This window comes from Cuculus canorus, chromosome 3 (genome assembly GCF_017976375.1).
Source record: "Cuculus canorus isolate bCucCan1 chromosome 3, bCucCan1.pri, whole genome shotgun sequence".
In the NCBI taxonomy this organism is placed as follows: domain Eukaryota; kingdom Metazoa; phylum Chordata; class Aves; order Cuculiformes; family Cuculidae; genus Cuculus; species Cuculus canorus.
Window position 1 is genome coordinate 91161559 of NC_071403.1, and position 61443 is coordinate 91223001.

The 61443-nt window shown below is 53.8% G+C and overlaps 7 protein-coding genes and 1 long non-coding RNA gene across 11 annotated transcripts; 7 read left to right on the plus strand and 1 right to left on the minus strand.

Annotated features, from left to right (window-relative positions):
- The first annotated feature begins 434 nt into the window (after window positions 1–434).
- LOC128851723 (BRD4-interacting chromatin-remodeling complex-associated protein-like) lies at window positions 435–5726 on the plus strand. 2 transcript variants are annotated; one of them, XM_054062679.1, is made up of 3 exons: window positions 435–4190; window positions 4565–4670; window positions 5266–5726. In XM_054062679.1, exons 1-3 carry the CDS (start codon window positions 4149–4151, stop codon window positions 5724–5726), a joined length of 609 nt encoding a protein of 202 aa, XP_053918654.1. In that variant the 5' UTR covers window positions 435–4148. The 2 variants fall into 2 exon arrangements, with proteins under 2 accessions (XP_053918654.1, XP_053918655.1); XM_054062680.1 differs by having other exon boundaries at window positions 4568–4670.
- Window positions 5727–13653: 7927 nt separating this feature from the next.
- On the plus strand, window positions 13654–18583 carry LOC128851681 (BRD4-interacting chromatin-remodeling complex-associated protein-like). The gene is made up of 8 exons (XM_054062346.1): window positions 13654–13699; window positions 13870–13907; window positions 14549–15316; window positions 15869–16064; window positions 16555–16859; window positions 17253–17311; window positions 17635–17783; window positions 18146–18583. The coding sequence occupies exons 1-8, from the start codon at window positions 13654–13656 to the stop codon at window positions 18550–18552; spliced, it is 1968 nt and encodes a 655-aa protein (XP_053918321.1). The 3' UTR covers window positions 18553–18583.
- Window positions 18584–18647: 64 nt separating this feature from the next.
- On the minus strand, window positions 18648–24511 carry LOC128851726 (uncharacterized). The gene is made up of 3 exons (XR_008449131.1): window positions 24387–24511; window positions 20375–20546; window positions 18648–19127 (listed from the first exon to the last, which is right to left on the minus strand). It is a non-coding gene; the product is annotated as an uncharacterized LOC128851726 (long non-coding RNA).
- LOC128851725 (BRD4-interacting chromatin-remodeling complex-associated protein-like) lies at window positions 18656–20382 on the plus strand. Its single transcript, XM_054062683.1, has 2 exons — window positions 18656–18720; window positions 19316–20382. The coding sequence occupies exons 1-2, from the start codon at window positions 18657–18659 to the stop codon at window positions 19774–19776; spliced, it is 525 nt and encodes a 174-aa protein (XP_053918658.1). The 5' UTR covers window position 18656; the 3' UTR covers window positions 19777–20382.
- Window positions 24512–27701: 3190 nt separating the features above from the next.
- On the plus strand, window positions 27702–35250 carry LOC128851682 (BRD4-interacting chromatin-remodeling complex-associated protein-like). The gene is made up of 10 exons (XM_054062347.1): window positions 27702–27747; window positions 27918–27955; window positions 28599–29366; window positions 29919–30114; window positions 30605–30909; window positions 31303–31361; window positions 31685–31833; window positions 32196–32290; window positions 32668–32770; window positions 33366–35250. Exons 1-10 carry the CDS (start codon window positions 27702–27704, stop codon window positions 33878–33880), a joined length of 2274 nt encoding a protein of 757 aa, XP_053918322.1. The 3' UTR covers window positions 33881–35250.
- A 4898-nt stretch (window positions 35251–40148) lies between these two features.
- Window positions 40149–50327, plus strand: LOC128851683 (BRD4-interacting chromatin-remodeling complex-associated protein-like). The gene is made up of 12 exons (XM_054062348.1): window positions 40149–41060; window positions 41505–41701; window positions 42149–42281; window positions 42890–42948; window positions 43272–43420; window positions 43783–43877; window positions 44871–45089; window positions 45483–45541; window positions 45865–46013; window positions 46376–46564; window positions 47551–47863; window positions 50075–50327. Exons 1-12 carry the CDS (start codon window positions 40149–40151, stop codon window positions 50325–50327), a joined length of 2727 nt encoding a protein of 908 aa, XP_053918323.1.
- LOC128851742 (BRD4-interacting chromatin-remodeling complex-associated protein-like) lies at window positions 41587–44773 on the plus strand. Of its 3 annotated transcripts, none has more exons than XM_054062873.1 (6): window positions 41587–41701; window positions 42192–42496; window positions 42890–42948; window positions 43272–43420; window positions 43783–43877; window positions 44255–44773. In XM_054062873.1, exons 1-6 carry the CDS (start codon window positions 41602–41604, stop codon window positions 44441–44443), a joined length of 897 nt encoding a protein of 298 aa, XP_053918848.1. In that variant the 5' UTR covers window positions 41587–41601; the 3' UTR covers window positions 44444–44773. The 3 variants fall into 3 exon arrangements, with proteins under 3 accessions (XP_053918848.1, XP_053918847.1, XP_053918846.1); XM_054062872.1 differs by having other exon boundaries at window positions 42192–42272; window positions 42369–42496; window positions 43783–44396; XM_054062871.1 differs by having other exon boundaries at window positions 43783–44396.
- Window positions 50328–51881: 1554 nt separating the features above from the next.
- On the plus strand, window positions 51882–60624 carry LOC128851684 (BRD4-interacting chromatin-remodeling complex-associated protein-like). The gene is made up of 11 exons (XM_054062349.1): window positions 51882–52003; window positions 53424–53512; window positions 53683–53720; window positions 54366–55133; window positions 55686–55881; window positions 56372–56676; window positions 57070–57128; window positions 57452–57600; window positions 57963–58057; window positions 58435–58537; window positions 59133–60624. Exons 1-11 carry the CDS (start codon window positions 51882–51884, stop codon window positions 59645–59647), a joined length of 2439 nt encoding a protein of 812 aa, XP_053918324.1. The 3' UTR covers window positions 59648–60624.
- The last annotated feature ends 819 nt before the right edge of the window (window positions 60625–61443 follow it).

A 61443-nucleotide genomic window follows, 5' to 3' on the forward strand; every position in this document is an offset into this window, starting at 1 on the left:
CGGGGCTGCAGCACTGGGCACCAGCCTCAGCATGGCTGTTCTTTACTGGGGACACGGAGAGCTGCTGGGGGAAGTGTGGACTCGCCTCCTGTCAACATAGGCGAGGGGAAGCCCACTCTGTCGCTAAGGGTGGGACCGAGAACACAGTGCCCCTCACTGCACCCGGGCTGCTTCAGCACCCGTGCCAGGACCCTCAGTGAAACACTGAAACAGCTCCTTCCTCAGCACCACTGGCTAAGTGGGTTTCAGGGATCACAGTCTTACCATTCAAAACTTCTTGGTGACCCTTATATTAAAGGTTTTCCTACCTAAAACCTCCTATGAAAAGTGTTTCCAGTGTAGAGGGCTTGGCTCTGCTACCCCAGGCTGAGGGGAGAGTACTGAAGCCTCCATTTAAAGGCAAAGTTTTTGCCCAAATGGAGGGGGAGGCCAACAACCACCCACCTTTGAAGCTTGGGTGGGCTGCAGTTCAACAGGGGGACTTCTCAAGCAGCATTCATGGAGCTGAGGTAGATGGAGCAAAGCAAAACGTATGGGGAGAATTGATATAGTTTATTAAACCAGTTGGTATACTCGATAGATATAAGCAGATGCAATAAGGGGATAGACTAATCCTTTACTGTAGGTTTTCCTTACCAAGGAGTTGTTGTGGTTTGAGCTAAATTTTTTGTAAGTTTTTTGACTAACGCAGTTGCTCTAAGCATCTTCACTCTCTGAAAGCTAACTGCATGTTTTTCAGACACTGTTCCTGTCTAGAAGTGATAACACGAGGCATTGGTATACAGAGAGGCCATTGCTTACACTTTTTCCTATAGTAACTAAGGCCATCCTCAAGCTGGCAAAAAAGGGCTGCACTTTCAAGGAGAGGCAGACATGAGAGGTGTCCCCAAACTGACCAAGAGAGCATTCCATCCCATATACATCATACTCAGTATAAAATTGAGAGATCATGACGGTCCACTCTCCTCTCCAATGGCCAATGTCCAGTGAGGACCTCATCTGTCTGATCCTGGCTTCATGCGATCCTGAATCCACTTCCTGAGTTCAGCTCCCTCCTAGCTGCAGACCCATCTCCTTGTGTCTGCTCTACAGCATTTGTGGTAATGTATAGTCATCGAGGAGTGGGGGCATGACCTCATATACTTCTGTACATTTTATTAGTAATCATTTTCATCACTATTATTACAATTTCATCAAAGATGTAGCTTTAGTTTCCAACCTGCAAGTCCTTTTCCTCTCATTTCCATTTCCCTGGGGGTGGGGGGAGCAGGATTTAGAACTCCAATTGTACAGTTTTAGCCGCTGAATTTAGCCGGGCCAGGTCTAAACCGTGACAGGAATAAAGCCCTGAAACCATGCCTCCCCAAGATGAAGCTTTAACATTCAGCAAGTAAACCCTGCACCTAGTGCAGTTCTCTGCCTCACGGATGTTGTTTCATCATCATCACAGCTCCAGCCAGAATGCTGTGCAAGGGAGAGCTCGGCCAGTCCTTTGAGAGGTGGAAGGTGGTAGCCAAGTCTCAGGTCTCTTGCTACTATAAAAGTGCTCTCTCTTCTCCTGCCACCACTCCTGCAAGCATCATCAAGTTTTTAATTTATATCTCCGGAAGACTGAAGTAGAGAAACCCAGGGACAAGATTCCACTCTCTCAGTAGCAGTCCCAAATGGAGACTTGCCACAGAGCATGTGTGGCCCTCGGAGCTCCTCCTGGCCTTGATGGCAGCAGCACCCACAGGGACCATTTCTGAGACATCCGATTCTCTCCCACCTCCTGGAACTGTGTGCTGAACTTTCCTAGCTCCTGGAGGGGCAGGTGTGCACTAAACACCACAGACACAGCAAAATAAATGAGTACCATAGGTCCCCTCCTGAGTACCTGTTTTAATAGTATTCCCATGGCAGAAAGCCCAAAAGAGCAATGTAAGGGATTTAAATTTCACATGCGCTGTCACATTGCTGTAGCTTTTGATGTGCTGTTCCAAGGGGGTTTGAAGGACAAAGTAGCAGCACTGGGAAATAAAATATCAATAATCTGCAAGCAGCTTATTGATATGGGATCTTGAGTTGTTAATCTCAAGCTGCCTTGACAAATTTGGAAGGAAATAAAATACATTAAATATTTTTGTGGAGCTTTGAAAAGTGTTTGTGTCTGGGCTCCCTGTTTGTAGATGGATTACTGAATGTATACTTTGCCCCTAACTGAGATGTGCAAGGACAGTGAAAGATGATGTGTCTCCTCGAGAGGGACAGGCCTCCCCCCTTCCCTTCTTACTCACGAGTTGGTTTCACTTTCCCAAGTTCAGCTACCAAGCCCCAGAGCATACACCTCTCAATTTACCATCTCTGTTTGTGTGGCGGCAGCAGAACCACAATGCATTGTGAGATTAAGATGTCCAAGGTACCTCTTAGGTGTGGTGTATGGCACGGGGTATCAAGTCTTACGTCTAAGATGTCAGTAGAATTTTGGCTTCATTGTACCTAAAAGGTACTGATAATACTGCTTGGATCTCACACGCTATTTTTCATCCACAGAAGGAAGAGTCAACGTTTCTAGCCCTTTCATTGACCGACATATATGTTAATACTGTAAATTGGACTGTACGAAAAGGGATCTGATTAGTTTGGAAGTCTATGTATATGCTAAAGAAAGAAATGAAACGAACTCAACCCCAACTGTAGGGAACTGTAAGCAACCCCTCACTCATTTCCATACTAAGCACGCTCTGCCTGCCCATAAAACTAACAGGGCTGAAAAAGCCTTAGATCTTTCTTAGACCTTCCCATCTTTTTCCTGCCAGGTGCAGGAGATTGGGAAAGCCAAATGAGGTGGCTGGGTGCAGCTATGCCTTTCACACCAAGATTGTGCCCTTGCTGAAGCACATGGTGTATCTGCTACGAAGAATGTAAGGTGCTTTACTGCTCCACTTCCAACAAGGCAAACAGAGAAAGGAAGCGAGCAGGGTTTGGGAATCAGGGCAACCGGACACTGCTGGCAGTTACTGGAAATAATACCACTTGCAAATTGTCCAGTTACAGAAACCTTACCTGGGCACTTTGGGGTGCCGTATTTCATGGGAGAGTTGAACTAAAATTTGTAATCTTCGTCCTTTTGAAATGCTGTCTAATTTGTGGAACATGAATAGATCTCAGGTTACATGAAGCACTAAAAAGCAGCGACAATCTAGGGCAAAGTTAGCCGAGTGAAAACATGGCCTAGAAAGCAGGAAACAAGCTTAAGGACTTAATCTAGCGTCTCACAGCATGACCTATATTTTTCCCACTGAACCTTCCGAAAAGGCAAAGGGGTTTGTTTCATGACTCAGTTCATAGCCGGTCTTGGATCAATATCAAGGTTACATTCCAGTGCTGTATTTCCAAGGATAATTGAACATTCATCAACATTTATGGGTAAATTCAGGGGACATGCAAACCCCTCCTGAGGCTGATTTTTGGTGTTTATCTGGAAAAGCTCCTGGACATCCAATTGCAAGAAGCACTAAAGCACCAATACAGTCTGATTGGAAACAGAGATTGGAAACAAGAGATTCTAAAATTAAACTGCAGCTCTTAATTTATTTTCACTTGTGAGGGAGGAAGAGGAGCAGGGGATGAAACACATCATCTCCCAGCACTGAGATGGCGATGAGGGCCCAGCACTGCAATTAGCCCCTTCCCTCCTCCTGTGTCTGTGATGAACCAATGGTGTTAAAAAGCAATGGGATTGGGGCACGTTTTCACCTTGGGGTGTTGTGTGGGAACCCATGCAGGTTCTTTGAGGCTGAGGAGAGGGGACCGAGCTTTAAGCAAAGTGGGATGATTAGTGCTAAAATCAAAAGAGCAGCTGTCCCTGCCTTCACTCCAGAAAAACACACCTCCCCAAGGCCGTGTATTTGGACTGTTCCAGCTGAGTTAGAGCATTGCTGCCCTGTCTGTATGTTTGGAGAAATCCTTACAACAGACCTTGGCGTATTCCTAATGATCACAGCAATGAAATCACCCTCAGCCCCTTTTTTCAGGTTCTTCCCGGGTGAGTCCATCTAAAAGAATCGACACTCTCCTTGTGACCCAAACTTTCTTTTCCCCTCTTGCTGGCAGTGGACGAGGAGTTTGAGGTGGTGTCTGCCCAGCTGCTAAAGCGCTCCCAAGCCATGCTGAACAAGTACCGCCTGCTGCTCCTGGAGGAATCCCAGGTGAGCCCAGCGTCCTGCTTTCCCCAGGGGTTGGAAGCGCAGGCATTTGTCCAAGACCGCCCGCTTTCCTGGGTGGAGTTTCCCTGTTGCCTGGGTGGGCTACAGCCACAGAGGAGTCAGTGGGGACTCAGCCCTGGGCTTTCTGCACGAACTGGGAAGCTTTCCTCTCCCTGCCGTTGGCTCCGACTGGTCTCCGCAAGCCCTCGGTGTTTCTATTGTCTTGAATTTGGCAAAAGGCAGCTCCTTGTAAACAGGGATGGGAATAATCTGGGAGAAGAAGGAACTCCAGCGTGTCACAGTGGCGATGTGTAACCGCAGCTGCTCTTCCTCCCTGTCCTTTTCTCCTCTCCCTCCTCCGCTCCGTTCCTCGCCAGCAGAGAGTCAGTCCTTCTGCGGAGATGGTGATGATCCACCGCATGTTTGTTCAGGAGGAAAGGATCAGGCTAGCGCTCGACAAGCAGTCGGTCAAGGAGAAATCAGGTGGGAGAGTGGCTATTGCCTTTGTTTCTCTGCTTTTTACTACCCTGCGCTTGGGGTTTCAGGTTTTCCACCTCCTCAGAGTCTGAGCGTGAGCTCTCCCTTCCCTGGGGTGCTTCAGCTGGGTTGCTGTCAGCCTGTTCTGTGGCGGATCCAGTGGAAAAGCTGGGAGAAAGCACAGGGAGCATTACCTGCAGCAGCCTGTGCTCTTCCCACTCCTCTGCATTAAAGATCTCAGTGGCCAAGGTCTTATTGAATGCAAAGCGCATGCAGCACTCAGGCTGCCGGCAAATCCCTGTTTATTCTTGGCTGCTCCAGAGGTTCTTTAGGAAGGCTTTGAGCTCACTTGCTGCCTCTTTTGCCCAAGCAGGATCATTCAGGACGAACACTGTGAGAAGTGGAAACTTCCACTGGGAAGAGGGGCAGAGAGGGGAAAGAGGGGGAAAAAACACACCCCAGTGAAGCAGGCACATCAGCATGATAGATATTTTCTGATAAAATTATAATAATAAAGATTTCTTCTATTTAAAAGACTAATCCAATGAGCGGGCAGCATTCTCTGCTGGCGCTGACACCTGCCTTGACGTTTCCCTTGCAGAGGAAGATGTCTCAGTGCTCTCCCCATCGCACAGCCTCTCCTCCTTGGCATCCCTGGCCTCCAGCTCCAGTGCGGCACCAGCTCCCGACAGCCTGAAGGTGCCCCCAGCGCAGGCAGTGCCTCCCACTCCCTCCCCCAAGCTGGAGATCAAGCCCAGTGGGAGCTCCCCCTCCGTCACCTGCACCAAGACTCCCCCTTTGCTGGACGAAGACGCGGACACCTTGCCCTCCGGGAACAAATCCCCCAGCCAAGCCTGCGGAGCACCCAGTCAGATCGGCCTCAAGCTGAAGATCAAGCAGAGGGCTGGGCTATGGCAAGTGGTGCACAACACCGCTTCAAAGGTGACCAGGGATCGTGATCCTGACCCAGGAGCGGGCCTGGGGGCTCAGGGAGACAACAAGGAACCGGGATCCGAACCCACGACTGGGGCCCTGGATCAGGAAGGCAACACGAAATGTTAGGGAGACATCCCTGGGATCTTGGAGGGAAGAATCCATGGCATTGGAGCAGGGTTAGAATGACTGTATTTCTTTTAAAAATAAGACATTGTAGTAAGTTATCGTCACTTCTGAACAAGTACAGTACTTCTGTGTATTTTACTTTTATATAATTCATCTTCACTTTTGTAACTGTCCAACCAAAGTAAAACTAATAATTAAAAGTCATAATTCTTTGTCAAAGCATAAATCAGCATGCCTACATTGGGTGGGTTAAAATTAGATGCTTTCATTGAATACGATGCCCTAACTGTTGAGAGAGAAATAAATAATCAAATACTTTTGAATGATTGGATAAAGTTGTTTATATATTATAGATATATATGTTGTATAATGTTTTTTTGTCAGAATGTTTTATTGAAGGGATTACCCATTAAAAACGTATGACTGCTATCCAGACAGTTTTGTCATTGCATTAAGGTTTTTTTTCCTACCTGCTCAACAAAATAGCGGGAGACATCACAGTCTTGATGGGTTTTCTTGTTTTATTTTTTTTTTAAAGAATTTAGCCCCTAAGATCATAGATATTGTATGCCGTGTGAGTATGGAAGTTAATTCCTACCTGGGGAGAGGGCTGAGTGACTCCGAGTCCTTCTGACAGCAGGGTTTCTTTCAGTGTTTACCCAGACACTGTTGGTTCTTTGCAGATGAAAACATCTCGTGGGCAGTGTGATCTGTGCCGAACAGGTGTCTCTTCTTCTGGAATCCCCTCCATGTATAGTGTTTCCCCGTCTCTAAAGCAAGAGCAGACAGAGCTGGAGCCAGCCCCAACCCAGCCGATGCCAACCAGCCCAGAGCTCGCCCAGCCCAAAGCAGCCTCAGTCCTAGCCTCAGCCCTCCCTCCCAAAACAGCCTCAAACCTAGCCTCAGCTCCCCAAGCCAAAGCTTCCCCGGCCCAAAGCTCCTCCAGCCCGATTCTTCCTCGTCACAGTAAACACTGGCAACATTACTCCTCCATCCCTGCTCAATCTCTGCCTCTTTGTCATGCCTCGGTTTAGGCAAGAGAAGGCAGTGAAAGCTGGGCTGGGCGTGTAGAGCTCCCTTATGCCCTCCCGGCCGTCATCCACCTCTGTCTCCAGCTGAGGCAGTGAGCATCGCACCCCCGCGCACCCCCTCCTCCTCCAGGCACAGCGAAAACAAACACGACTTTTTGGAGGTTTTTTCTTCCTATGCCCAAATAAAACAGCCCCTAACATCGCCTACACTGTATACAACGGTGAGTCTGGAAATTATTCCTCCTGGGGAGAGTCTGACCTGTGCTGAACAGGTATCCATTCTTCTGGAATCCCTTTCATTTGTCATGTTTCCCTGTCTCTAACACAAGAGCAGACAGAGACAGAGACAGCCCCAACTCAGCCAATGCCAACCAGCCCAAAGCTCCCCCAGCCCAAAGCTCCCCAGGCAGGAGGAGCTTGGGGTTTCAGGTTTTCCACTTCCTCAGACTCAGAGCATGAGCTCTCCCTGCCCTGGGGTGCTTCAGCTGCGATGCTGTCAGCCTGTTCTGTGGCGGGTCCAGTGGAAAAGCTGGGAGAAAGCACAGGGAGCATTACCTGCAGCAGCCTGTGCTCTTCCCACTCCTCTGCATTAAAGATCTCAGTGGCCAAGGTCTTACTGAATGCAAAGTGCATGCAACGCTCAGGCTGCCAGCAAATCCCTGTTTATTCTTGGCTGCTCTAGAAGTTCTTTAGGAAGGCTTTGAGCTCACTTGCTGCCCCTTTTGCCCAAGCAGGATCATTCAGGACGAACACCGTGAGAAGTGGAAATTCCCACTGGGAAGAGAGGGGCTGAGAGGGGAAAGAGGGGGAGAAAACACACCCCAGTGAAGCAGGCACAACAGCACAAGAGATATTTTTGATAAAATTATAATAATAAAGATTTCTTCTATTTAAAAGACTAATCCAATGAGCGGGCAGCGTTCTCTGCTGGCGCTGACACCTGCCTTGACGTTTCCCTTGCAGAGGAAGATGTCTCAGTGCTCTCCCCATCGCACAGCCTCTCCTCCTTGGCATCCCTGGCCTCCAGCTCCAGTGCGGCACCAGCTCCCGACAGCCTGAAGGTGCCCCCAGCGCAGGCAGTGCCTCCCACTCCCTCCCCCAAGCTGGAGATCAAGCCCAGTGGGAGCTCCCCCTCCGTCACCTGCACCAAGACTTCCCCTTTGCTGGACGAAGACGCGGACACCTTGCCCTCCGGGAACAAATCCCCCAGCCAAGCCTGCGGAGCACCCAGTCAGATCAGCCTCAAGCTGAAGATCAAGCAGAGGGCTGGGCTATGGCAAGTGGTGCACAACACCGCTCTGGGAGTGGCCAGGGACCAGGATCCTGATCCAGGAGCGGGCCTGGGGGCTCAGGGACACAACGAGGAAGCGGGATCCGAACCTGCGACTGGGGCCGACGGCCAGGGAGGCGACACGGCACTTTTGGGAGGAACCCCTGGGATCACAGAGAAAGAATCTATGGGATTGGGGCAGGGATAGAATGACTGTATTTCTTTTAAAAATAAGGCAGTGTAGTAAATTAAGGTATCTTCACTTCTGAAGGAGTTCAGAACTTTCGTGTATTTTACAAAAGCCAAGATGAAATATTTAAAGGTAACTGTGCAACTGAAGTATGAATTGGAATTCATAATTCTTTGTCCAAGCATAAATCCACGTGCCTACATTGGACGGGTTAAAATTAGATGCCTTCATTGAATAGAATGCCCTAACTGTTGAGAGACAAATAACAAATCAAATACTTTTGTGTGATGGACAAAGTCATTTGGGTTTCATGCTTGCTTCAGACTGTTTCAATAAAATTGAAGGGATTACCCATTAAAAACATATGATTGCTATCCAAAAGGTTTTGTCATTGCATGAAGCTTTTTTTGTCCTACCTGCTCAATAAAACAGTTAGAGACACCACAGTTTTGATGGCTATTTGGGGTTTTATTTTCGGAATCTTAGCAGGGATAAGCAATCCAAAAGCCGCTGGCACGTTTATGAATTTAACTGAAGAGAAATAACAAGGCTCTGTTTGCCTGATGTGCTTAACCAACATCGAGGTCTGCTCCACCTCCTTTCTTGTGTGATTTCCCTATGAAGCACTGTCTACCTGTACCGGCTCAGAATTTCCTCCGGTTCCTGATGCACAGAAGATGCATCTGGATTGGGTCAGGAGGAGGGCAGTCTGCCTTGACAGTTTCCAGTTACGGAGACACTGTCCTAGTACCAAAGCCCACCACTTGGGGACTTCCCATGCAGTCAGAATTCAACCGAGAACTGACAGCAGCGGATTCTGAGTTTGGTAATGAAGAAAAACAAAACACCTCTTTAGAATTTACTTTTTAACCTCATTGGAACCATGGCTGATACAAAGTCTTAATTCATTACAGGAAAGGGCCTATCTTTGTCTGCACCCTCACTTTTCTTCATTTGTAACCAAGATTAGCACAACGGACTCTCAACCCTTCTGGGGGTTTGTATCTTTCTTTAGGAGCACCCTTAGCTGGACGGCACTCAGACCTGCCCCTGAACCAGCGAGAGAAGGTAACTATTTTTAATAAAGGCTTTGTGTTTGGCACAAGGTGACAAAAGGAGATCAAGATCTGTCCTGTGATAATGAACTCCAGGGAAAAAACACTGAAAATCTCAGCGCTGCGTCTGCAGCCATCAAATTATTCTCTTGACCTCCCCAAGCCAGGAGCAGCCCCTGTGAGAAAACAAGCCGAGAGTTACCCAGCCCCGTGGCTAAGAGTCACACTGTGGCCTCCACAGGGGCGTTTTCCCTGTTGAAAAAGCTGCAATATTTAGAAATTTGTGCCTCCTCCTCCACGCACAGCTTAAACAAACCCCACTTCTAGGGGCTGTTTTCTTTGGCTGTAGGAAGAAAAAGCATCTAACATCACCTACATTGTATACAACGGGAGTCTGGAAATAAAGCCTGCTGTCGGAGGCACTCCAAGTTACTCAGCCCTCTCCCCCAGTAGGGACTATTTTAGAGAGTGTTTCTCCAGACACTGTTCTTTCTCCGCAAATAACATCCCGGGGGCACTGTGATCTGTGCTGAACAGACACCTCTTCTTCTGGAATCCCCTCCATTCGCAGTGCTTCTCTGTCTCTAACGCAAGGGCAGACAGTGCTGGAGCCAGCCCCAACGGAGCCGAGCCCAACCAGCCCAAAGCTCCCACCCATGCCAAACCTCCACCCCTGCCCAAAGCGCGCCCCCTGCCCAAAGTCCCCCCGGCCAAAGCCCCAGCTCAAGCCTCAGTTCTAGCCTCGGCCCAAAGCTCCCCCCGCCCAAAGCTCCCCCGGCTCTAGCCTCAGATCCAGCCTTAGCCCAAAGCTCCCCTAGCTCGAGCCTCTAGTTCTTGCCTCACACCTAGACTCGGCCCAAATTTCCCCCTGACCAAAGCTCCCCCGGCACAAAGCTGCCTCTGCCCAAACCTCCTCCGGCTCTAGCCTCAGCTCTAGCCTCGCCCCAAAGCTCCCCCGGCCCAAAGCTCCCTCAGCTCCCCCCTCCCAAGCTCGCCCAGCCCCAGCTTTAGCACCCCCACCCGCACCTGCCGCCCCCCCCCGGCCCGCCCCGCTGTCGGTGCTCACTCGCCCACCGCATCCCGCGCTGTCCCGGGGCCGCAGCGCTGCCCGCGCGCGGCTCCCGGCCATGGGGCAGCGCCGTCCCAGGGCGCGGGGCAGCGGCGCTGCCGCGCATGCGCACAGCCCACAGCTCCGCGGCTCCACCAGCCTCGCGGGCCGGGGGGGGAGCCTGGCGGAGGGGTGAAGTGCGACGGGGCGGGGGGGCCGAGGGCGCTGCCGCCCGCCCTGCACCCCTCTTTCCCCGCTAGAGCTCTGGCAAGTCCATTTAGTTGCCTGATGTACGCACCCAAAATAGAGAGAGGCTGGCTGCCTGCCTGCCAGTTATAACTTTAGTTGGTACCATACTGATGAAAGAAGTAGTTACTGTTCCAAAAACCGGAATATTCTGATTGAAGCTGCACGGAAGTTTCATTTAAGTAATCGTATTCTTTGTAAGTTAGACAGAATGCCCCGCTGACAGCAGGGTTTCTTTCAGACGGTGTTTCTCCAGACACTGTTGGTTCTCTGCAGATGATAACATCTCGCAGGCAGTGAGATCTGTGCTGAACGGGTGTCTCTTCTTCCGGAATCCCCTCCGTTTGCGGTGTCTCCCTGTCTCGAATACAAGGGTGGGCAGGGCCGGAGCCAGCCCCGACTGAGCAGGAGTTTTGATTGTTGTCAAGTTTAAAATAACGTTAAAATTAGACCTTGGAAAGTAATAGAATATGCCCAAGATTTCTGGGAATGTTTATCCCATGCCTGGAAGTGAGAAATCCATTCTGTCCCCAGCTCTGTCTCCCGGCACACGCTGGATGGAGATCGCTCCTCGTGTTGCCCAGCCCTGATAAAGGGCGCTTGCGTTCTAAAACTCAAGGGCAGGGAAGCTCAAAGAACATCAAACCCAGTGCCCGGTGCAGGAGTCCATCAGAGTACCCCGTGCTCCCGCCCTGCCATCAGTCCTCGCCTTCCAGGGGTGGGGAATGTGGGGAGACTGGTGCTTCCATTCCTGGAACATTCAGGCAGTTCACTCTGTGCTGGCATCGTGTGCAGGAGAACACGGAAATCAGGGAACGAGCTGGAGCTGTAGTTTCCAGAGCTGGGTGCAGAGCAAAGGGATGATGTGAAGGTGGACCCAGGGCAGTAAGTTTATAACCAGGGACGGAGCCTCTCGCCCATGGCTTTCTTTGTTTCTTCTGTGCCTCCCCAAACTACTTGCATTGATAATAAGCCATCGCTTGGTGTGGCCGTGGTTACTGATAAGTCTAAAACAGAAACGGTCTTGGAGATGCAGAGCAGCAAAGGAAAAGCCCGGCTTCCCTGAGTAACGGGAACCTGATGAGGATGGGTTTGACTTCAGCGTTGGGATTTTAAGCAGCTCGACACCTGGCAAAGAGGAGATCCAGAGCACTCAACTCCTTGGGCTACTGCAAAGCTTTCCAATCTGGTTTTGAACACTTCAGACCTTGGCCATCCAAAGGGAGGAGGGGTTCGAGCAGGTGTCAACTTTCCCAGCTGTGAGCCCGCAGTGGGGATGCCTCACTTCTTGTCCCAATCCTGACAGCCGGGGCTGAAATCATCCTGACCGTGGCATCCAAGGCACCTGACACTCAGTGCCTGTACCACATTAATTTTGCTCTTCTCCCTTCCTCCTAGACGGACTTCCTAATTTAGCTGGATGAGGTCTCCATGCCCCGGAGGCCCAGGGTGTGCATCCAGGGAGAGGAAGGGGCACCGCTCGCCCTCCCGGATCTGGGATGCCATGCCGGGACTGGAGGCCACGCTCTCCTCCGAGCTAGTGCCCTGGAACTCCCCGTGGAGGGCATCTTGTGAGCAGGCGGCATGTGCTGGACCAAGGGTGCTGGGAGAACTGGGAGGGCTGGGGTGGGGGGCAGTGGCTGTTGAGGGTCCCTCATTTGCATGGCCCCGCCCCTCGGGCTTTGCAGTGTTGGGGTCCCGGTGGCAGTTGGGCACCGGGCTCAGCACAGGCAGCAGCTCCTGGTGGAACTCCTCGCGCCGGCGTGAATCCTGCCGTGGCTGGGATCCAAGAGAGGTGAGATAGAACCTGCCCGTCTCCCCACACCCCTCACGGGTTCCCTGTCCCTCGTCCAGTGACCGGTGCCCTTGCTCCTAGGGAGTGCAGCAGCTCTCGGAGGTGACTCTGTCCTGTCTGGGGTGACAGGAGCCCTTTCAGAGGGGAGAGAGAGGTAAATTCTGGGGGCCGGGCCAAATGGGACGGAGCAGAGATGGGCTGTGGTTCAGCTGGCCTCAGCTGTGCAGCTGCCATGGAGCTGCAGTCGTCTGCCCTGCACAAGGGGACCGGGCCCCGCTTTGCTTTAGAAGAGGCAGAAGGAATAAAACCAGTGACTGCAGGGCGCTCTGCCTGACCCAAGCTCTGAGCCTTTCCTGCAGGATCGGGTCAACGGAGCTGGAACTCGCTGGTTCTGCTGACTGACTCTCTGTTGCCCCAAAACGGGAGCGGGGCTGGCTCGGGCGTGGGTGTCCATGTTAGAGACATCCATGTGCAGTCAGGTGAAACCCACCCTGCTCTCCCGTGTTCCTCACCAGGCCTCGCACATCGCTGCTGAGAGCCCTTGGTGAAGCCACGGGCGCTCTCTGTCTCTGTTATTTCTCTTTCTTTTGTTTAACAGAAGGAAAGTCAGCCTCGGCCATTCAGTCGTGGAAGAAAGTTTGTGCGTGAAGATCTCCTGGAAGATCCAAGCGCGGGCGAAATCGATGCCTCTTCCTCTCCTGTTCCCCTAAGGAGCTCAGGCACCCTCTGCTCGCCCTGTGTCTGAGCACCGCTGCCCAAGGCACCCAGCGATGCACAGGGAGATTCTGTATCTCCCCCTGCACCGTGGAGTTTGTTGGTCAGCAGGAATGAAGTCCTTTGAGGACCTGAGCTGACCGAAGTGCCCTGAAGGGAAAAGGGCGCTCTGTAACTTCCCAGAGGAAATATTGGAATAGAAGCAAATATATAGAAATCGTTTGAGCAGAAGCTGCCTAAAAATCAGCTAAAAATTCTTAGCTTAGCACTATTGTTTTAGTTTGGAGTTTTGTGTATTTTAGATGGAGAGTTTGAATTTAAACAACTTTACTTTAGTCTGTGGGGGAAACGCGTTCCAAGAGCCAGGAAGTTCTTTAGAGTGAGAAGAAGCAAAGTAGCAGCTCCAAAGAGGGTTTTATGTTGACAGGTCTTTGTAATTTTGAACTCAAATCTACAAGTCCCTGTAAATTTAAAGTGGCCAAAAAAAAAGAGGGGTTGGGCATTGCTCTCAAGACGTGTGTCCCCTTCTGTGCAGACGTCTCTCCGGCTGCAGCCAGCGCCCAGACATCCCAGCGCAAATGGAGGAGCCAAAGAAGAAGTTAGCAAGGGCCAAAGGAGAAAAAGGCAAGTAAAAGGCCAAGGGCTGTGGGTTGACGCCCCTCTGAGGACATTGTCATCATCATCATCAGTGGGACTTGGGAGGAAAAGCAAAGCATGGTGTTTGGGATGGAGGGAGCGAGGAGCAGCACACTGGCTCTCCTGATGTTAACGTGGTCTCTCTCCGCTCTTTGCAGTTGGCACGGATGATGAAGACGGCCGATGCCTGCTAGATGTAAGCTGCGGCTTTTTTTTTTTTTTTTTTTTTTTTCTGGTTTTGTGGGCGTGTTTTTCATCTGGTTTGGTGGGGTCCAAGGTCAGGCCGCATGCTGCTTTTCCCTCACTGTCCTGGTTCTGGCCCAGGGATGCCCTTCCTACGTCCTCGCTGCAGCACCTGAGCGAGTGAACTCAGCTCCTGCAGGGAATGGGTTGGGTTTCCGTGGAGGTTTTAGCCTTGTTTCCAGAAATTTTCACTTCCCATCCCTACAGCCCCTTCACCTTAAAGACTGAGGAGGCAAGGGATGCATCCTGAACTACTACGCTTGGTGACATTGACATGGGTTAGCACAAAAACCCCAAAGCTCTTAATCCATCTTGGGATGATTTCAACTAGCTCTGTCCCCAGCCCCCTCCCTCACTCCACCCTCCTTGTTTGACGTCTACCTCAGCTGCTGCCAAAGAGTGGCCTGTGTTCATTTAGGCTCTCCCAGGGATGCCAAGGTGCTTTCCCCTCTTGTGAACTCAGGTGCGGACTGCCCAAGGGCCCGCTCCTCTCTGAGGCAGCTCAGAATAGCTGTTGAGCAGTTGACTTGAAGCCCAATTCCCTCATGCCTGAGTTCAATGCCTTCTTTCTTCTTCCCTCTGATGATCTCCCAGCTGCATGCACTGGAGGAGTCCTCGGGAAAACCTCTGAGCACAGAGCCGAGTCGGCCCCCCACCAACGTGGACCCTCGCCTTTTAGAAGATGAAGACCTGGGCTCACCATCCAGCAGCGGAGTGAACCTGAAGAACTCGCAGCAGCCCTGCAACATCCTCCAGCAGCCCGTGCACCAGGTCACCACAAAGCCCTTTGGTTCCAACACTGCTGTGACCACGCAGAACAAAGCCGCCCTGCAGCAGCAGAAGGTCCAGCAGAACCTCTCTGCCCTGACCAGCAAACCCGGGCAGAACGTGGTGCTGTTGGGCTTCCCCCAAGGGCTTCCAAGCGACACCTTCAAGCAGCCACTGCCACCACAGCAGCGAGCCCCCAGCAAGCCCAGGAGTGTCCACCTGCTGAGCCAGGGCAGCAGCAGCAGCAGCGCCACGCAGCACGTCGCGCAGGCCATGCTGCAGGGCCAGAAGCAGATCCTGCTCCCCGGGCAGCTGGCGGGTGCCTGCGCTGTGCAGATCCCCCAGCAGCTCTCGGCCCTGCAGACCAACATGGGGAGGCAGATCCCGAGCACCTCCCGCCCCAGCGGACAAGCCCACACCACAACCAGCCAAGGGCCGGGCGCACGGCTGAGCATCTACCAAGTCTTGCCAGCCCACATCCTCTCCAGCCAGCACGTCGCCGGGCAGCTGAACCTGTGCCACCTGCTCCCATCGCAGAGCACCCCTGGCACCGCTCACATCCTATGGGCTCCCATGCAGCTCCAGCCCAGCCAGGTGGGTCACCCCGCTATTTTCCAGGTGCCTGTTTTGCTGGGGGGCAGTTTGACCACGCAGAGCCAAGCCTCCGTGGCCGCTCCGATGGGCCAGACGGGGATGCAAGGGGTGATGCTGCCCAACCAGATGGCCCTGATCAACCTCTCCTGACTGCTCTCTCCCTCCCTGAGGGAGGGGCTGGAAGAAACAGACTCTAACACTAAACTGCAGCTCTTAATTTATTTTCATTTAGGGGGAGGAAGAGGAGCAGGGGATGAAGCTGAACTTGTTTTCATTTAACTGTGTGTTAGCTCTAGGCAAGACGTCTTTAAGAACCCGCTTTGCTTTCTTGAAGCACACAGGGTTCTTTCCTGTGGTTGAGATCCCAATGGAGCTCTGCAGGTGCCTCTTTCCCTCTCCCGCATCATCTCCCAGCCATGAGAGGGAGATGAGGGGCCAGGAACACCATTAGCCCCTTCCCTCCTCCTGCTTCCGTGCTGAACCAACGGTGTCAAAAAGCAACGGGTTTGGGGCACGTTTTCACCTTGCGGTGTTGTGCGTGATCCCGTGCAGGTTCCTCGAGGGATTCTCCTGCAGCAGAAGCAGCAGCCCCCCACCAGCCAGGCCCCCTCCGCGCTCGGCACATGCAGTGCCACGGTCTCCTCCGGGATGGTCAGCAGGCAGGGACAGGCGGTGGCGGCCACGGCAACATCAGGGACCCCCATGCAGAGCCACGCGCCCACTGCTGCCCTCCCACCCTCCTCTGCAGGTTGGTCCCAGTGGCTCTGGCTCCAGCACAGTCAGGGAAATACACAGGAAAGGGATTTGGGGGGAGTTTTCCCTCTTTCCCCACTGCCCCCATTGACCTCCCCAGGCACCAGCTGTGCTGCTCTCCCCATTCCCTTACTCCCCCAATGTCCCCCAGGCTACTTTCTCGGATGTACCCACGTTATTCCCACACTTCCCCTAATGTCCCCACCAGTCACATTTTTGGGTCTCCCTGTTATTCTCCTCGGTACCCCTCAGGCCTTTATTAAGGCTCCCTCCCCTATTCCCACCCTCCCCTCAATGCCCCACCACACCCCTTTGGGGGAGCCCCCCTTATTCCCACACACTCCAATGACCTCCCAGGCAGCATCGATGCAGTAAGCCCCTTATTCTCACACTCTCCCCAGTGCCCACAGGCCCCCTTTCGGGGGATCCCCTTTATTCCCAGGCTTTGGGAGACCTCAGGTGCTGAAGCCGTGCTTTGTGTGCAGGAAAAAGGCGGTGGGATGCCACCTGTCAGCGCAGGGAGCCAGGACCAGGGCCATCCAAACGTGCTGCTCGGTCACGCCCAGGTGCTTTTGGTAACTCTCTGCTTTGCACTGAAACGTCCTGGGGGAATCCAGAACAGCGTTACTTAACCACAAACCCATCCGCTTTCTCTCTGGCAGGCATTTCCACCTCAGTTCCTGGGGACAGCAGAGCCTTCCCCAGCACTTCCACGCTGGTCTCTCCTGGGAAGGGGACTGCAGCCCAGGGGAGGTCAGGGACAGCTCATGCCAGACAGCAGCCAGTTCAGGTGAGGAACCTTCTCTCAGTGGTTCCTTTTTACTCCAAAGTTTCCCACCGGCAGCAGGAACAAATCTCTCTGCGTTCCCCTCCACTTTCTCCAAGGGGAAGAATTCATGTCCATGAACATTTTTTTCCTACTTTCAAGTGCTGTGAACCTCTAAAGGTGATACAAACTTAACCATTCCCAACAATGCGAATGAAACATTTTTGGACGGGAGGCTGCTTTGTTCCTCCTCTTTCTTGAAATCGGGGAGGTTTAACGCAAGAGCCTGGGTAGAGCCTTTCCCAGGAAGAGTGGGGACAACATGGTTTGACTGGTGACGGTCAGCGTTGGCACATAGAGAAATAAGGTTAAACCCAGCACCGTTCCCTCTCACCCCTGTGCTTTCTTCTCCCCCAGTACGACAGCGAACTCCATCCAAAGAAAGCCTCGACACTGCAGCCCGGCAAGGAAGCCTGGTGAGTGCCTCGGTGGGCGAGAAGTTCAAACCCATCAGAGAACGCCCTGTTGTTGTGGCTCCCTGCGTTCCTGTTGTGGATTGGGCTGAATCGGTGCCAGGGCAGTGCCCGTTTGGGGGTTCCCAGGTCGCTGCTGCTCTGCCTGCGGCCATGAAGCCATTTAACCTGGGGCACAACACAGGGTCCTAAACATCCAGGATGAGATTTCCTGCAGGATTCCTCCCTGACCCTTCATCCACGTGATGCCGTTCACGCTGGAAATGACAAGGTTTTTGTCTCAGCAGCCCTCGCCCATCAGTTCTCCCTCTTCTCCTCCCCTCCAGTTTCCTGGAGCAGCTGCACAAACACCAAGCCATGGTGCTGCACCCTGACTACCGGACCCCATTCCGCTCCTTGGACGACGCCGTGCAGCGGCTCCTGCCCTACCACATCTATCAGGGAACGCTGCCCTCCGACGAAGAGTGCAGGAAGGGTACGACCTCCCGGGAATGGCGCACGGCTCCGGGGCTGTGGAAACATGAGGAGAGGGGACCGAGCTTTAAGCAAAGTGGGATGATTAGCGCTAAAATCAAAGGAGCAGCTGTCCCTGCCTTCACTCCAGAAAAACACACCTCCCCAAGGCCGTGTATTTGGACTTTTCCAGCTGAGTTAAAGCATTGCTGCCCTGTCTGTATGTTTGGAGAAATCCTTACAACAGACCTTGGCGTATTCCTAATGATCACAGCAATGAAATCACCCTCAGCCCCTTTTTTCAGGTTCTTCCCGGGTGAGTCCAACTAAAAGAATCGACACTCTCCTTGTGACCCAAACTTTCTTTTCCCCTCTTGCTGGCAGTGGACGAGGAGTTTGAGGTGGTGTCTGCCCAGCTGCTAAAGCGCTCCCAAGCCATGCTGAACAAGTACCGCCTGCTGCTCCTGGAGGAATCCCAGGTGAGCCCAGCGTCCTGCTTTCCCCAGGGGTTGGAAGCGCAGGCATTTGTCCAAGACCGCCCGCTTTCCTGGGTGGAGTTTCCCTGTTGCCTGGGTGGGCTACAGCCACAGAGGAGCCAGTGGGGACTCAGCCCTGGGCTTTCTGCACGAACTGGGAAGCTTTCCTCTCCCTGCCGTTGGCTCCGACTGGTCTCCGCAAGCCCTCGGTGTTTCTATTGTCTTGAATTTGGCAAAAGGCAGCTCCTTGTGAACAGGGATGGGAATAATCTGGGAGAAGAAGGAACTCCAGCGTGTCATGGTGGCGATGTGTAACCGCAGCTGCTCTTCCTCCCTGTCCTTTTCTCCTCTCCCTCCTTCGCTCCGTTCCTCGCCAGCAGAGAGTCAGTCCTTCTGCAGAGATGGTGATGATCCACCGCATGTTTGTTCAGGAGGAAAGGATCAGGCTAGCGCTCGACAAGCAGTCGGTCAAGGAGAAATCAGGTGGGAGAGTGGCTATTGCCTTTGTTTCTCTGCTTTTTACTACCCTGCGCTTGGGGTTTCAGGTTTTCCACCTCCTCAGAGTCTGAGCGTGAGCTCTCCCTTCCCTGGGGTGCTTCAGCTGGGATGCTGTCAGCCTGTTCTGTGGCGGATCCAGTGGAAAAGCTGGGAGAAACCACAGGGAGCATTACCTGCAGCAGCCTGTGCTCTTCCCACTCCTCTGCATTAAAGATCTCAGTGGCCAAGGTCTTATTGAATGCAAAGCGCATGCAGCACTCAGGCTGCCGGCAAATCCCTGTTTATTCTTGGCTGCTCCAGAGGTTCTTTAGGAAGGCTTTGAGCTCACTTGCTGCCTCTTTTGCCCAAGCAGGATCATTCAGGACGAACACTGTGAGAAGTGGAAACTTCCACTGGGAAGAGGGGCAGAGAGGGGAAAGAGGGGGAAAAAACACACCCCAGTGAAGCAGGCACATCAGCATGATAGATATTTTCTGATAAAATTATAATAATAAAGATTTCTTCTATTTAAAAGACTAATCCAATGAGCGGGCAGCATTCTCTGCTGGCGCTGACACCTGCCTTGACGTTTCCCTTGCAGAGGAAGATGTCTCAGTGCTCTCCCCATCGCACAGCCTCTCCTCCTTGGCATCCCTGGCCTCCAGCTCCAGTGCGGCACCAGCTCCCGACAGCCTGAAGGTGCCCCCAGCGCAGGCAGTGCCTCCCACTCCCTCCCCCAAGCTGGAGATCAAGCCCAGTGGGAGCTCCCCCTCCGTCACCTGCACCAAGACTCCCCCTTTGCTGGACGAAGACGCGGACACCTTGCCCTCCGGGAACAAATCCCCCAGCCAAGCCTGCGGAGCACCCAGTCAGATCGGCCTCAAGCTGAAGATCAAGCAGAGGGCTGGGCTATGGCAAGTGGTGCACAACACCGCTTCAAAGGTGACCAGGGATCGTGATCCTGACCCAGGAGCGGGCCTGGGGGCTCAGGGAGACAACAAGGAACCGGGATCCGAACCCACGACTGGGGCCCTGGATCAGGAAGGCAACACGAAATGTTAGGGAGACATCCCTGGGATCTTGGAGGGAAGAATCCATGGCATTGGAGCAGGGTTAGAATGACTGTATTTCTTTTAAAAATAAGACATTGTAGTAAGTTATCGTCACTTCTGAACAAGTACAGTACTTCTGTGTATTTTACTTTTATATAATTCATCTTCACTTTTGTAACTGTCCAACCAAAGTAAAACTAATAATTAAAAGTCATAATTCTTTGTCAAAGCATAAATCAGCATGCCTACATTGGGTGGGTTAAAATTAGATGCTTTCATTGAATACGATGCCCTAACTGTTGAGAGAGAAATAAATAATCAAATACTTTTGAATGATTGGATAAAGTTGTTTATATATTATAGATATATATGTTGTATAATGTTTTTTTGTCAGAATGTTTTATTGAAGGGATTACCCATTAAAAACGTATGACTGCTATCCAGACAGTTTTGTCATTGCATTAAGGTTTTTTTTCCTACCTGCTCAACAAAATAGCGGGAGACATCACAGTCTTGATGGGTTTTCTTGTTTTATTTTTTTTTTAAAGAATTTAGCCCCTAAGATCATAGATATTGTATGCCGTGTGAGTATGGAAGTTAATTCCTACCTGGGGAGAGGGCTGAGTGACTCCGAGTCCTTCTGACAGCAGGGTTTCTTTCAGTGTTTACCCAGACACTGTTGGTTCTTTGCAGATGAAAACATCTCGTGGGCAGTGTGATCTGTGCCGAACAGGTGTCTCTTCTTCTGGAATCCCCTCCATGTATAGTGTTTCCCCGTCTCTAAAGCAAGAGCAGACAGAGCTGGAGCCAGCCCCAACCCAGCCGATGCCAACCAGCCCAGAGCTCGCCCAGCCCAAAGCAGCCTCAGTCCTAGCCTCAGCCCTCCCTCCCAAAACAGCCTCAAACCTAGCCTCAGCTCCCCAAGCCAAAGCTTCCCCGGCCCAAAGCTCCTCCAGCCCGATTCTTCCTCGTCACAGTAAACACTGGCAACATTACTCCTCCATCCCTGCTCAATCTCTGCCTCTTTGTCATGCCTCGGTTTAGGCAAGAGAAGGCAGTGAAAGCTGGGCTGGGCGTGTAGAGCTCCCTTATGCCCTCCCGGCCGTCATCCACCTCTGTCTCCAGCTGAGGCAGTGAGCATCGCACCCCCGCGCACCCCCTCCTCCTCCAGGCACAGCGAAAACAAACACGACTTTTTGGAGGTTTTTTCTTCCTATGCCCAAATAAAACAGCCCCTAACATCGCCTACACTGTATACAACGGTGAGTCTGGAAATTATTCCTCCTGGGGAGAGTCTGACCTGTGCTGAACAGGTATCCATTCTTCTGGAATCCCTTTCATTTGTCATGTTTCCCTGTCTCTAACACAAGAGCAGACAGAGACAGAGACAGCCCCAACTCAGCCAATGCCAACCAGCCCAAAGCTCCCCCAGCCCAAAGCTCCCCAGGCAGGAGGAGCTTGGGGTTTCAGGTTTTCCACTTCCTCAGACTCAGAGCATGAGCTCTCCCTGCCCTGGGGTGCTTCAGCTGCGATGCTGTCAGCCTGTTCTGTGGCGGGTCCAGTGGAAAAGCTGGGAGAAAGCACAGGGAGCATTACCTGCAGCAGCCTGTGCTCTTCCCACTCCTCTGCATTAAAGATCTCAGTGGCCAAGGTCTTACTGAATGCAAAGTGCATGCAACGCTCAGGCTGCCAGCAAATCCCTGTTTATTCTTGGCTGCTCTAGAAGTTCTTTAGGAAGGCTTTGAGCTCACTTGCTGCCCCTTTTGCCCAAGCAGGATCATTCAGGACGAACACCGTGAGAAGTGGAAATTCCCACTGGGAAGAGAGGGGCTGAGAGGGGAAAGAGGGGGAGAAAACACACCCCAGTGAAGCAGGCACAACAGCACAAGAGATATTTTTGATAAAATTATAATAATAAAGATTTCTTCTATTTAAAAGACTAATCCAATGAGCGGGCAGCGTTCTCTGCTGGCGCTGACACCTGCCTTGACGTTTCCCTTGCAGAGGAAGATGTCTCAGTGCTCTCCCCATCGCACAGCCTCTCCTCCTTGGCATCCCTGGCCTCCAGCTCCAGTGCGGCACCAGCTCCCGACAGCCTGAAGGTGCCCCCAGCGCAGGCAGTGCCTCCCACTCCCTCCCCCAAGCTGGAGATCAAGCCCAGTGGGAGCTCCCCCTCCGTCACCTGCACCAAGACTTCCCCTTTGCTGGACGAAGACGCGGACACCTTGCCCTCCGGGAACAAATCCCCCAGCCAAGCCTGCGGAGCACCCAGTCAGATCAGCCTCAAGCTGAAGATCAAGCAGAGGGCTGGGCTATGGCAAGTGGTGCACAACACCGCTCTGGGAGTGGCCAGGGACCAGGATCCTGATCCAGGAGCGGGCCTGGGGGCTCAGGGACACAACGAGGAAGCGGGATCCGAACCTGCGACTGGGGCCGACGGCCAGGGAGGCGACACGGCACTTTTGGGAGGAACCCCTGGGATCACAGAGAAAGAATCTATGGGATTGGGGCAGGGATAGAATGACTGTATTTCTTTTAAAAATAAGGCAGTGTAGTAAATTAAGGTATCTTCACTTCTGAAGGAGTTCAGAACTTTCGTGTATTTTACAAAAGCCAAGATGAAATATTTAAAGGTAACTGTGCAACTGAAGTATGAATTGGAATTCATAATTCTTTGTCCAAGCATAAATCCACGTGCCTACATTGGACGGGTTAAAATTAGATGCCTTCATTGAATAGAATGCCCTAACTGTTGAGAGACAAATAACAAATCAAATACTTTTGTGTGATGGACAAAGTCATTTGGGTTTCATGCTTGCTTCAGACTGTTTCAATAAAATTGAAGGGATTACCCATTAAAAACATATGATTGCTATCCAAAAGGTTTTGTCATTGCATGAAGCTTTTTTTGTCCTACCTGCTCAATAAAACAGTTAGAGACACCACAGTTTTGATGGCTATTTGGGGTTTTATTTTCGGAATCTTAGCAGGGATAAGCAATCCAAAAGCCGCTGGCACGTTTATGAATTTAACTGAAGAGAAATAACAAGGCTCTGTTTGCCTGATGTGCTTAACCAACATCGAGGTCTGCTCCACCTCCTTTCTTGTGTGATTTCCCTATGAAGCACTGTCTACCTGTACCGGCTCAGAATTCCTCCGGTTCCTGATGCACAGAAGATGCATCTGGATTGGGTCAGGAGGAGGGCAGTCTGCCTTGACAGTTTCCAGTTACGGAGACACTGTCCTAGTACCAAAGCCCACCACTTGGGGACTTCCCATGCAGTCAGAATTCAACCGAGAACTGACAGCAGCGGATTCTGAGTTTGGTAATGAAGAAAAACAAAACACCTCTTTAGAATTTACTTTTTAACCTCATTGGAACCATGGCTGATACAAAGTCTTAATTCATTACAGGAAAGGGCCTATCTTTGTCTGCACCCTCACTTTTCTTCATTTGTAACCAAGATTAGCACAACGGACTCTCAACCCTTCTGGGGGTTTGTATCTTTCTTTAGGAGCACCCTTAGCTGGACGGCACTCAGACCTGCCCCTGAACCAGCGAGAGAAGGTAACTATTTTTAATAAAGGCTTTGTGTTTGGCACAAGGTGACAAAAGGAGATCAAATCTGTCCTGTGATAATGAACTCCAGGGAAAAAACACTGAAAATCTCAGCGCTGCGTCTGCAGCCATCAAATTATTCTCTTGACCTCCCCAAGCCAGGAGCAGCCCCTGTGAGAAAACAAGCCGAGAGTTACCCAGCCCCGTGGCTAAGAGTCACACTGTGGCCTCCACAGGGGCGTTTTCCCTGTTGAAAAAGCTGCAATATTTAGAAATTTGTGCCTCCTCCTCCACGCACAGCTTAAACAAACCCCACTTCTAGGGGCTGTTTTCTTTGGCTGTAGGAAGAAAAAGCATCTAACATCACCTACATTGTATACAACGGGAGTCTGGAAATAAAGCCTGCTGTCGGAGGCACTCCAAGTTACTCAGCCCTCTCCCCCAGTAGGGACTATTTTAGAGAGTGTTTCTCCAGACACTGTTCTTTCTCCGCAAATAACATCCCGGGGGCACTGTGATCTGTGCTGAACAGACACCTCTTCTTCTGGAATCCCCTCCATTCGCAGTGCTTCTCTGTCTCTAACGCAAGGGCAGACAGTGCTGGAGCCAGCCCCAACGGAGCCGAGCCCAACCAGCCCAAAGCTCCCACCCATGCCAAACCTCCACCCCTGCCCAAAGCGCGCCCCCTGCCCAAAGTCCCCCCGGCCAAAGCCCCAGCTCAAGCCTCAGTTCTAGCCTCGGCCCAAAGCTCCCCCCGCCCAAAGCTCCCCCGGCTCTAGCCTCAGATCCAGCCTTAGCCCAAAGCTCCCCTAGCTCGAGCCTCTAGTTCTTGCCTCACACCTAGACTCGGCCCAAATTTCCCCCTGACCAAAGCTCCCCCGGCACAAAGCTGCCTCTGCCCAAACCTCCTCCGGCTCTAGCCTCAGCTCTAGCCTCGCCCCAAAGCTCCCCCGGCCCAAAGCTCCCTCAGCTCCCCCCTCCCAAGCTCGCCCAGCCCCAGCTTTAGCACCCCCACCCGCACCTGCCGCCCCCCCCCGGCCCGCCCCGCTGTCGGTGCTCACTCGCCCACCGCATCCCGCGCTGTCCCGGGGCCGCAGCGCTGCCCGCGCGCGGCTCCCGGCCATGGGGCAGCGCCGTCCCAGGGCGCGGGGCAGCGGCGCTGCCGCGCATGCGCACAGCCCACAGCTCCGCGGCTCCACCAGCCTCGCGGGCCGGGGGGGGAGCCTGGCGGAGGGGTGAAGTGCGACGGGGCGGGGGGGCCGAGGGCGCTGCCGCCCGCCCTGCACCCCTCTTTCCCCGCTAGAGCTCTGGCAAGTCCATTTAGTTGCCTGATGTACGCACCCAAAATAGAGAGAGGCTGGCTGCCTGCCTGCCAGTTATAACTTTAGTTGGTACCATACTGATGAAAGAAGTAGTTACTGTTCCAAAAACCGGAATATTCTGATTGAAGCTGCACGGAAGTTTCATTTAAGTAATCGTATTCTTTGTAAGTTAGACAGAATGCCCCGCTGACAGCAGGGTTTCTTTCAGACGGTGTTTCTCCAGACACTGTTGGTTCTCTGCAGATGATAACATCTCGCAGGCAGTGAGATCTGTGCTGAACGGGTGTCTCTTCTTCCGGAATCCCCTCCGTTTGCGGTGTCTCCCTGTCTCGAATACAAGGGTGGGCAGGGCCGGAGCCAGCCCCGACTGAGCAGGAGTTTTGATTGTTGTCAAGTTTAAAATAACGTTAAAATTAGACCTTGGAAAGTAATAGAATATGCCCAAGATTTCTGGGAATGTTTATCCCATGCCTGGAAGTGAGAAATCCATTCTGTCCCCAGCTCTGTCTCCCGGCACACGCTGGATGGAGATCGCTCCTCGTGTTGCCCAGCCCTGATAAAGGGCGCTTGCGTTCTAAAACTCAAGGGCAGGGAAGCTCAAAGAACATCAAACCCAGTCCCCGGTGCAGGAGTCCATCAGAGTACCCCGTGCTCCCGCCCTGCCATCAGTCCTCGCCTTCCAGGGGTGGGGAATGTGGGGAGACTGGTGCTTCCATTCCTGGAACATTCAGGCAGTTCACTCTGTGCTGGCATCGTGTGCAGGAGAACACGGAAATCAGGGAACGAGCTGGAGCTGTAGTTTCCAGAGCTGGGTGCAGAGCAAAGGGATGATGTGAAGGTGGACCCAGGGCAGTAAGTTTATAACCAGGGACGGAGCCTCTCGCCCATGGCTTTCTTTGTTTCTTCTGTGCCTCCCCAAACTACTTGCATTGATAATAAGCCATCGCTTGGTGTGGCCGTGGTTACTGATAAGTCTAAAACAGAAACGGTCTTGGAGATGCAGAGCAGCAAAGGAAAAGCCCGGCTTCCCTGAGTAACGGGAACCTGATGAGGATGGGTTTGACTTCAGCGTTGGGATTTTAAGCAGCTCGACACCTGGCAAAGAGGAGATCCAGAGCACTCAACTCCTTGGGCTACTGCAAAGCTTTCCAATCTGGTTTTGAACACTTCAGACCTTGGCCATCCAAAGGGAGGAGGGGTTCGAGCAGGTGTCAACTTTCCCAGCTGTGAGCCCGCAGTGGGGATGCCTCACTTCTTGTCCCAATCCTGACAGCCGGGGCTGAAATCATCCTGACCGTGGCATCCAAGGCACCTGACACTCAGTGCCTGTACCACATTAATTTTGCTCTTCTCCCTTCCTCCTAGACGGACTTCCTAATTTAGCTGGATGAGGTCTCCATGCCCCGGAGGCCCAGGGTGTGCATCCAGGGAGAGGAAGGGGCACCGCTCGCCCTCCCGGATCTGGGATGCCATGCCGGGACTGGAGGCCACGCTCTCCTCCGAGCTAGTGCCCTGGAACTCCCCGTGGAGGGCATCTTGTGAGCAGGCGGCATGTGCTGGACCAAGGGTGCTGGGAGAACTGGGAGGGCTGGGGTGGGGGGCAGTGGCTGTTGAGGGTCCCTCATTTGCATGGCCCCGCCCCTCGGGCTTTGCAGTGTTGGGGTCCCGGTGGCAGTTGGGCACCGGGCTCAGCACAGGCAGCAGCTCCTGGTGGAACTCCTCGCGCCGGCGTGAATCCTGCCGTGGCTGGGATCCAAGAGAGGTGAGATAGAACCTGCCCGTCTCCCCACACCCCTCACGGGTTCCCTGTCCCTCGTCCAGTGACCGGTGCCCTTGCTCCTAGGGAGTGCAGCAGCTCTCGGAGGTGACTCTGTCCTGTCTGGGGTGACAGGAGCCCTTTCAGAGGGGAGAGAGAGGTAAATTCTGGGGGCCGGGCCAAATGGGACGGAGCAGAGATGGGCTGTGGTTCAGCTGGCCTCAGCTGTGCAGCTGCCATGGAGCTGCAGTCGTCTGCCCTGCACAAGGGGACCGGGCCCCGCTTTGCTTTAGAAGAGGCAGAAGGAATAAAACCAGTGACTGCAGGGCGCTCTGCCTGACCCAAGCTCTGAGCCTTTCCTGCAGGATCGGGTCAACGGAGCTGGAACTCGCTGGTTCTGCTGACTGACTCTCTGTTGCCCCAAAACGGGAGCGGGGCTGGCTCGGGCGTGGGTGTCCATGTTAGAGACATCCATGTGCAGTCAGGTGAAACCCACCCTGCTCTCCCGTGTTCCTCACCAGGCCTCGCACATCGCTGCTGAGAGCCCTTGGTGAAGCCACGGGCGCTCTCTGTCTCTGTTATTTCTCTTTCTTTTGTTTAACAGAAGGAAAGTCAGCCTCGGCCATTCAGTCGTGGAAGAAAGTTTGTGCGTGAAGATCTCCTGGAAGATCCAAGCGCGGGCGAAATCGATGCCTCTTCCTCTCCTGTTCCCCTAAGGAGCTCAGGCACCCTCTGCTCGCCCTGTGTCTGAGCACCGCTGCCCAAGGCACCCAGCGATGCACAGGGAGATTCTGTATCTCCCCCTGCACCGTGGAGTTTGTTGGTCAGCAGGAATGAAGTCCTTTGAGGACCTGAGCTGACCGAAGTGCCCTGAAGGGAAAAGGGCGCTCTGTAACTTCCCAGAGGAAATATTGGAATAGAAGCAAATATATAGAAATCGTTTGAGCAGAAGCTGCCTAAAAATCAGCTAAAAATTCTTAGCTTAGCACTATTGTTTTAGTTTGGAGTTTTGTGTATTTTAGATGGAGAGTTTGAATTTAAACAACTTTACTTTAGTCTGTGGGGGAAACGCGTTCCAAGAGCCAGGAAGTTCTTTAGAGTGAGAAGAAGCAAAGTAGCAGCTCCAAAGAGGGTTTTATGTTGACAGGTCTTTGTAATTTTGAACTCAAATCTACAAGTCCCTGTAAATTTAAAGTGGCCAAAAAAAAAGAGGGGTTGGGCATTGCTCTCAAGACGTGTGTCCCCTTCTGTGCAGACGTCTCTCCGGCTGCAGCCAGCGCCCAGACATCCCAGCGCAAATGGAGGAGCCAAAGAAGAAGTTAGCAAGGGCCAAAGGAGAAAAAGGCAAGTAAAAGGCCAAGGGCTGTGGGTTGACGCCCCTCTGAGGACATTGTCATCATCATCATCAGTGGGACTTGGGAGGAAAAGCAAAGCATGGTGTTTGGGATGGAGGGAGCGAGGAGCAGCACACTGGCTCTCCTGATGTTAACGTGGTCTCTCTCCGCTCTTTGCAGTTGGCACGGATGATGAAGACGGCCGATGCCTGCTAGATGTAAGCTGCGGCTTTTTTTTTTTTTTTTTTTTTTTTTTCTGGTTTTGTGGGCGTGTTTTTCATCTGGTTTGGTGGGGTCCAAGGTCAGGCCGCATGCTGCTTTTCCCTCACTGTCCTGGTTCTGGCCCAGGGATGCCCTTCCTACGTCCTCGCTGCAGCACCTGAGCGAGTGAACTCAGCTCCTGCAGGGAATGGGTTGGGTTTCCGTGGAGGTTTTAGCCTTGTTTCCAGAAATTTTCACTTCCCATCCCTACAGCCCCTTCACCTTAAAGACTGAGGAGGCAAGGGATGCATCCTGAACTACTACGCTTGGTGACATTGACATGGGTTAGCACAAAAACCCCAAAGCTCTTAATCCATCTTGGGATGATTTCAACTAGCTCTGTCCCCAGCCCCCTCCCTCACTCCACCCTCCTTGTTTGACGTCTACCTCAGCTGCTGCCAAAGAGTGGCCTGTGTTCATTTAGGCTCTCCCAGGGATGCCAAGGTGCTTTCCCCTCTTGTGAACTCAGGTGCGGACTGCCCAAGGGCCCGCTCCTCTCTGAGGCAGCTCAGAATAGCTGTTGAGCAGTTGACTTGAAGCCCAATTCCCTCATGCCTGAGTTCAATGCCTTCTTTCTTCTTCCCTCTGATGATCTCCCAGCTGCATGCACTGGAGGAGTCCTCGGGAAAACCTCTGAGCACAGAGCCGAGTCGGCCCCCCACCAACGTGGACCCTCGCCTTTTAGAAGATGAAGACCTGGGCTCACCATCCAGCAGCGGAGTGAACCTGAAGAACTCGCAGCAGCCCTGCAACATCCTCCAGCAGCCCGTGCACCAGGTCACCACAAAGCCCTTTGGTTCCAACACTGCTGTGACCACGCAGAACAAAGCCGCCCTGCAGCAGCAGAAGGTCCAGCAGAACCTCTCTGCCCTGACCAGCAAACCCGGGCAGAACGTGGTGCTGTTGGGCTTCCCCCAAGGGCTTCCAAGCGACACCTTCAAGCAGCCACTGCCACCACAGCAGCGAGCCCCCAGCAAGCCCAGGAGTGTCCACCTGCTGAGCCAGGGCAGCAGCAGCAGCAGCGCCACGCAGCACGTCGCGCAGGCCATGCTGCAGGGCCAGAAGCAGATCCTGCTCCCCGGGCAGCTGGCGGGTGCCTGCGCTGTGCAGATCCCCCAGCAGCTCTCGGCCCTGCAGACCAACATGGGGAGGCAGATCCCGAGCACCTCCCGCCCCAGCGGACAAGCCCACACCACAACCAGCCAAGGGCCGGGCGCACGGCTGAGCATCTACCAAGTCTTGCCAGCCCACATCCTCTCCAGCCAGCACGTCGCCGGGCAGCTGAACCTGTGCCACCTGCTCCCATCGCAGAGCACCCCTGGCACCGCTCACATCCTATGGGCTCCCATGCAGCTCCAGCCCAGCCAGGTGGGTCACCCCGCTATTTTCCAGGTGCCTGTTTTGCTGGGGGGCAGTTTGACCACGCAGAGCCAAGCCTCCGTGGCCGCTCCGATGGGCCAGACGGGGATGCAAGGGGTGATGCTGCCCAACCAGATGGCCCTGATCAACCTCTCCTGACTGCTCTCTCCCTCCCTGAGGGAGGGGCTGGAAGAAACAGACTCTAACACTAAACTGCAGCTCTTAATTTATTTTCATTTAGGGGGAGGAAGAGGAGCAGGGGATGAAGCTGAACTTGTTTTCATTTAACTGTGTGTTAGCTCTAGGCAAGACGTCTTTAAGAACCCGCTTTGCTTTCTTGAAGCACACAGGGTTCTTTCCTGTGGTTGAGATCCCAATGGAGCTCTGCAGGTGCCTCTTTCCCTCTCCCGCATCATCTCCCAGCCATGAGAGGGAGATGAGGGGCCAGGAACACCATTAGCCCCTTCCCTCCTCCTGCTTCCGTGCTGAACCAACGGTGTCAAAAAGCAACGGGTTTGGGGCACGTTTTCACCTTGCGGTGTTGTGCGTGATCCCGTGCAGGTTCCTCGAGGGATTCTCCTGCAGCAGAAGCAGCAGCCCCCCACCAGCCAGGCCCCCTCCGCGCTCGGCACATGCAGTGCCACGGTCTCCTCCGGGATGGTCAGCAGGCAGGGACAGGCGGTGGCGGCCACGGCAACATCAGGGACCCCCATGCAGAGCCACGCGCCCACTGCTGCCCTCCCACCCTCCTCTGCAGGTTGGTCCCAGTGGCTCTGGCTCCAGCACAGTCAGGGAAATACACAGGAAAGGGATTTGGGGGGAGTTTTCCCTCTTTCCCCACTGCCCCCATTGACCTCCCCAGGCACCAGCTGTGCTGCTCTCCCCATTCCCTTACTCCCCCAATGTCCCCCAGGCTACTTTCTCGGATGTACCCACGTTATTCCCACACTTCCCCTAATGTCCCCACCAGTCACATTTTTGGGTCTCCCTGTTATTCTCCTCGGTACCCCTCAGGCCTTTATTAAGGCTCCCTCCCCTATTCCCACCCTCCCCTCAATGCCCCACCACACCCCTTTGGGGGAGCCCCCCTTATTCCCACACACTCCAATGACCTCCCAGGCAGCATCGATGCAGTAAGCCCCTTATTCTCACACTCTCCCCAGTGCCCACAGGCCCCCTTTCGGGGGATCCCCTTTATTCCCAGGCTTTGGGAGACCTCAGGTGCTGAAGCCGTGCTTTGTGTGCAGGAAAAAGGCGGTGGGATGCCACCTGTCAGCGCAGGGAGCCAGGACCAGGGCCATCCAAACGTGCTGCTCGGTCACGCCCAGGTGCTTTTGGTAACTCTCTGCTTTGCACTGAAACGTCCTGGGGGAATCCAGAACAGCGTTACTTAACCACAAACCCATCCGCTTTCTCTCTGGCAGGCATTTCCACCTCAGTTCCTGGGGACAGCAGAGCCTTCCCCAGCACTTCCACGCTGGTCTCTCCTGGGAAGGGGACTGCAGCCCAGGGGAGGTCAGGGACAGCTCATGCCAGACAGCAGCCAGTTCAGGTGAGGAACCTTCTCTCAGTGGTTCCTTTTTACTCCAAAGTTTCCCACCGGCAGCAGGAACAAATCTCTCTGCGTTCCCCTCCACTTTCTCCAAGGGGAAGAATTCATGTCCATGAACATTTTTTTCCTACTTTCAAGTGCTGTGAACCTCTAAAGGTGATACAAACTTAACCATTCCCAACAATGCGAATGAAACATTTTTGGACGGGAGGCTGCTTTGTTCCTCCTCTTTCTTGAAATCGGGGAGGTTTAACGCAAGAGCCTGGGTAGAGCCTTTCCCAGGAAGAGTGGGGACAACATGGTTTGACTGGTGACGGTCAGCGTTGGCACATAGAGAAATAAGGTTAAACCCAGCACCGTTCCCTCTCACCCCTGTGCTTTCTTCTCCCCCAGTACGACAGCGAACTCCATCCAAAGAAAGCCTCGACACTGCAGCCCGGCAAGGAAGCCTGGTGAGTGCCTCGGTGGGCGAGAAGTTCAAACCCATCAGAGAACGCCCTGTTGTTGTGGCTCCCTGCGTTCCTGTTGTGGATTGGGCTGAATCGGTGCCAGGGCAGTGCCCGTTTGGGGGTTCCCAGGTCGCTGCTGCTCTGCCTGCGGCCATGAAGCCATTTAACCTGGGGCACAACACAGGGTCCTAAACATCCAGGATGAGATTTCCTGCAGGATTCCTCCCTGACCCTTCATCCACGTGATGCCGTTCACGCTGGAAATGACAAGGTTTTTGTCTCAGCAGCCCTCGCCCATCAGTTCTCCCTCTTCTCCTCCCCTCCAGTTTCCTGGAGCAGCTGCACAAACACCAAGCCATGGTGCTGCACCCTGACTACCGGACCCCATTCCGCTCCTTGGACGACGCCGTGCAGCGGCTCCTGCCCTACCACATCTATCAGGGAACGCTGCCCTCCGACGAAGAGTGCAGGAAGGGTACGACCTCCCGGGAATGGCGCACGGCTCCGGGGCTGTGGAAACATGAGGAGAGGGGACCGAGCTTTAAGCAAAGTGGGATGATTAGCGCTAAAATCAAAGGAGCAGCTGTCCCTGCCTTCACTCCAGAAAAACACACCTCCCCAAGGCCGTGTATTTGGACTTTTCCAGCTGAGTTAAAGCATTGCTGCCCTGTCTGTATGTTTGGAGAAATCCTTACAACAGACCTTGGCGTATTCCTAATGATCACAGCAATGAAATCACCCTCAGCCCCTTTTTTCAGGTTCTTCCCAGGTGAGTCCAACTAAAAGAATCAACACTCTCCTTGTGACCCAAACTTTCTTTTCCCCTCTTGCTGGCAGTGGACGAGGAGTTTGAGGTGGTGTCTGCCCAGCTGCTAAAGCGCTCCCAAGCCATGCTGAACAAGTACCGCCTGCTGCTCCTGGAGGAATCCCAGGTGAGCCCAGCGTCCTGCTTTCCCCAGGGGTTGGAAGCGCAGGCATTTGTCCAAGACCGCCCGCTTTCCTGGGTGGAGTTTCCGTGTTGCCTGGGTGGGCTACAGCCACAGAGGAGCCAGTGGGGACTCAGCCCTGGGCTTTCTGCACGAACTGGGAAGCTTTCCTCTCCCTGCCGTTGGCTCCGACTGGTCTCCGCAAGCCCTCGGTGTTTCTATTGTCTTGAATTTGGCAAAAGGCAGCTCCTTGTAAACAGGGATGGGAATAATCTGGGAGAAGAAGGAACTCCAGCGTGTCACAGTGGCGATGTGTAACCGCAGCTGCTCTTCCTCCCTGTCCTTTTCTCCTCTCCCTCCTCCGCTCCGTTCCTCGCCAGCAGAGAGTCAGTCCTTCTGCGGAGATGGTGATGATCCACCGCATGTTTGTTCAGGAGGAAAGGATCAGGCTAGCGCTCGACAAGCAGTCGGTCAAGGAGAAATCAGGTGGGAGAGTGGCTATTGCCTTTGTTTCTCTGCTTTTTACTACCCTGCGCTTGGGGTTTCAGGTTTTCCACCTCCTCAGAGTCTGAGCGTGAGCTCTCCCTTCCCTGGGGTGCTTCAGCTGGGATGCTGTCAGCCTGTTCTGTGGCGGATCCAGTGGAAAAGCTGGGAGAAACCACAGGGAGCATTACCTGCAGCAGCCTGTGCTCTTCCCACTCCTCTGCATTAAAGATCTCAGTGGCCAAGGTCTTATTGAATGCAAAGCGCATGCAGCACTCAGGCTGCCGGCAAATCCCTGTTTATTCTTGGCTGCTCCAGAGGTTCCTTAGGAAGGCTTTGAGCTCACTTGCTGCCTCTTTTGCCCAAGCAGGATCATTCAGGACGAACACTGTGAGAAGTGGAAACTTCCACTGGGAAGAGGGGCAGAGAGGGGAAAGAGGGGGAAAAAACACACCCCAGTGAAGCAGGCACATCAGCATGATAGATATTTTCTGATAAAATTATAATAATAAAGATTTCTTCTATTTAAAAGACTAATCCAATGAGCGGGCAGCATTCTCTGCTGGCGCTGACACCTGCCTTGACGTTTCCCTTGCAGAGGAAGATGTCTCAGTGCTCTCCCCATCGCACAGCCTCTCCTCCTTGGCATCCCTGGCCTCCAGCTCCAGTGCGGCACCAGCTCCCGACAGCCTGAAGGTGCCCCCAGCGCAGGCAGTGCCTCCCACTCCCTCCCCCAAGCTGGAGATCAAGCCCAGTGGGAGCTCCCCCTCCGTCACCTGCACCAAGACTCCCCCTTTGCTGGACGAAGACGCGGACACCTTGCCCTCCGGGAACAAATCCCCCAGCCAAGCCTGCGGAGCACCCAGTCAGATCGGCCTCAAGCTGAAGATCAAGCAGAGGGCTGGGCTATGGCAAGTGGTGCACAACACCGCTCTGGGAGTGGCCAGGGACCAGGATCCTGATCCAGGAGCGGGCCTGGGGGCTCAGGGACACAACGAGGAAGCGGGATCCGAACCTGCGACTGGGGCCGACGGCCAGGGAGGCGACACGGCACTTTTGGGAGGAACCCCTGGGATCACAGAGAAAGAATCTATGGGATTGGGGCAGGGATAGAATGACTGTATTTCTTTTAAAAATAAGGCAGTGTAGTAAATTAAGGTATCTTCACTTCTGAAGGAGTTCAGAACTTTCGTGTATTTTACAAAAGCCAAGATGAAATATTTAAAGGTAACTGTGCAACTGAAGTATGAATTGGAATTCATAATTCTTTGTCCAAGCATAAATCCACGTGCCTACATTGGACGGGTTAAAATTAGATGCCTTCATTGAATAGAATGCCCTAACTGTTGAGAGACAAATAACAAATCAAATACTTTTGTGTGATGGACAAAGTCATTTGGGTTTCATGCTTGCTTCAGACTGTTTCAATAAAATTGAAGGGATTACCCATTAAAAACATATGATTGCTATCCAAAAGGTTTTGTCATTGCATGAAGCTTTTTTTGTCCTACCTGCTCAATAAAACAGTTAGAGACACCACAGTTTTGATGGCTATTTGGGGTTTTATTTTCGGAATCTTAGCAGGGATAAGCAATCCAAAAGCCGCTGGCACGTTTATGAATTTAACTGAAGAGAAATAACAAGGCTCTGTTTGCCTGATGTGCTTAACCAACATCGAGGTCTGCTCCACCTCCTTTCTTGTGTGATTTCCCTATGAAGCACTGTCTACCTGTACCGGCTCAGAATTCCTCCGGTTCCTGATGCACAGAAGATGCATCTGGATTGGGTCAGGAGGAGGGCAGTCTGCCTTGACAGTTTCCAGTTACGGAGACACTGTCCTAGTACCAAAGCCCACCACTTGGGGACTTCCCATGCAGTCAGAATTCAACCGAGAACTGACAGCAGCGGATTCTGAGTTTGGTAATGAAGAAAAACAAAACACCTCTTTAGAATTTACTTTTTAACCTCATTGGAACCATGGCTGATACAAAGTCTTAATTCATTACAGGAAAGGGCCTATCTTTGTCTGCACCCTCACTTTTCTTCATTTGTAACCAAGATTAGCACAACGGACTCTCAACCCTTCTGGGGGTTTGTATCTTTCTTTAGGAGAACCCTTAGCTGGACGGCACTCAGACTTGCCCCTGAACCAGCGAGAGAAGGTAACTATTTTTAATAAAGGCTTTGTGTTTGGCACAAGGTGACAAAAGGAGATCAAATCTGTCCTGTGATAATGAACTCCAGGGAAAAAACACTGAAAATCTCAGCGCTGCGTCTGAAGCTATCAAATTATTCTCTTGACCTCCCCAAGCCAGGAGCAGCCCCTGTGAGAAAACAAGCCGAGAGTTACCCAGCCCCGTGGCTAAGAGTCACACTGTGGCCTCCACAGGGGCGTTTTCCCTGTTGAAAAAGCTGCAATATTTAGAAATTTGTGCCTCCTCCTCCACGCACAGCTTAAACAAACCCCACTTCTAGGGGCTGTTTTCTTTGGCTGTAGGAAGAAAAAGCATCTAACATCACCTACATTGTATACAACGGGAGTCTGGAAATAAAGCCTGCTGTCGGAGGCACTCCAAGTTACTCAGCCCTCTCCCCTAGTAGGGACTATTTTAGAGAGTGTTTCTCCAGACACTGTTCTTTCTCCGCAAATAACATCCCGGAGGCACTGTGATCTGTGCTGAACAGACACCTCTTCTTCTGGAATCCCCTCCATTCGCAGTGCTTCTCTGTCTCTAACGCAAGGGCAGACAGTGCTGGAGCCAGCCCCAACGGAGCCGAGCCCAACCAGCCCAAAGCTCCCACCCATGCCAAACCTCCACCCCTGCCCAAAGCGCGCCCCCTGCCCAAAGTCCCCCCGGCCAAAGCCCCAGCTCAAGCCTCAGTTCGAGCCTCGGCCCAAAGCTCCCCCGGCTCTAGCCTCAGATCCAGCCTTAGCCCAAAGCTCCCCTAGCTCGAGCCTCTAGTTCTTGCCTCACACCTAGACTCGGCCCAAATTTCCCCCTGACCAAAGCTCCCCCGGCACAAAGCTGCCTCTGCCCAAACCTCCTCCGGCTCTAGCCTCAGCTCTAGCCTCGCCCCAAAGCTCCCCCGGCCCAAAGCTCCCTCAGCTCCCCCCTCCCAAGCTCGCCCAGCCCCAGCTTTAGCACCCCCACCCGCACCTGCCGCCCCCCCCGGCCCGCCCCGCTGTCGGTGCTCACTCGCCCACCGCATCCCGCGCTGTCCCGGGGCCGCAGCGCTGCCCGCGCGCGGCTCCCGGCCATGGGGCAGCGCCGTCCCAGGGCGCGGGGCAGCGGCGCTGCCGCGCATGCGCACAGCCCACAGCTCCGCGGCTCCACCAGCCTCGCGGGCCGGGGGGGGAGCCTGGCGGAGGGGTGAAGTGCGACGGGGCGGGGGGGCCGAGGGCGCTGCCGCCCGCCCTGCACCCCTCTTTCCCCGCTAGAGCTCTGGCAAGTCCATTTAGTTGCCTGATGTACGCACCCAAAATAGAGAGAGGCTGGCTGCCTGCCTGCCAGTTATAACTTTAGTTGGTACCATACTGATGAAAGAAGTAGTTACTGTTCCAAAAACCGGAATATTCTGATTGAAGCTGCACGGAAGTTTCATTTAAGTAATCGTATTCTTTGTAAGTTAGACAGAATGCCCCGCTGACAGCAGGGTTTCTTTCAGACGGTGTTTCTCCAGACACTGTTGGTTCTCTGCAGATGATAACATCTCGCAGGCAGTGAGATCTGTGCTGAACGGGTGTCTCTTCTTCTGGAATCCCCTCCGTTTGCGGTGTCTCCCTGTCTCGAATACAAGGGTGGGCAGGGCCGGAGCCAGCCCCGACTGAGCAGGAGTTTTGATTGTTGTCAAGTTTAAAATAACGTTAAAATTAGACCTTGGAAAGTAATAGAATATGCCCAAGATTTCTGGGAATGTTTATCCCATGCCTGGAAGTGAGAAATCCATTCTGTCCCCAGCTCTGTCTCCCGGCACACGCTGGATGGAGATCGCTCCTCGTGTTGCCCAGCCCTGATAAAGGGCGCTTGCGTTCTAAAACTCAAGGGCAGGGAAGCTCAAAGAACATCAAACCCAGTGCCCGGTGCAGGAGTCCATCAGAGTACCCCGTGCTCCCGCCCTGCCATCAGTCCTCGCCTTCCAGGGGTGGGGAATGTGGGGAGACTGGTGCTTCCATTCCTGGAACATTCAGGCAGTTCACTCTGTGCTGGCATCGTGTGCAGGAGAACACGGAAATCAGGGAACGAGCTGGAGCTGTAGTTTCCAGAGCTGGGTGCAGAGCAAAGGGATGATGTGAAGGTGGACCCAGGGCAGTAAGTTTATAACCAGGGACGGAGCCTCTCGCCCATGGCTTTCTTTGTTTCTTCTGTGCCTCCCCAAACTACTTGCATTGATAATAAGCCATCGCTTGGTGTGGCCGTGGTTACTGATAAGTCTAAAACAGAAACGGTCTTGGAGATGCAGAGCAGCAAAGGAAAAGCCCGGCTTCCCTGAGTAACGGGAACCTGATGAGGATGGGTTTGACTTCAGCGTTGGGATTTTAAGCAGCTCGACACCTGGCAAAGAGGAGATCCAGAGCACTCAACTCCTTGGGCTACTGCAAAGCTTTCCAATCTGGTTTTGAACACTTCAGACCTTGGCCATCCAAAGGGAGGAGGGGTTCGAGCAGGTGTCAACTTTCCCAGCTGTGAGCCCGCAGTGGGGATGCCTCACTTCTTGTCCCAATCCTGACAGCCGGGGCTGAAATCATCCTGACCGTGGCATCCAAGGCACCTGACACTCAGTGCCTGTACCACATTAATTTTGCTCTTCTCCCTTCCTCCTAGACGGACTTCCTAATTTAGCTGGATGAGGTCTCCATGCCCCGGAGGCCCAGGGTGTGCATCCAGGGAGAGGAAGGGGCACCGCTCGCCCTCCCGGATCTGGGATGCCATGCCGGGACTGGAGGCCACGCTCTCCTCCGAGCTAGTGCCCTGGAACTCCCCGTGGAGGGCATCTTGTGAGCAGGCGGCATGTGCTGGACCAAGGGTGCTGGGAGAACTGGGAGGGCTGGGGTGGGGGGGCAGTGGCTGTTGAGGGTCCCTCATTTGCATGGCCCCGCCCCTCGGGCTTTGCAGTGTTGGGGTCCCGGTGGCAGTTGGGCACCGGGCTCAGCACAGGCAGCAGCTCCTGGTGGAACTCCTCGCGCCGGCGTGAATCCTGCCGTGGCTGGGATCCAAGAGAGGTGAGATAGAACCTGCCCGTCTCCCCACACCCCTCACGGGTTCCCTGTCCCTCGTCCAGTGACCGGTGCCCTTGCTCCTAGGGAGTGCAGCAGCTCTCGGAGGTGACTCTGTCCTGTCTGGGGTGACAGGAGCCCTTTCAGAGGGGAGAGAGAGGTAAATTCTGGGGGCCGGGCCAAATGGGACGGAGCAGAGATGGGCTGTGGTTCAGCTGGCCTCAGCTGTGCAGCTGCCATGGAGCTGCAGTCGTCTGCCCTGCACAAGGGGACCGGGCCCCGCTTTGCTTTAGAAGAGGCAGAAGGAATAAAACCAGTGACTGCAGGGCGCTCTGCCTGACCCAAGCTCTGAGCCTTTCCTGCAGGATCGGGTCAACGGAGCTGGAACTCGCTGGTTCTGCTGACTGACTCTCTGTTGCCCCAAAACGGGAGCGGGGCTGGCTCGGGCGTGGGTGTCCATGTTAGAGACATCCATGTGCAGTCAGGTGAAACCCACCCTGCTCTCCCGTGTTCCTCACCAGGCCTCGCACATCGCTGCTGAGAGCCCTTGGTGAAGCCACGGGCGCTCTCTGTCTCTGTTATTTCTCTTTCTTTTGTTTAACAGAAGGAAAGTCAGCCTCGGCCATTCAGTCGTGGAAGAAAGTTTGTGCGTGAAGATCTCCTGGAAGATCCAAGCGCGGGCGAAATCGATGCCTCTTCCTCTCCTGTTCCCCTAAGGAGCTCAGGCACCCTCTGCTCGCCCTGTGTCTGAGCACCGCTGCCCAAGGCACCCAGCGATGCACAGGGAGATTCTGTATCTCCCCCTGCACCGTGGAGTTTGTTGGTCAGCAGGAATGAAGTCCTTTTGAGGACCTGAGCTGACCAAAGTGCCCTGAAGGGAAAAGGGCGCTCTGTAACTTCCCAGAGGAAATATTGGAATAGAAGCAAATATATAGAAATCGTTTGAGCAGAAGCTGCCTAAAAATCAGCTAAAAATTCTTAGCTTAGCACTATTGTTTTAGTTTGGAGTTTTGTGTATTTTAGATGGAGAGTTTGAATTTAAACAACTTTACTTTAGTCTGTGGGGGAAACGCGTTCCAAGAGCCAGGAAGTTCTTTAGAGTGAGAAGAAGCAAAGTAGCAGCTCCAAAGAGGGTTTTATGTTGACAGGTCTTTGTAATTTTGAACTCAAATCTACAAGTCCCTGTAAATTTAAAGTGGCCAAAAAAAAAAGAGGGGTTGGGCATTGCTCTCAAGACGTGTGTCTCCTTCTGTGCAGACGTCTCTCCGGCTGCAGCCAGCGCCCAGACATCCCAGCGCAAATGGAGGAGCCAAAGAAGAAGTTAGCAAGGGCCAAAGGAGAAAAAGGCAAGTAAAAGGCCAAGGGCTGTGGGTTGACGCCCCTCTGAGGACATTGTCATCATCATCATCAGTGGGACTTGGGAGGAAAAGCAAAGCATGGTGTTTGGGATGGAGGGAGCGAGGAGCAGCACACTGGCTCTCCTGATGTTAACGTGGTCTCTCTCCGCTCTTTGCAGTTGGCACGGATGATGAAGACGGCCGATGCCTGCTAGATGTAAGCTGCGGCTTTTTTTTTTTTTTTTTTTTTTTTTTTTTTTCTGGTTTTGTGGGCGTGTTTTTCATCTGGTTTGGTGGGGTCCAAGGTCAGGCCGCATGCTGCTTTTCCCTCACTGTCCTGGTTCTGGCCCAGGGATGCCCTTCCTACGTCCTCGCTGCAGCACCTGAGCGAGTGAACTCAGCTCCTGCAGGGAATGGGTTGGGTTTCCGTGGAGGTTTTAGCCTTGTTTCCAGAAATTTTCACTTCCCATCCCTACAGCCCCTTCACCTTAAAGACTGAGGAGGCAAGGGATGCATCCTGAACTACTACGCTTGGTGACATTGACATGGGTTAGCACAAAAACCCCAAAGCTCTTAATCCATCTTGGGATGATTTCAACTAGCTCTGTCCCCAGCCCCCTCCCTCACTCCACCCTCCTTGTTTGATGTCTACCTCAGCTGCTGCCAAAGAGTGGCCTGTGTTCATTTAGGCTCTCCCAGGGATGCCAAGGTGCTTTCCCCTCTTGTGAACTCAGGTGCGGACTGCCCAAGGGCCCGCTCCTCTCTGAGGCAGCTCAGAATAGCTGTTGAGCAGTTGACTTGAAGCCCAATTCCCTCATGCCTGAGTTCAATGCCTTCTTTCTTCTTCCCTCTGATAATCTCCCAGCTGCATGCACTGGAGGAGTCCTCGGGAAAACCTCTGAGCACAGAGCCGAGTCGGCCCACCACCAACGTGGACCCTCGCCTTTTAGAAGATGAAGACGTGGGCTCACCATCCAGCAGCGGAGTGAACCTGAAGAACTCGCAGCAGCCCTGCAACATCCTCCAGCAGCCCGTGCACCAGGTCACCACAAAGCCCTTTGGTTCCAACACTGCTGTGACCACGCAGAACAAAGCCGCCCTGCAGCAGCAGAAGGTCCAGCAGAACCTCTCTGCCCTGACCAGCAAACCCGGGCAGAACGTGGTGCTGTTGGGCTTCCCCCAAGGGCTTCCAAGCGACACCTTCAAGCAGCCACTGCCACCACAGCAGCGAGCCCCCAGCAAGCCCAGGAGTGTCCACCTGCTGAGCCAGGGCAGCAGCAGCAGCAGCGCCACGCAGCACGTCGCGCAGGCCATGCTGCAGGGCCAGAAGCAGATCCTGCTCCCCGGGCAGCTGGCGGGTGCCTGCGCTGTGCAGATCCCCCAGCAGCTCTCGGCCCTGCAGACCAACATGGGGAGGCAGATCCCGAGCACCTCCCGCCCCAGCGGACAAGCCCACACCACAACCAGCCAAGGGCCGGGCGCACGGCTGAGCATCTACCAAGTCTTGCCAGCCCACATCCTCTCCAGCCAGCACGTCGCCGGGCAGCTGAACCTGTGCCACCTGCTCCCATCGCAGAGCACCCCTGGCACCGCTCACATCCTATGGGCTCCCATGCAGCTCCAGCCCAGCCAGGTGGGTCACCCCGCTATTTTCCAGGTGCCTGTTTTGCTGGGGGGCAGTTTGACCACGCAGAGCCAAGCCTCCGTGGCCGCTCCGATGGGCCAGACGGGGATGCAAGGGGTGATGCTGCCCAACCAGATGGCCCTGATCAACCTCTCCTGACTGCTCTCTCCCTCCCTGAGGGAGGGGCTGGAAGAAACAGACTCTAACACTAAACTGCAGCTCTTAATTTATTTTCATTTAGGGGGAGGAAGAGGAGCAGGGGATGAAGCTGAACTTGTTTTCATTTAACTGTGCGTTAGCTCTAGGCAAGACGTCTTTAAGAACCCGCTTTGCTTTCTTGAAGCACACAGGGTTCTTTCCTGTGGTTGAGATCCCAATGGAGCTCTGCAGGTGCCTCTTTCCCTCTCCCGCATCATCTCCCAGCCATGAGAGGGAGATGAGGGGCCAGGAACACCATTAGCCCCTTCCCTCCTCCTGCTTCCGTGCTGAACCAACGGTGTCAAAAAGCAACGGGTTTGGGGCACGTTTTCACCTTGCGGTGTTGTGCGTGATCCCGTGCAGGTTCCTCGAGGGATTCTCCTGCAGCAGAAGCAGCAGCCCCCCACCAGCCAGGCCCCCCTCCGCGCTCGGCACATGCAGTGCCACGGTCTCCTCCGGGATGGTCAGCAGGCAGGGACAGGCGGTGGCGGCCACGGCAACATCAGGGACCCCCATGCAGAGCCACGCGCCCACTGCTGCCCTCCCACCCTCCTCTGCAGGTTGGTCCCAGTGGCTCTGGCTCCAGCACAGTCAGGGAAATACACAGGAAAGGGATTTGGGGGGAGTTTTCCCTCTTTCCCCACTGCCCCCATTGACCTCCCCAGGCACCAGCTGTGCTGCTCTCCCCATTCCCTTACTCCCCCAATGTCCCCCAGGCTACTTTCTCGGATGTACCCACGTTATTCCCACACTTCCCCTAATGTCCCCACCAGTCACATTTTTGGGTCTCCCTGTTATTCTCCTCGGTACCCCTCAGGCCTTTATTAAGGCTCCCTCCCCTATTCCCACCCTCCCCTCAATGCCCCACCACACCCCTTTGGGGGAGCCCCCCTTATTCCCACACACTCCAATGACCTCCCAGGCAGCATCGATGCAGTAAGCCCCTTATTCTCACACTCTCCCCAGTGCCCACAGGCCCCCTTTCGGGGGATCCCCTTTATTCCCAGGCTTTGGGAGACCTCAGGTGCTGAAGCCGTGCTTTGTGTGCAGGAAAAAGGCGGTGGGATGCCACCTGTCAGCGCAGGGAGCCAGGACCAGGGCCATCCAAACGTGCTGCTCGGTCACGCCCAGGTGCTTTTGGTAACTCTCTGCTTTGCACTGAAACGTCCTGGGGGAATCCAGAACAGCGTTACTTAACCACAAACCCATCCGCTTTCTCTCTGGCAGGCATTTCCACCTCAGTTCCTGGGGACAGCAGAGCCTTCCCCAGCACTTCCACGCTGGTCTCTCCTGGGAAGGGGACTGCAGCCCAGGGGAGGTCAGGGACAGCTCATGCCAGACAGCAGCCAGTTCAGGTGAGGAACCTTCTCTCAGTGGTTCCTTTTTACTCCAAAGTTTCCCACCGGCAGCAGGAACAAATCTCTCTGCGTTCCCCTCCACTTTCTCCAAGGGGAAGAATTCATGTCCATGAACATTTTTTTCCTACTTTCAAGTGCTGTGAACCTCTAAAGGTGATACAAACTTAACCATTCCCAACAATGCGAATGAAACATTTTTGGACGGGAGGCTGCTTTGTTCCTCCTCTTTCTTGAAATCGGGGAGGTTTAACGCAAGAGCCTGGGTAGAGCCTTTCCCAGGAAGAGTGGGGACAACATGGTTTGACTGGTGACGGTCAGCGTTGGCACATAGAGAAATAAGGTTAAACCCAGCACCGTTCCCTCTCACCCCTGTGCTTTCTTCTCCCCCAGTACGACAGCGAACTCCATCCAAAGAAAGCCTCGACACTGCAGCCCGGCAAGGAAGCCTGGTGAGTGCCTCGGTGGGCGAGAAGTTCAAACCCATCAGAGAACGCCCTGTTGTTGTGGCTCCCTGCGTTCCTGTTGTGGATTGGGCTGAATCGGTGCCAGGGCAGTGCCCGTTTGGGGGTTCCCAGGTCGCTGCTGCTCTGCCTGCGGCCATGAAGCCATTTAACCTGGGGCACAACACAGGGTCCTAAACATCCAGGATGAGATTTCCTGCAGGATTCCTCCCTGACCCTTCATCCACGTGATGCCGTTCACGCTGGAAATGACAAGGTTTTTGTCTCAGCAGCCCTCGCCCATCAGTTCTCCCTCTTCTCCTCCCCTCCAGTTTCCTGGAGCAGCTGCACAAACACCAAGCCATGGTGCTGCACCCTGACTACCGGACCCCATTCCGCTCCTTGGACGACGCCGTGCAGCGGCTCCTGCCCTACCACATCTATCAGGGAACGCTGCCCTCCGACGAAGAGTGCAGGAAGGGTACGACCTCCCGGGAATGGCGCACGGCTCCGGGGCTGTGGAAACATGAGGAGAGGGGACCGAGCTTTAAGCAAAGTGGGATGATTAGCGCTAAAATCAAAGGAGCAGCTGTCCCTGCCTTCACTCCAGAAAAACACACCTCCCCAAGGCCGTGTATTTGGACTTTTCCAGCTGAGTTAAAGCATTGCTGCCCTGTCTGTATGTTTGGAGAAATCCTTACAACAGACCTTGGCGTATTCCTAATGATCACAGCAATGAAATCACCCTCAGCCCCTTTTTTCAGGTTCTTCCCGGGTGAGTCCAACTAAAAGAATCGACACTCTCCTTGTGACCCAAACTTTCTTTTCCCCTCTTGCTGGCAGTGGACGAGGAGTTTGAGGTGGTGTCTGCCCAGCTGCTAAAGCGCTCCCAAGCCATGCTGAACAAGTACCGCCTGCTGCTCCTGGAGGAATCCCAGGTGAGCCCAGCGTCCTGCTTTCCCCAGGGGTTGGAAGCGCAGGCATTTGTCCAAGACCGCCCGCTTTCCTGGGTGGAGTTTCCCTGTTGCCTGGGTGGGCTACAGCCACAGAGGAGCCAGTGGGGACTCAGCCCTGGGCTTTCTGCACGAACTGGGAAGCTTTCCTCTCCCTGCCGTTGGCTCCGACTGGTCTCCGCAAGCCCTCGGTGTTTCTATTGTCTTGAATTTGGCAAAAGGCAGCTCCTTGTGAACAGGGATGGGAATAATCTGGGAGAAGAAGGAACTCCAGCGTGTCATGGTGGCGATGTGTAACCGCAGCTGCTCTTCCTCCCTGTCCTTTTCTCCTCTCCCTCCTCCGCTCCGTTCCTCGCCAGCAGAGAGTCAGTCCTTCTGCGGAGATGGTGATGATCCACCGCATGTTTGTTCAGGAGGAAAGGATCAGGCTAGCGCTCGACAAGCAGTCGGTCAAGGAGAAATCAGGTGGGAGAGTGGCTATTGCCTTTGTTTCTCTGCTTTTTACTACCCTGCGCTTGGGGTTTCAGGTTTTCCACCTCCTCAGAGTCTGAGCGTGAGCTCTCCCTTCCCTGGGGTGCTTCAGCTGGGATGCTGTCAGCCTGTTCTGTGGCGGATCCAGTGGAAAAGCTGGGAGAAACCACAGGGAGCATTACCTGCAGCAGCCTGTGCTCTTCCCACTCCTCTGCATTAAAGATCTCAGTGGCCAAGGTCTTATTGAATGCAAAGCGCATGCAGCACTCAGGCTGCCGGCAAATCCCTGTTTATTCTTGGCTGCTCCAGAGGTTCTTTAGGAAGGCTTTGAGCTCACTTGCTGCCTCTTTTGCCCAAGCAGGATCATTCAGGACGAACACTGTGAGAAGTGGAAATTCCCACTGGGAAGAGAGGGGCTGAGAGGGGAAAGAGGGGGAGAAAACACACCCCAGTGAAGCAGGCACAACAGCACAAGAGATATTTTCTGATAAAATTATAATAATAAAGATTGGTAACTCTCTGCTTTGCACTGAAACGTCCTGGGGGAATCCAGAACAGCGTTACTTAACCACAAACCCATCCGCTTTCTCTCTGGCAGGCATTTCCACCTCAGTTCCTGGGGACAGCAGAGCCTTCCCCAGCACTTCCACGCTGGTCTCTCCTGGGAAGGGGACTGCAGCCCAGGGGAGGTCAGGGACAGCTCATGCCAGACAGCAGCCAGTTCAGGTGAGGAACCTTCTCTCAGTGGTTCCTTTTTACTCCAAAGTTTCCCACCGGCAGCAGGAACAAATCTCTCTGCGTTCCCCTCCACTTTCTCCAAGGGGAAGAATTCATGTCCATGAACATTTTTTTCCTACTTTCAAGTGCTGTGAACCTCTAAAGGTGATACAAACTTAACCATTCCCAACAATGCGAATGAAACATTTTTGGACGGGAGGCTGCTTTGTTCCTCCTCTTTCTTGAAATCGGGGAGGTTTAACGCAAGAGCCTGGGTAGAGCCTTTCCCAGGAAGAGTGGGGACAACATGGTTTGACTGGTGACGGTCAGCGTTGGCACATAGAGAAATAAGGTTAAACCCAGCACCGTTCCCTCTCACCCCTGTGCTTTCTTCTCCCCCAGTACGACAGCGAACTCCATCCAAAGAAAGCCTCGACACTGCAGCCCGGCAAGGAAGCCTGGTGAGTGCCTCGGTGGGCGAGAAGTTCAAACCCATCAGAGAACGCCCTGTTGTTGTGGCTCCCTGCGTTCCTGTTGTGGATTGGGCTGAATCGGTGCCAGGGCAGTGCCCGTTTGGGGGTTCCCAGGTCGCTGCTGCTCTGCCTGCGGCCATGAAGCCATTTAACCTGGGGCACAACACAGGGTCCTAAACATCCAGGATGAGATTTCCTGCAGGATTCCTCCCTGACCCTTCATCCACGTGATGCCGTTCACGCTGGAAATGACAAGGTTTTTGTCTCAGCAGCCCTCGCCCATCAGTTCTCCCTCTTCTCCTCCCCTCCAGTTTCCTGGAGCAGCTGCACAAACACCAAGCCATGGTGCTGCACCCTGACTACCGGACCCCATTCCGCTCCTTGGACGACGCCGTGCAGCGGCTCCTGCCCTACCACATCTATCAGGGAACGCTGCCCTCCGACGAAGAGTGCAGGAAGGGTACGACCTCCTGGGAATGGCGCACGGCTCCGGGGCTGTGGAAACATGAGGAGAGGGGACCGAGCTTTAAGCAAAGTGGGATGATTAGCGCTAAAATCAAAGGAGCAGCTGTCCCTGCCTTCACTCCAGAAAAACACACCTCCCCAAGGCCGTGTATTTGGACTTTTCCAGCTGAGTTAAAGCATTGCTGCCCTGTCTGTATGTTTGGAGAAATCCTTACAACAGACCTTGGCGTATTCCTAATGATCACAGCAATGAAATCACCCTCAGCCCCTTTTTTCAGGTTCTTCCCGGGTGAGTCCAACTAAAAGAATCGACACTCTCCTTGTGACCCAAACTTTCTTTTCCCCTCTTGCTGGCAGTGGACGAGGAGTTTGAGGTGGTGTCTGCCCAGCTGCTAAAGCGCTCCCAAGCCATGCTGAACAAGTACCGCCTGCTGCTCCTGGAGGAATCCCAGGTGAGCCCAGCGTCCTGCTTTCCCCAGGGGTTGGAAGCGCAGGCATTTGTCCAAGACCGCCCGCTTTCCTGGGTGGAGTTTCCGTGTTGCCTGGGTGGGCTACAGCCACAGAGGAGCCAGTGGGGACTCAGCCCTGGGCTTTCTGCACGAACTGGGAAGCTTTCCTCTCCCTGCCGTTGGCTCCGACTGGTCTCCGCAAGCCCTCGGTGTTTCTATTGTCTTGAATTTGGCAAAAGGCAGCTCCTTGTGAACAGGGATGGGAATAATCTGGGAGAAGAAGGAACTCCAGCGTGTCATGGTGGCGATGTGTAACCGCAGCTGCTCTTCCTCCCTGTCCTTTTCTCCTCTCCCTCCTTCGCTCCGTTCCTCGCCAGCAGAGAGTCAGTCCTTCTGCAGAGATGGTGATGATCCACCGCATGTTTGTTCAGGAGGAAAGGATCAGGCTAGCGCTCGACAAGCAGTCGGTCAAGGAGAAATCAGGTGGGAGAGTGGCTATTGCCTTTGTTTCTCTGCTTTTTACTACCCTGCGCTTGGGGTTTCAGGTTTTCCACCTCCTCAGAGTCTGAGCGTGAGCTCTCCCTTCCCTGGGGATGCTTCAGCTGGGATGCTGTCAAGCCTGTTCTGTGGCGGATCCAGTGGAAAAGCTGGGAGAAACCACAGGGAGCATTACCTGCAGCAGCCTGTGCTCTTCCCACTCCTCTGCATTAAAGATCTCAGTGGCCAAGGTCTTATTGAATGCAAAGCGCATGCAGCACTCAGGCTGCCGGCAAATCCCTGTTTATTCTTGGCTGCTCCAGAGGTTCTTTAGGAAGGCTTTGAGCTCACTTGCTGCCTCTTTTGCCCAAGCAGGATCATTCAGGACGAACACTGTGAGAAGTGGAAATTCCCACTGGGAAGAGAGGGGCTGAGAGGGGAAAGAGGGGGAGAAAAACACACCCCAGTGAAGCAGGCACAATCAGCATAGAGATATTTTCTGATAAAATTATAATAATAAAGATTTCTTCTATTTAAAAGACTAATCCAATGAGCGGGCAGCGTTCTCTGCTGGCGCTGACACCTGCCTTGACGTTTCCCTTGCAGAGGAAGATGTCTCAGTGCTCTCCCCATCGCACAGCCTCTCCTCCTTGGCATCCCTGGCCTCCAGCTCCAGTGCGGCACCAGCTCCCGACAGCCTGAAGGTGCCCCCAGCGCAGGCAGTGCCTCCCACTCCCTCCCCCAAGCTGGAGATCAAGCCCAGTGGGAGCTCCCCCTCCGTCACCTGCACCAAGACTTCCCCTTTGCTGGACGAAGACGCGGACACCTTGCCCTCCGGGAACAAATCCCCCAGCCAAGCCTGCGGAGCACCCAGTCAGATCGGCCTCAAGCTGAAGATCAAGCAGAGGGCTGGGCTATGGCAAGTGGTGCACAACACCGCTCTGGGAGTGGCCAGGGACCAGGATCCTGATCCAGGAGCGGGCCTGGGGGCTCAGGGACACAACGAGGAAGCGGGATCCGAACCTGCGACTGGGGCCGACGGCCAGGGAGGCGACACGGCACTTTTGGGAGGAACCCCTGGGATCACAGAGAAAGAATCTATGGGATTGGGGCAGGGATAGAATGACTGTATTTCTTTTAAAAATAGGGCAGTGTAGTAAATTAAGGTATCTTCACTTCTGAAGGAGTTCAGAACTTTCGTGTATTTTACAAAAGCCAAGATGAAATATTTAAAGGTAACTGTGCAACTGAAGTATGAATTGGAATTCATAATTCTTTGTCCAAGCATAAATCCACGTGCCTACATTGGACGGGTTAAAATTAGATGCCTTCATTGAATAGAATGCCCTAACTGTTGAGAGACAAATAACAAATCAAATACTTTTGTGTGATGGACAAAGTCATTTGGGTTTCATGCTTGCTTCAGACTGTTTCAATAAAATTGAAGGGATTACCCATTAAAAACATATGATTGCTATCCAAAAGGTTTTGTCATTGCATGAAGCTTTTTTTGTCCTACCTGCTCAATAAAACAGTTAGAGACACCACAGTTTTGATGGCTATTTGGGGTTTTATTTTCGGAATCTTAGCAGGGATAAGCAATCCAAAAGCCGCTGGCACGTTTATGAATTTAACTGAAGAGAAATAACAAGGCTCTGTTTGCCTGATGTGCTTAACCAACATCGAGGTCTGCTCCACCTCCTTTCTTGTGTGATTTCCCTATGAAGCACTGTCTACCTGTACCGGCTCAGAATTCCTCCGGTTCCTGATGCACAGAAGATGCATCTGGATTGGGTCAGGAGGAGGGCAGTCTGCCTTGACAGTTTCCAGTTACGGAGACACTGTCCTAGTACCAAAGCCCACCACTTGGGGACTTCCCATGCAGTCAGAATTCAACCGAGAACTGACAGCAGCGGATTCTGAGTTTGGTAATGAAGAAAAACAAAACACCTCTTTAGAATTTACTTTTTAACCTCATTGGAACCATGGCTGATACAAAGTCTTAATTCATTACAGGAAAGGGCCTATCTTTGTCTGCACCCTCACTTTTCTTCATTTGTAACCAAGATTAGCACAACGGACTCTCAACCCTTCTGGGGGTTTGTATCTTTCTTTAGGAGCACCCTTAGCTGGACGGCACTCAGCCCTGCCCCTGAACCAGCGAGAGAAGGTAACTATTTTTAATAAAGGCTTTGTGTTTGGCACAAGGTGACAAAAGGAGATCAAATCTGTCCTGTGATAATGAACTCCAGGGAAAAAACACTGAAAATCTCAGCGCTGCGTCTGAAGCTATCAAATTATTCTCTTGACCTCCCCAAGCCAGGAGCAGCCCCTGTGAGAAAACAAGCCGAGAGTTACCCAGCCCCGTGGCTAAGAGTCACACTGTGGCCTCCACAGGGGCGTTTTCCCTGTTGAAAAAGCTGCAATATTTAGAAATTTGTGCCTCCTCCTCCACGCACAGCTTAAACAAACCCCACTTCTAGGGGCTGTTTTCTTTGGCTGTAGGAAGAAAAAGCATCTAACATCACCTACATTGTATACAACGGGAGTCTGGAAATAAAGCCTGCTGTCGGAGGCACTCCAAGTTACTCAGCCCTCTCCCCTAGTAGGGACTATTTTAGAGAGTGTTTCTCCAGACACTGTTCTTTCTCCGCAAATAACATCCCGGAGGCACTGTGATCTGTGCTGAACAGACACCTCTTCTTCTGGAATCCCCTCCATTCGCAGTGCTTCTCTGTCTCTAACGCAAGGGCAGACAGTGCTGGAGCCAGCCCCAACGGAGCCGAGCCCAACCAGCCCAAAGCTCCCACCCATGCCAAACCTCCACCCCTGCCCAAAGCGCGCCCCCTGCCCAAAGTCCCCCCGGCCAAAGCCCCAGCTCAAGCCTCAGTTCGAGCCTCGGCCCAAAGCTCCCCCGGCTCTAGCCTCAGATCCAGCCTTAGCCCAAAGCTCCCCTAGCTCGAGCCTCTAGTTCTTGCCTCACACCTAGACTCGGCCCAAATTTCCCCCTGACCAAAGCTCCCCCGGCACAAAGCTGCCTCTGCCCAAACCTCCTCCGGCTCTAGCCTCAGCTCTAGCCTCGCCCCAAAGCTCCCCCGGCCCAAAGCTCCCTCAGCTCCCCCCTCCCAAGCTCGCCCAGCCCCAGCTTTAGCACCCCCACCCGCACCTGCCGCCCCCCCCGGCCCGCCCCGCTGTCGGTGCTCACTCGCCCACCGCATCCCGCGCTGTCCCGGGGCCGCAGCGCTGCCCGCGCGCGGCTCCCGGCCATGGGGCAGCGCCGTCCCAGGGCGCGGGGCAGCGGCGCTGCCGCGCATGCGCACAGCCCACAGCTCCGCGGCTCCACCAGCCTCGCGGGCCGGGGGGGGAGCCTGGCGGAGGGGTGAAGTGCGACGGGGCGGGGGGGCCGAGGGCGCTGCCGCCCGCCCTGCACCCCTCTTTCCCCGCTAGAGCTCTGGCAAGTCCATTTAGTTGCCTGATGTACGCACCCAAAATAGAGAGAGGCTGGCTGCCTGCCTGCCAGTTATAACTTTAGTTGGTACCATACTGATGAAAGAAGTAGTTACTGTTCCAAAAACCGGAATATTCTGATTGAAGCTGCACGGAAGTTTCATTTAAGTAATCGTATTCTTTGTAAGTTAGACAGAATGCCCCGCTGACAGCAGGGTTTCTTTCAGACGGTGTTTCTCCAGACACTGTTGGTTCTCTGCAGATGATAACATCTCGCAGGCAGTGAGATCTGTGCTGAACGGGTGTCTCTTCTTCTGGAATCCCCTCCGTTTGCGGTGTCTCCCTGTCTCGAATACAAGGGTGGGCAGGGCCGGAGCCAGCCCCGACTGAGCAGGAGTTTTGATTGTTGTCAAGTTTAAAATAACGTTAAAATTAGACCTTGGAAAGTAATAGAATATGCCCAAGATTTCTGGGAATGTTTATCCCATGCCTGGAAGTGAGAAATCCATTCTGTCCCCAGCTCTGTCTCCCGGCACACGCTGGATGGAGATCGCTCCTCGTGTTGCCCAGCCCTGATAAAGGGCGCTTGCGTTCTAAAACTCAAGGGCAGGGAAGCTCAAAGAACATCAAACCCAGTGCCCGGTGCAGGAGTCCATCAGAGTACCCCGTGCTCCCGCCCTGCCATCAGTCCTCGCCTTCCAGGGGTGGGGAATGTGGGGAGACTGGTGCTTCCATTCCTGGAACATTCAGGCAGTTCACTCTGTGCTGGCATCGTGTGCAGGAGAACACGGAAATCAGGGAACGAGCTGGAGCTGTAGTTTCCAGAGCTGGGTGCAGAGCAAAGGGATGATGTGAAGGTGGACCCAGGGCAGTAAGTTTATAACCAGGGACGGAGCCTCTCGCCCATGGCTTTCTTTGTTTCTTCTGTGCCTCCCCAAACTACTTGCATTGATAATAAGCCATCGCTTGGTGTGGCCGTGGTTACTGATAAGTCTAAAACAGAAACGGTCTTGGAGATGCAGAGCAGCAAAGGAAAAGCCCGGCTTCCCTGAGTAACGGGAACCTGATGAGGATGGGTTTGACTTCAGCGTTGGGATTTTAAGCAGCTCGACACCTGGCAAAGAGGAGATCCAGAGCACTCAACTCCTTGGGCTACTGCAAAGCTTTCCAATCTGGTTTTGAACACTTCAGACCTTGGCCATCCAAAGGGAGGAGGGGTTCGAGCAGGTGTCAACTTTCCCAGCTGTGAGCCCGCAGTGGGGATGCCTCACTTCTTGTCCCAATCCTGACAGCCGGGGCTGAAATCATCCTGACCGTGGCATCCAAGGCACCTGACACTCAGTGCCTGTACCACATTAATTTTGCTCTTCTCCCTTCCTCCTAGACGGACTTCCTAATTTAGCTGGATGAGGTCTCCATGCCCCGGAGGCCCAGGGTGTGCATCCAGGGAGAGGAAGGGGCACCGCTCGCCCTCCCGGATCTGGGATGCCATGCCGGGACTGGAGGCCACGCTCTCCTCCGAGCTAGTGCCCTGGAACTCCCCGTGGAGGGCATCTTGTGAGCAGGCGGCATGTGCTGGACCAAGGGTGCTGGGAGAACTGGGAGGGCTGGGGTAGGGGGGCAGTGGCTGTTGAGGGTCCCTCATTTGCATGGCCCCGCCCCTCGGGCTTTGCAGTGTTGGGGTCCCGGTGGCAGTTGGGCACCGGGCTCAGCACAGGCAGCAGCTCCTGGTGGAACTCCTCGCGCCGGCGTGAATCCTGCCGTGGCTGGGATCCAAGAGAGGTGAGATAGAACCTGCCCGTCTCCCCACACCCCTCACGGGTTCCCTGTCCCTCGTCCAGTGACCGGTGCCCTTGCTCCTAGGGAGTGCAGCAGCTCTCGGAGGTGACTCTGTCCTGTCTGGGGTGACAGGAGCCCTTTCAGAGGGGAGAGAGAGGTAAATTCTGGGGGCCGGGCCAAATGGGACGGAGCAGAGATGGGCTGTGGTTCAGCTGGCCTCAGCTGTGCAGCTGCCATGGAGCTGCAGTCGTCTGCCCTGCACAAGGGGACCGGGCCCCGCTTTGCTTTAGAAGAGGCAGAAGGAATAAAACCAGTGACTGCAGGGCGCTCTGCCTGACCCAAGCTCTGAGCCTTTCCTGCAGGATCGGGTCAACGGAGCTGGAACTCGCTGGTTCTGCTGACTGACTCTCTGTTGCCCCAAAACGGGAGCGGGGCTGGCTCGGGCGTGGGTGTCCATGTTAGAGACATCCATGTGCAGTCAGGTGAAACCCACCCTGCTCTCCCGTGTTCCTCACCAGGCCTCGCACATCGCTGCTGAGAGCCCTTGGTGAAGCCACGGGCGCTCTCTGTCTCTGTTATTTCTCTTTCTTTTGTTTAACAGAAGGAAAGTCAGCCTCGGCCATTCAGTCGTGGAAGAAAGTTTGTGCGTGAAGATCTCCTGGAAGATCCAAGCGCGGGCGAAATCGATGCCTCTTCCTCTCCTGTTCCCCTAAGGAGCTCAGGCACCCTCTGCTCGCCCTGTGTCTGAGCACCGCTGCCCAAGGCACCCAGCGATGCACAGGGAGATTCTGTATCTCCCCCTGCACCGTGGAGTTTGTTGGTCAGCAGGAATGAAGTCCTTTGAGGACCTGAGCTGACCGAAGTGCCCTGAAGGGAAAAGGGCGCTCTGTAACTTCCCAGAGGAAATATTGGAATAGAAGCAAATATATAGAAATCGTTTGAGCAGAAGCTGCCTAAAAATCAGCTAAAAATTCTTAGCTTAGCACTATTGTTTTAGTTTGGAGTTTTGTGTATTTTAGATGGAGAGTTTGAATTTAAACAACTTTACTTTAGTCTGTGGGGGAAACGCGTTCCAAGAGCCAGGAAGTTCTTTAGAGTGAGAAGAAGCAAAGTAGCAGCTCCAAAGAGGGTTTTATGTTGACAGGTCTTTGTAATTTTGAACTCAAATCTACAAGTCCCTGTAAATTTAAAGTGGCCAAAAAAAAAAGAGGGGTTGGGCATTGCTCTCAAGACGTGTGTCTCCTTCTGTGCAGACGTCTCTCCGGCTGCAGCCAGCGCCCAGACATCCCAGCGCAAATGGAGGAGCCAAAGAAGAAGTTAGCAAGGGCCAAAGGAGAAAAAGGCAAGTAAAAGGCCAAGGGCTGTGGGTTGACGCCCCTCTGAGGACATTGTCATCATCATCATCAGTGGGACTTGGGAGGAAAAGCAAAGCATGGTGTTTGGGATGGAGGGAGCGAGGAGCAGCACACTGGCTCTCCTGATGTTAACGTGGTCTCTCTCCGCTCTTTGCAGTTGGCACGGATGATGAAGACGGCCGATGCCTGCTAGATGTAAGCTGCGGCTTTTTTTTTTTTTTTTTTTTTTTTTTGTCTGGTTTTGTGGGCGTGTTTTTCATCTGGTTTGGTGGGGTCCAAGGTCAGGCCGCATGCTGCTTTTCCCTCACTGTCCTGGTTCTGGCCCAGGGATGCCCTTCCTACGTCCTCGCTGCAGCACCTGAGCGAGTGAACTCAGCTCCTGCAGGGAATGGGTTGGGTTTCCGTGGAGGTTTTAGCCTTGTTTCCAGAAATTTTCACTTCCCATCCCTACAGCCCCTTCACCTTAAAGACTGAGGAGGCAAGGGATGCATCCTGAACTACTACGCTTGGTGACATTGACATGGGTTAGCACAAAAACCCCAAAGCTCTTAATCCATCTTGGGATGATTTCAACTAGCTCTGTCCCCAGCCCCCTCCCTCACTCCACCCTCCTTGTTTGACGTCTACCTCAGCTGCTGCCAAAGAGTGGCCTGTGTTCATTTAGGCTCTCCCAGGGATGCCAAGGTGCTTTCCCCTCTTGTGAACTCAGGTGCGGACTGCCCAAGGGCCCGCTCCTCTCTGAGGCAGCTCAGAATAGCTGTTGAGCAGTTGACTTGAAGCCCAATTCCCTCATGCCTGAGTTCAATGCCTTCTTTCTTCTTCCCTCTGATAATCTCCCAGCTGCATGCACTGGAGGAGTCCTCGGGAAAACCTCTGAGCACAGAGCCGAGTCGGCCCACCACCAACGTGGACCCTCGCCTTTTAGAAGATGAAGACCTGGGCTCACCATCCAGCAGCGGAGTGAACCTGAAGAACTCGCAGCAGCCCTGCAACATCCTCCAGCAGCCCGTGCACCAGGTCACCACAAAGCCCTTTGGTTCCAACACTGCTGTGACCACGCAGAACAAAGCCGCCCTGCAGCAGCAGAAGGTCCAGCAGAACCTCTCTGCCCTGACCAGCAAACCCGGGCAGAACGTGGTGCTGTTGGGCTTCCCCCAAGGGCTTCCAAGCGACACCTTCAAGCAGCCACTGCCACCACAGCAGCGAGCCCCCAGCAAGCCCAGGAGTGTCCACCTGCTGAGCCAGGGCAGCAGCAGCAGCAGCGCCACGCAGCACGTCGCGCAGGCCATGCTGCAGGGCCAGAAGCAGATCCTGCTCCCCGGGCAGCTGGCGGGTGCCTGCGCTGTGCAGATCCCCCAGCAGCTCTCGGCCCTGCAGACCAACATGGGGAGGCAGATCCCGAGCACCTCCCGCCCCAGCGGACAAGCCCACACCACAACCAGCCAAGGGCCGGGCGCACGGCTGAGCATCTACCAAGTCTTGCCAGCCCACATCCTCTCCAGCCAGCACGTCGCCGGGCAGCTGAACCTGTGCCACCTGCTCCCATCGCAGAGCACCCCTGGCACCGCTCACATCCTATGGGCTCCCATGCAGCTCCAGCCCAGCCAGGTGGGTCACCCCGCTATTTTCCAGGTGCCTGTTTTGCTGGGGGGCAGTTTGACCACGCAGAGCCAAGCCTCCGTGGCCGCTCCGATGGGCCAGACGGGGATGCAAGGGGTGATGCTGCCCAACCAGATGGCCCTGATCAACCTCTCCTGACTGCTCTCTCCCTCCCTGAGGGAGGGGCTGGAAGAAACAGACTCTAACACTAAACTGCAGCTCTTAATTTATTTTCATTTAGGGGGAGGAAGAGGAGCAGGGGATGAAGCTGAACTTGTTTTCATTTAACTGTGTGTTAGCTCTAGGCAAGACGTCTTTAAGAACCCGCTTTGCTTTCTTGAAGCACACAGGGTTCTTTCCTGTGGTTGAGATCCCAATGGAGCTCTGCAGGTGCCTCTTTCCCTCTCCCGCATCATCTCCCAGCCATGAGAGGGAGATGAGGGGCCAGGAACACCATTAGCCCCTTCCCTCCTCCTGCTTCCGTGCTGAACCAACGGTGTCAAAAAGCAACGGGTTTGGGGCACGTTTTCACCTTGCGGTGTTGTGCGTGATCCCGTGCAGGTTCCTCGAGGGATTCTCCTGCAGCAGAAGCAGCAGCCCCCCACCAGCCAGGCCCCCTCCGCGCTCGGCACATGCAGTGCCACGGTATCCTCCGGGATGGTCAGCAGGCAGGGACAGGCGGTGGCGGCCACGGCAACATCAGGGACCCCCATGCAGAGCCACGCGCCCACTGCTGCCCTCCCACCCTCCTCTGCAGGTTGGTCCCAGTGGCTCTGGCTCCAGCACAGTCAGGGAAATACACAGGAAAGGGATTTGGGGGGAGTTTTCCCTCTTTCCCCACTGCCCCCATTGACCTCCCCAGGCACCAGCTGTGCTGCTCTCCCCATTCCCTTACTCCCCCAATGTCCCCCAGGCTACTTTCTCGGATGTACCCACGTTATTCCCACACTTCCCCTAATGTCCCCACCAGTCACATTTTTGGGTCTCCCTGTTATTCTCCTCGGTACCCCTCAGGCCTTTATTAAGGCTCCCTCCCCTATTCCCACCCTCCCCTCAATGCCCCACCACACCCCTTTGGGGGAGCCCCCCTTATTCCCACACACTCCAATGACCTCCCAGGCAGCATCGATGCAGTAAGCCCCTTATTCTCACACTCTCCCCAGTGCCCACAGGCCCCCTTTCGGGGGATCCCCTTTATTCCCAGGCTTTGGGAGACCTCAGGTGCTGAAGCCGTGCTTTGTGTGCAGGAAAAAGGCGGTGGGATGCCACCTGTCAGCGCAGGGAGCCAGGACCAGGGCCATCCAAACGTGCTGCTCGGTCACGCCCAGGTGCTTTTGGTAACTCTCTGCTTTGCACTGAAACGTCCTGGGGGAATCCAGAACAGCGTTACTTAACCACAAACCCATCCGCTTTCTCTCTGGCAGGCATTTCCACCTCAGTTCCTGGGGACAGCAGAGCCTTCCCCAGCACTTCCACGCTGGTCTCTCCTGGGAAGGGGACTGCAGCCCAGGGGAGGTCAGGGACAGCTCATGCCAGACAGCAGCCAGTTCAGGTGAGGAACCTTCTCTCAGTGGTTCCTTTTTACTCCAAAGTTTCCCACCGGCAGCAGGAACAAATCTCTCTGCGTTCCCCTCCACTTTCTCCAAGGGGAAGAATTCATGTCCATGAACATTTTTTTCCTACTTTCAAGTGCTGTGAACCTCTAAAGGTGATACAAACTTAACCATTCCCAACAATGCGAATGAAACATTTTTGGACGGGAGGCTGCTTTGTTCCTCCTCTTTCTTGAAATCGGGGAGGTTTAACGCAAGAGCCTGGGTAGAGCCTTTCCCAGGAAGAGTGGGGACAACATGGTTTGACTGGTGACGGTCAGCGTTGGCACATAGAGAAATAAGGTTAAACCCAGCACCGTTCCCTCTCACCCCTGTGCTTTCTTCTCCCCCAGTACGACAGCGAACTCCATCCAAAGAAAGCCTCGACACTGCAGCCCGGCAAGGAAGCCTGGTGAGTGCCTCGGTGGGCGAGAAGTTCAAACCCATCAGAGAACGCCCTGTTGTTGTGGCTCCCTGCGTTCCTGTTGTGGATTGGGCTGAATCGGTGCCAGGGCAGTGCCCGTTTGGGGGTTCCCAGGTCGCTGCTGCTCTGCCTGCGGCCATGAAGCCATTTAACCTGGGGCACAACACAGGGTCCTAAACATCCAGGATGAGATTTCCTGCAGGATTCCTCCCTGACCCTTCATCCACGTGATGCCGTTCACGCTGGAAATGACAAGGTTTTTGTCTCAGCAGCCCTCGCCCATCAGTTCTCCCTCTTCTCCTCCCCTCCAGTTTCCTGGAGCAGCTGCACAAACACCAAGCCATGGTGCTGCACCCTGACTACCGGACCCCATTCCGCTCCTTGGACGACGCCGTGCAGCGGCTCCTGCCCTACCACATCTATCAGGGAACGCTGCCCTCCGACGAAGAGTGCAGGAAGGGTACGACCTCCCGGGAATGGCGCACGGCTCCGGGGCTGTGGAAACATGAGGAGAGGGGACCGAGCTTTAAGCAAAGTGGGATGATTAGCGCTAAAATCAAAGGAGCAGCTGTCCCTGCCTTCACTCCAGAAAAACACACCTCCCCAAGGCCGTGTATTTGGACTTTTCCAGCTGAGTTAAAGCATTGCTGCCCTGTCTGTATGTTTGGAGAAATCCTTACAACAGACCTTGGCGTATTCCTAATGATCACAGCAATGAAATCACCCTCAGCCCCTTTTTTCAGGTTCTTCCCGGGTGAGTCCAACTAAAAGAATCGACACTCTCCTTGTGACCCAAACTTTCTTTTCCCCTCTTGCTGGCAGTGGACGAGGAGTTTGAGGTGGTGTCTGCCCAGCTGCTAAAGCGCTCCCAAGCCATGCTGAACAAGTACCGCCTGCTGCTCCTGGAGGAATCCCAGGTGAGCCCAGCGTCCTGCTTTCCCCAGGGGTTGGAAGCGCAGGCATTTGTCCAAGACCGCCCGCTTTCCTGGGTGGAGTTTCCCTGTTGCCTGGGTGGGCTACAGCCACAGAGGAGCCAGTGGGGACTCAGCCCTGGGCTTTCTGCACGAACTGGGAAGCTTTCCTCTCCCTGCCGTTGGCTCCGACTGGTCTCCGCAAGCCCTCGGTGTTTCTATTGTCTTGAATTTGGCAAAAGGCAGCTCCTTGTAAACAGGGATGGGAATAATCTGGGAGAAGAAGGAACTCCAGCGTGTCACAGTGGCGATGTGTAACCGCAGCTGCTCTTCCTCCCTGTCCTTTTCTCCTCTCCCTCCTCCGCTCCGTTCCTCGCCAGCAGAGAGTCAGTCCTTCTGCGGAGATGGTGATGATCCACCGCATGTTTGTTCAGGAGGAAAGGATCAGGCTAGCGCTCGACAAGCAGTCGGTCAAGGAGAAATCAGGTGGGAGAGTGGCTATTGCCTTTGTTTCTCTGCTTTTTACTACCCTGCGCTTGGGGTTTCAGGTTTTCCACCTCCTCAGAGTCTGAGCGTGAGCTCTCCCTTCCCTGGGGTGCTTCAGCTGGGATGCTGTCAGCCTGTTCTGTGGCGGATCCAGTGGAAAAGCTGGGAGAAACCACAGGGAGCATTACCTGCAGCAGCCTGTGCTCTTCCCACTCCTCTGCATTAAAGATCTCAGTGGCCAAGGTCTTATTGAATGCAAAGCGCATGCAGCACTCAGGCTGCCGGCAAATCCCTGTTTATTCTTGGCTGCTCCAGAGGTTCTTTAGGAAGGCTTTGAGCTCACTTGCTGCCTCTTTTGCCCAAGCAGGATCATTCAGGACGAACACTGTGAGAAGTGGAAACTTCCACTGGGAAGAGGGGCAGAGAGGGGAAAGAGGGGGAAAAAACACACCCCAGTGAAGCAGGCACATCAGCATGATAGATATTTTCTGATAAAATTATAATAATAAAGATTTCTTCTATTTAAAAGACTAATCCAATGAGCGGGCAGCATTCTCTGCTGGCGCTGACACCTGCCTTGACGTTTCCCTTGCAGAGGAAGATGTCTCAGTGCTCTCCCCATCGCACAGCCTCTCCTCCTTGGCATCCCTGGCCTCCAGCTCCAGTGCGGCACCAGCTCCCGACAGCCTGAAGGTGCCCCCAGCGCAGGCAGTGCCTCCCACTCCCTCCCCCAAGCTGGAGATCAAGCCCAGTGGGAGCTCCCCCTCCGTCACCTGCACCAAGACTCCCCCTTTGCTGGACGAAGACGCGGACACCTTGCCCTCCGGGAACAAATCCCCCAGCCAAGCCTGCGGAGCACCCAGTCAGATCGGCCTCAAGCTGAAGATCAAGCAGAGGGCTGGGCTATGGCAAGTGGTGCACAACACCGCTCTGGGAGTGGCCAGGGACCAGGATCCTGATCCAGGAGCGGGCCTGGGGGCTCAGGGACACAACGAGGAAGCGGGATCCGAACCTGCGACTGGGGCCGACGGCCAGGGAGGCGACACGGCACTTTTGGGAGGAACCCCTGGGATCACAGAGAAAGAATCTATGGGATTGGGGCAGGGATAGAATGACTGTATTTCTTTTAAAAATAAGGCAGTGTAGTAAATTAAGGTATCTTCACTTCTGAAGGAGTTCAGAACTTTCGTGTATTTTACAAAAGCCAAGATGAAATATTTAAAGGTAACTGTGCAACTGAAGTATGAATTGGAATTCATAATTCTTTGTCCAAGCATAAATCCACGTGCCTACATTGGACGGGTTAAAATTAGATGCCTTCATTGAATAGAATGCCCTAACTGTTGAGAGACAAATAACAAATCAAATACTTTTGTGTGATGGACAAAGTCATTTGGGTTTCATGCTTGCTTCAGACTGTTTCAATAAAATTGAAGGGATTACCCATTAAAAACATATGATTGCTATCCAAAAGGTTTTGTCATTGCATGAAGCTTTTTTTGTCCTACCTGCTCAATAAAACAGTTAGAGACACCACAGTTTTGATGGCTATTTGGGGTTTTATTTTCGGAATCTTAGCAGGGATAAGCAATCCAAAAGCCGCTGGCACGTTTATGAATTTAACTGAAGAGAAATAACAAGGCTCTGTTTGCCTGATGTGCTTAACCAACATCGAGGTCTGCTCCACCTCCTTTCTTGTGTGATTTCCCTATGAAGCACTGTCTACCTGTACCGGCTCAGAATTCCTCCGGTTCCTGATGCACAGAAGATGCATCTGGATTGGGTCAGGAGGAGGGCAGTCTGCCTTGACAGTTTCCAGTTACGGAGACACTGTCCTAGTACCAAAGCCCACCACTTGGGGACTTCCCATGCAGTCAGAATTCAACCGAGAACTGACAGCAGCGGATTCTGAGTTTGGTAATGAAGAAAAACAAAACACCTCTTTAGAATTTACTTTTTAACCTCATTGGAACCATGGCTGATACAAAGTCTTAATTCATTACAGGAAAGGGCCTATCTTTGTCTGCACCCTCACTTTTCTTCATTTGTAACCAAGATTAGCACAACGGACTCTCAACCCTTCTGGGGGTTTGTATCTTTCTTTAGGAGAACCCTTAGCTGGACGGCACTCAGACCTGCCCCTGAACCAGCGAGAGAAGGTAACTATTTTTAATAAAGGCTTTGTGTTTGGCACAAGGTGACAAAAGGAGATCAAATCTGTCCTGTGATAATGAACTCCAGGGAAAAAACACTGAAAATCTCAGCGCTGCGTCTGCAGCCATCAAATTATTCTCTTGACCTCCCCAAGCCAGGAGCAGCCCCTGTGAGAAAACAAGCCGAGAGTTACCCAGCCCCGTGGCTAAGAGTCACACTGTGGCCTCCACAGGGGCGTTTTCCCTGTTGAAAAAGCTGCAATATTTAGAAATTTGTGCCTCCTCCTCCACGCACAGCTTAAACAAACCCCACTTCTAGGGGCTGTTTTCTTTGGCTGTAGGAAGAAAAAGCATCTAACATCACCTACATTGTATACAACGGGAGTCTGGAAATAAAGCCTGCTGTCGGAGGCACTCCAAGTTACTCAGCCCTCTCCCCTAGTAGGGACTATTTTAGAGAGTGTTTCTCCAGACACTGTTCTTTCTCCGCAAATAACATCCCGGAGGCACTGTGATCTGTGCTGAACAGACACCTCTTCTTCTGGAATCCCCTCCATTCGCAGTGCTTCTCTGTCTCTAACGCAAGGGCAGACAGTGCTGGAGCCAGCCCCAACGGAGCCGAGCCCAACCAGCCCAAAGCTCCCACCCATGCCAAACCTCCACCCCTGCCCAAAGCGCGCCCCCTGCCCAAAGTCCCCCCGGCCAAAGCCCCAGCTCAAGCCTCAGTTCGAGCCTCGGCCCAAAGCTCCCCCG

Excerpts from the sequence above, each read along its gene's own strand:
- LOC128851742 (XM_054062871.1), top strand. The coding sequence starts at position 41,602 with ATGGTCAGCAGGCAGGGACAGGCGGTGGCGGCCACGGCAACATCAGGG. Across the intron at positions 42,497-42,889 it reads CCAGACAGCAGCCAGTTCAG|TACGACAGCGAACTCCATCC; the intron begins GTGAGGAACCTT and ends CTTCTCCCCCAG. Across the intron at positions 42,949-43,271 it reads CAGCCCGGCAAGGAAGCCTG|TTTCCTGGAGCAGCTGCACA; the intron begins GTGAGTGCCTCG and ends CCTCCCCTCCAG.
- LOC128851682 (XM_054062347.1), top strand. The coding sequence starts at position 27,702 with ATGGAGGAGCCAAAGAAGAAGTTAGCAAGGGCCAAAGGAGAAAAAG. Across the intron at positions 27,956-28,598 it reads ACGGCCGATGCCTGCTAGAT|CTGCATGCACTGGAGGAGTC; the intron begins GTAAGCTGCGGC and ends ATGATCTCCCAG. Across the intron at positions 31,834-32,195 it reads CGACGAAGAGTGCAGGAAGG|TGGACGAGGAGTTTGAGGTG; the intron begins GTACGACCTCCC and ends TCTTGCTGGCAG.
- LOC128851681 (XM_054062346.1), top strand. The coding sequence starts at position 13,654 with ATGGAGGAGCCAAAGAAGAAGTTAGCAAGGGCCAAAGGAGAAAAAG. Across the intron at positions 16,065-16,554 it reads CCTCCCACCCTCCTCTGCAG|GAAAAAGGCGGTGGGATGCC; the intron begins GTTGGTCCCAGT and ends CTTTGTGTGCAG. Across the intron at positions 17,312-17,634 it reads CAGCCCGGCAAGGAAGCCTG|TTTCCTGGAGCAGCTGCACA; the intron begins GTGAGTGCCTCG and ends CCTCCCCTCCAG.
- LOC128851725 (XM_054062683.1), top strand. The coding sequence starts at position 18,657 with ATGTTTGTTCAGGAGGAAAGGATCAGGCTAGCGCTCGACAAGCAGTCG. Across the intron at positions 18,721-19,315 it reads GTCGGTCAAGGAGAAATCAG|AGGAAGATGTCTCAGTGCTC; the intron begins GTGGGAGAGTGG and ends TTTCCCTTGCAG.
- LOC128851723 (XM_054062679.1), top strand. The coding sequence starts at position 4,149 with ATGCTGAACAAGTACCGCCTGCTGCTCCTGGAGGAATCCCAG. Across the intron at positions 4,191-4,564 it reads TGCTCCTGGAGGAATCCCAG|CAGAGAGTCAGTCCTTCTGC; the intron begins GTGAGCCCAGCG and ends GTTCCTCGCCAG. Across the intron at positions 4,671-5,265 it reads GTCGGTCAAGGAGAAATCAG|AGGAAGATGTCTCAGTGCTC; the intron begins GTGGGAGAGTGG and ends TTTCCCTTGCAG.
- LOC128851684 (XM_054062349.1), top strand. The coding sequence starts at position 51,882 with ATGCCGGGACTGGAGGCCACGCTCTCCTCCGAGCTAGTGCCCTGGAAC. Across the intron at positions 58,058-58,434 it reads TGCTCCTGGAGGAATCCCAG|AGAGTCAGTCCTTCTGCGGA; the intron begins GTGAGCCCAGCG and ends CCTCGCCAGCAG. Across the intron at positions 58,538-59,132 it reads GTCGGTCAAGGAGAAATCAG|AGGAAGATGTCTCAGTGCTC; the intron begins GTGGGAGAGTGG and ends TTTCCCTTGCAG.
- LOC128851683 (XM_054062348.1), top strand. The coding sequence starts at position 40,149 with ATGCCTTCTTTCTTCTTCCCTCTGATAATCTCCCAGCTGCATGCACTG. Across the intron at positions 41,061-41,504 it reads GCCAGACGGGGATGCAAGGG|GTTCCTCGAGGGATTCTCCT; the intron begins GTGATGCTGCCC and ends GATCCCGTGCAG. Across the intron at positions 45,090-45,482 it reads CCAGACAGCAGCCAGTTCAG|TACGACAGCGAACTCCATCC; the intron begins GTGAGGAACCTT and ends CTTCTCCCCCAG.